Source organism: Diadema setosum, chromosome 10 (assembly GCF_964275005.1).
Source record: "Diadema setosum chromosome 10, eeDiaSeto1, whole genome shotgun sequence".
Classification (NCBI taxonomy): domain Eukaryota; kingdom Metazoa; phylum Echinodermata; class Echinoidea; order Diadematoida; family Diadematidae; genus Diadema; species Diadema setosum.
In genome coordinates, this window is record NC_092694.1 from 24,432,451 (window position 1) to 24,504,539 (window position 72,089).

Genomic DNA, 72,089 nt, shown 5'->3' on the forward strand with positions numbered 1-72,089 from the left:
AGGGAGAAGAGGAAAATGTGTGGACTGAGTGTACTGAGTGAGGGTGAGGATAAGTGGGGGTAGATGGAGATGAGAGAGCCGAAGAAGGAGTGGGTGGGGAAATGGGAGGATGAGCAGAAGGCGAAGCAGGAGGAGGAGTAGGAATAGGAGGGGAAGGGGAAAGAAGAGGATGGTGAGAAGGGGGAGAAGGAGTAGGAGGAGGGTGAGAAGGGGGGAGGAGGAGGAGGAGGAGGAGGAGAAGGGGGAGGAGGAGGAGGAGGAGGGTGAGAAGGGGAAGGAGGAGGAGGAGGAGAAGGGGGAGGAGGAGGAGGAGGAGGGTGAGAAGGGGAAGGAGGAGGAGGAGGAGAAGGGGGAGGAGGAGGAGGAGGAGGGTGAGAAGGGGGAGGAGGAGGAGGAGGAGAAGGGGGAGGAGGAGGAGGAGGAGGGTGAGAAGGGGAAGGAGGAGGAGGAGGAGAAGGGGGAGGAGGAGGAGGAGGAGGGTGAGAAGGGGAAGGAGGAGGAGGAGGAGGGTGAGAAGGGGAAGAAGGAGGAGGAGAAAAAGGAGTCACAGTTGCAATCGATGCAGGATCAATTGATTGTGGTATACGCGATAGCGCATCAGCATTAGCATGCTTAGCGCCATCCCGATGTTCAACAACCCAGTCGAAAGTATCAAGCTCGAGTGCCCAGCGACCGCGGCGTGAAGAGGCAATGCCAGCATCGTGACCGACTGGTAGCCTACGAAGCCCTACTAGAGGCTTGTGATCCGTGACGATGGTGAATTGTGACGTTAGCAGGTAATGACGAAAGTGCCGCACAGACCATACAATGGCCCATAGTTCACGGTCATACGTAGACCATCGTCGCTCAGCGTGTGACAGCGTGTGACTAGCGTATGCAATAACACGTTCCTTACCATCTAGACACTGTGTGAGGACTGCACCCACCGCAAAGTTTGACGCATCAGTGTGTAGAGTGAATGGCCTGGTAAAGATGGGAAATGACATCAAAGGGGGTGAGGTGAGGGTGTCACGTAAAGAGTGGAAAGCCTGATCACATTCATCCGACCACACATATGAAATGCCTTTCTTTGTCAAGGTGTACAGAGGCTGTGCAACATGTGCAAATTTGTTCACAAACCGACGATAGTATGAACAAAGGCCAAGGAAAGCACGTAATTCCGTGACATTCCGGGGAACGGGCCACGAACGAACCTTGTCAATGTTGGCAGGGTCAGGAAGGACGCCTGCTGGAGAAATTACATGACCAAGGAATGTAACTTCCTGCTTGAAGAAGGCACATTTGTCAGGTCGCAGCTTGAGCCCGGCCGATCTGAGTCGGTCGAAGACAGCTTGCAGGCGGTTGAGTTTCTCATCAAAAGTGCGACCAAAGACGATAACGTCATCAAGATACACAAGGACCGAATCCCAGTGTAACCCTCGTAACACCAGTTGCATGAGACGCTGGAATGTGGAAGGAGCATTACGCAGACCCATGGGCATGACTGTGAATTGGAATAGATCTGTACCTGTTGTGAATGCTGTCTTAACTTTGTCTGCGGGATCCATGGCAACCTGCCAGTACCCACTGGACAAGTCCATTGTACTGAAATAGGTGTTTCCAGCAAGGGAGTCAAGCGTGTCATCGATGCGAGGAAGAGGGTGAGAATCAGGGCAAGTGATCTTATTCAATTTACGGTAATCGATACAGAAACGATATGACCCTGATTTCTTCTTGACCATGACCACCGGTGAGCTCCAGGGGCTGGAACTGGGCTCAATAACCCCGGCCTCGAGCAGGCGATCACATTGTCGTTTGATCTCCTGTCGAATTGTGGGTGATGCACGGTATGCCCTCTGTCGAATAGGGGAAGCATTGTTAGTTGGTATTTCATGTTGAACCAGATCAGTGTGCCCATAATCGTCCGCAGATTGACTGAAAATGTCTGCATATTCATGAAGAAGAGTACTAACACGAGCCTGCTGAGACGAAGTCAATGATGTCGATGCTAGATCAAAGGATGAATGGCTAGGAAGAGAGGAAGGGGGAGAGTCAAGAGGGACAGGAGGAGAGTCGAGAGAGACAGGAGGAGCGACCAAAGCACAGTATTGCTCTCCTGTGCGGCCCAGCATGGGATGGAAATCACCGAGAGGCATGCCTGGATAAAGTGTGACCGATGACGATGTCGGGTTTGCAACACGAACTGGAATTGTACCATCAACCACGGAGCCAAGTGTACATGCAACAATAACAGGTAATTCATTACCAGGTACGAGCACACCATCGACCTCTTGGGGAAAACAAGTCAGAGAATCCTTACATAGAGGTATCGGGAGAACTGTCTCACTCCAAGGAGGGATGACGATCTCCTCATCGACGACTGTCGAAATCACCAGAGGAACTGCACGGTGAGTTCCTAAAAGGGGAAGAGTGACTGAGGAAAGTGACAGGGAGCCATGACTTACATCTAATATTGCCTGATGAGCCGACAAGAAATCCCATCCCAAAATGATGGGGGGATGAATACCACGAGCCACCTGGAAATGAAATGAAAACTGTGATGAATGAGCCGAAAAATCTACCAAAATGGAACCAAATGTGTCAAAAACTTCTCCAGAAACAGCTTTCACTGGAACAGGAAGTGAGAGGTATGGCCGAGAGGACAGAGACGGGAGAGATGAACGGAGTTTCTCATCAATGAGTGACATTGAAGCGCCAGTATCGATCAAAGCTGGGATTTCTGTAGAGCCAATAGAAATCAGAATGCGAGATGAAGGAGTCGGGGAAGGCACAGAGGGCAAATGAAGAGGAGATTGAGATTGGGTCTCAAATGAGGAGGCTGACGGACGACCCGCACCATCAGCTGACACTAGTTTTCCTGAAAAGAAACACGGCCAGGGGATGATCGGCGTGCTGAGCGAGGCATTAAATGGGCGGCAGGGCTCTGTGATCGATAACGGTAACGATCACCATCCCTGCGATCAAGCGACGGGCTATACTGACGACTTGGGGATCTTGAATTTAGTGATTGATTGTATGAGCGATGATATGTGTCGCGACTTCGCTCCCGGTATTGAGGATAGGGACTGGAATCGCGCTCAGAGGAATACCTCCGTCTGACAGGAGTAGGAGATCGGGCATAATCTTGACGATACGAGGTGTATGTGGAGTCATACCGATCACGTGAGCGAGACTGAGCATGTGGAGAATTGGAACGCATGCGTGGTCGAGAGCGCGACACTTCGCGACGCGAGTCTTGTAAAGAGTCGCACTGAGACTGGAGCGTGTTAACTGTCACTTGCAGAGCATTTATTCTATTCAAAATGAGATCAAGGGGATCAGCATTAGCGCTAGCTGCAACAGCAACCTGAGGTGCAGCAGCAGAGAAGGGAGAATTAAGCTGGTTAGAGACTGACACCATTTCCATTCGCCGCACGATTTCCATGGCGCTATCAATGTCCTTAGCCCCGTGTTCGTGACATTTTGCTTGCATTTCAGGGCTCAGACCTGCTACGAATCGGCGGAAAATTTCATCTTTACGGGCATTGGCATCAAGCAGGGGAAAAGCAAGCGTCGTCAATCTATCGAGTTCTGACTTATATACCTCAAGTGGTTCGTTAGGTTGACGCGGGCGGGCATTAATCATGCGCTGAAACGAGGTTATTTCATCGCGCTTCGAAAAGATTTTGCTCAGCTCTTTCTTTGCCTGAATATAATCATTCTTAATGTCTGCAGGAAAAGCATACCAAACGATGAAAGCAGAGTCCGTCAACCGAGAACCAAGTGTTTTGGCCAAGTCAACTGAACGGGCATTCGGGCAGGCATCGACTGCTACCTCAAAACGACGACACCACTGCATAAAATCAGATGTGCCATCCCCAGAAAAGGGAGGGGGGAATTGGACAGGGATAAAAGCTCCCACAGTGGGAGAAGAAGAGGAGCCAACATCAGTATCAGGCATGATGTTATGTTATGGAATCAAGGGAGGAAGAAATAAGGGAAGGAGCAATAGAAAAAGAACTGTGATGATGTCTACAGTACAAACAAATATATAAAGAAAATGGAAATGATGAGAAGTAGTAACGAAGCAATGAATAAAAGACTAAATGTGAAAGTGGCACGGCAAACTTAAAATGCAAGTATTGTATCCTGTAGTGCTGTGAAATAGGCGATTATCGAATGTAGACAAAAAAAAATCATGTGAAGTGGAAAACTAATGAAGAACCACAGAACTAGATGTAGTAAAATGCACAGATTATGTTTAAAAAAAGAAAAGAAAAGAGGATTTAAGAAAAGTTCGCGCCAAATCATACAGAGAATTTAAAAAAAAATGCATAAATAGCATATCACAGTGCAAGTAAATTGAAAGATCGCTAAGAAAAAGAAAAAGAAAAACAGCTGAATGAAAACAACAAATGAACTTAGAAATGGCCTAAATAATTGTAATGTATTCAACACAGCCAGATAACATACATGTATATCTTCCAACACCAAAACTAGTAGTGCTAATAACGAGCCTCAATACCAAATTATCATACAAGTAGAACACAAAAGAAGGAAAGCACATAAATGTATCGAATCTAACTATACACACCACAAGAACAAATTATAATACACTTGAACTGATTATGTGTATGAGAGATGAGACAAGAAATATGAACTATAGAGGGTCAACTTAGCAGTTCCGTCCTCGTCATCAGAGAAGGCGACACCAACGAGAAGGAACAGCAAATAGATGTCGATAGATCCAAGGGTGATGATGATGTGTAGCATTCCAGTCATCGACCACAAAGAAGAGAAGCAGAAAGCAGACCACTACCAAAGGATTCCTAGCGTCGAATTTGGATTCTAAGGCGATGATCCTTCCACAGTACGTAAGCAGTGGCTGGAGTTCCACTATCAGCAACAGTCAAGATGCGGGGTGGCCGGTGACAGAATCATCCGATCATGCAGCACAAAAATTGATGAAGGCAACACGATGGCTGTCATAACATGAACAGCATTGCAGGTATCACAAGTTCAGAGCTCATAGGCTGATACTGTAAATATTCACCGATGAACTAGCATCAACAATAATTGAAGGTAAAACTGAAGAGGGCTCTTATGTCCATGCAGTGTTGTTTACAGGGACAAAAGTGTTATACCTTTGTATGTAAATGAATAGTAAAGCCCCAAACAGCAAAGCGTCCACAAAGTGCAGTTTTTAGGAGCTGACCATTTCTAACGCGAAATGTAGTGGAATGCAGCTCAAGGTAAAGATGAAATAACAGGATTCTCCAAAAACACCAGAGCGGCAATGTCTATATAATGTAGAAAGATGAACTCACAAGTTCTATCTCCGAGCGGGAAGCGATGGCCCCAGTTTACCGCTGCTACCAATTGTAAGAGCGTGATTTGTATGTCCCTTGTCGGGTGATGTAGCGTGGTACAATCACCACTCTTACTGTACGTCCAGACGCGAAGAAATACCAAGTACACAGGTTGACATTCAGTTCATACGCGTGTATATTTATTGGTAGTAGATATACACAATCTGTATATCCAGCGTAGAATGACAGCAAGTATATATAACGTAGCCATATATCTGAGGGCTAGGGAGAAGCACAATTTAGGACTTCTGCCCAAGACAGGGGCGTCCAGAATGATCCCTCTCAACATGTGAGGGTCAGATATATCAGGGTTAGTAAGCAAGGGGTCTTTGATGTAAGAATTACTTTGGTTACCTGTAATAAAACTAGACAAAGGACTGACTGTGGGAATTGTAAATACAGGAGTCTGGATTGACTTGGGCTTGACCGGGAGAACAAAGAAAAGGATTAAGTATCAGTTTAATGGGGGTTTACTAGAGGAAATGGTATATTGTGATGGTGGGCTATTACATGACAAGTTTGCTGGGAAGTTCACTGACATTGCTAATGAAAAAATATAGTAACTTGTAAACTGTGGGAATTGTAAACAGGAGTTTACTGAGAAGTTCTATGACATTGCTAATAAAAGGATATAGGAACTTTGCAACTGTGGGAATTGTAAACAGGATTTGGGGTGGACTGGATTTCTAAATGAACCAATGTTTAGGGTATCATCTTTCCGTCTTACAATAGCAACACGCACAAACACACACGCATATTTGGCCAAAATGTTCTGGTCTTGGAAGGATATTACAGAGCCTTCCCGTTGGATTGAAATTTTTACTTTCGTTTCAAATAGCTGCACAAAATATGTATCCTCATACTGTCAAGCTGAAACATCGTGGATCTTTAATCATTATTCCCTTAAACATTGATTTATTGCGAAAATAGCCATCTTTATTAGATAGCATTCCACTACAAGAAGATTCTTGTAGATGTATCAGACTATGAGATTATGAATTGATTGTGTGAAAAAGAAAAAGTGTTCCAAACCATCTCTGAAATCATTGCTAAACTCACAAGGAATTTCCATATTAGTTATAATTCAAGAGAGAGAGAGAGAGAGAGAGAGAGAGAGAGAGAGAGAGAGAGATAACGAAACAATGACATTTCAGAGCTCTCCCGTCGTATCCAGGGATCCCGTAAGTATTGCCAAAACTGTTCTCCTGGGTTATAAAGAGGGGAAGAAAACGCAAGTTGGAGGTGGGGCGAACAAATTAAAATCTGACGAGTAGTTGGCGTATATTATGCTGTTATGTGTTGGAAGAAAAGGCTGTAGAAGTACTGTGATCGTCAACACGTCTGACACTTAATAGCTTTGCTTTGGTTGTTTTGGTTATTTTTTTCGCTCCTCGAGTGATCTCTTCGCTTTCCTGGCATTATCCACGAACGTCTGGCGACAAAGAACAATGCAAAAAGGGGGAGAATGAAGCGGTTGTGACTCATTGAATGATTAAGCAGTTGGAATGAAACTCGGTATTAAAGGAACCAAACCAAACCAAATCAATGAACTAGGAACAATCATAATACCGACACAATTTAATGGCAATTGTACATCAAAGCGATAGAAGACTTTTTCCCCATGAGAGATACAAATTACTCAAAATCTTTTGAACTATCGAATAGTGATAACTACACACTGTAAAAACATGGGTGTTAGATTTAACACCACGGGTGTTAAATCTAACACCGATCAAACTTCAATAAAGGACCACACCCACAGGTGTTAAAAATGCACTGTGATGGTGTTGAAAAGTGTTCACCTGACACTTCGTGGTGATACTTTGACACTGTACCAGGTGTTATTTTGACACTGTACTGGTGTTAATTAAAAAATGACACCACATGGTGTTGATTTGATACTTGTTGGTGTTAATATCAATGGTTTAACACCCGTCCAGCTTCAATAAGGGACCACACCAGCTGGTCTTACTTTGGTGTAAAATTATTTTCACATTTTTTCAAAAATCTAGTATTTCAACGTAAAATTCTTGATCGTCTTGTTTAAATTAAAAATCAACAAGAAGTGCAGTTACTAAGAAACTCTTCAAAAAACAGTTTAAAATTTGGAAATGACACCCGGGGGTGTTAATTTAACACCATAAATGAGCACCGAAAATTTAACACCAGCTCGGTGTTCACTATTTAACACCGGACTTTTTGCAGTGCATTGATGACATAATAACACACAGAAATATTTGGCAAAGCATTGTGTACTCGATCTCCGATGCGTTCGTCAAGTAGTAGTATAGCAGTAGCACATTACACAAAGTGGTGTTCCTCCCATGAAGCTTACCATGACGAACTTGATAATGATAAAACCAGCGCAAACATTACCATAAGAGTGGTGGCTATGGGAATGTTCAAGATAATTCCAAAACGCCTTTGGCCATCAAAGCTATCATGATGATGCTGATCTTTGATCATGATAAGTTGTAGGTAAAACAGTGCGCGTCATAAAAGATGAAAGCTTGAACATGTTGAATATCAACTTTAATCATAAAAGAGAGTGTTAAAAGGAGAGGTAATTGCGTATAATGCTAGTGCGACTATTGGACAATATCACGTTTTGCTTTTTGAAATATTATTATTCTCATTACGATAAAACCCATTGCATAAAGAAAAAACAACAGCAACAAAACAACCCTAAACGGTAGTGTGTAGTGCAACATTGCCTTAATGATTGTCAACACTTTTGTCACTGGCGAGTGCGTAGATAAACAAAATCGGCACCCGAGGGCGCGAGCGGGACGGATATAGCAGTTTCCGGTGTCACGCACGTGACAGCGTGTAAACAGCACTCTCATAGCACGTCTTGCTCTAGAACGAATATTGACAGCATATAAAAGGAAAATCGTGTTTTTTTTTTTTTGTTTTTTTTTTTTATTCAGGTTAATCCTATGAGGACATACTTTCCAATGTGCCGATGAAATTACTTGCAAAGTTTTCGCCGGTTTTACTGAAAAAAAGATGTTTGTTTGTTTGTTTGTTTGTTTGTTTTGGCAAGCATGGCAATCTGTTTATACCCCTTCCAACACACCACACACTCACTCTCACAAAGGGATTACCACCAAGGCAAAAATAGACGGTGACGTTGTGGAATCTAAAGAGCTGATTGGTTGTTTCTCTGGTGCCTGTTTCTTTCTGTTCGATACAAACGCGTAGTAAAGTAAATCTAATCAGAAGCAGGGCCCCAGCTTCAACAGCCGTGTGTTAGTTTACAAGAAGTTTATCATTCACACATCTCAACTCGCGATAATAATCAATACGTGTCTTTATGACGTGGTGTGGTGTTATATACGTATAAGCCTTGTCCGAAATGAAAATTTGTGAGCTCGATTATCATCAATATTCATCAGGATTCACTGCCAAATGTGTTATATGAGGAACTGCATGAACAAATATTCTAGTTGAATGTTTGGAATAACACTATACGCGTCTTCGATCCAATACCAATTAGGGAGGATGCTATTATTCCAAAACCCTCTCTCACCTTTCTGTTTATTTTCTTGTAATGAACACCTAATGATCGATGATAACAGACACAAGGAAAAACAAGAGACGCGTGACTTACCATCAGGTCTCTACTCATGTAATAAGGCTTGTTGATGCCGTCGTTGCGCTCATAGTCTTCGCAGAAACACAGGAACAGTGTGTCAATTGCCATCTGTTTGATAAAAGACATACAGACACACACAAACGAAATTTTTGAATATACACAAAGATTGTATTTATTTAATCAATAGCCAATTTAAAACAGTACGCACACATACAGAGACAAAAAAAAAACACACACACAGCACTAGATAAAGGAACATAGTTGTTCTGAGACTTCGGATTTGTAGCCTACGGTCATACTTAAAACTTAAAAAGGGGAGTAATGTCGCAATACTAATTCATTTCCTCTAAAAGTGGTCGATGAAACAAACGAAATTCATATTACTCGGCCGAGCGCGAAAAATTACTCGCGCGAAAACTTCCACTTTTACAGTATTTTCGCATTGATAACAACAAGTATGATCAAACTGTCTAAATGCTACTTCAGGGTCTTAAAATATAATATCTTAGCTCTATTGTGTAGAAAACCCCATTCAATTTGGTTAAGCTGTCACAGAGGAATGTGGATTGTTGTAAAGCATGTCACGAGTCTGATTCTTCCAAGTTTAGCACTTGGATGCTCTTATGCGTGAACACAATAGACAGAACTTGGAGGCAAGAGATTCCTGACATGCTCTATAAAATTCCTCATTTCTCTTTGACCACTGAAGCAGATCGAATGGGATTTTCTGTAAGATGTGGGCAATGAGTTATAGTGTCATACCCTGAAATTGTATTTGGATTGATCCGCTATTTTTAAAGTTATCATTGCGGAGGGTTCCGTTGTATTTTTTTTTCTGGGACATACGGTACAGTAGCGTATTTCTATGTCACTGTCAATCCTCCTCATGTTTTCGTCTTTGTTTCGTGTCTTTCTATAGACATTGTTCGTTATCATGTGCGAACTTTCATCTTTGTCTTTGTGATCAGGTCATGTGAATGAATAAATGATACCTGCTTTGAATCGTATCAGCCCAAAATTTGTAAACCTGTGAAATTGGTACACGTAATTGTATATGATTAAGGACAACAGGATGTACGTACATTTACTCGCTCTCAAGTACCATGACTCAGAGAACACAACCATAAGCGTTAAGGGTAGTATCCCTTTTTCGTCAGCCACCCCCCCCCCCCCCCCATCCTCCATGGCCACTCCTGTAATACCAGCGTCGAATTGTATGAGTACAGTGGAAACTCGATTAACGAGATCTGATATAACACAATATCTCTGATATAATAAACTAACTTCTCCAGTTCCAATGAATGTATTTCCTTTGTTTTGTATTGTGTAATGACTACTAATATAACAAAATATCTGATATAAAGAAAAAATTGTCTTGGTCCCAAGCATCTCGTTGTTTAATACTGAGTTTCCACTGTAGTTTGGTATCACACGTGTAACAGAGAGGGAAAGAGAAAAGGGGGGGGGGGGAGGTGGTGGACATAATTCACGCCGCCATTTTGTATTGTTTGCACCGTGGTCTATGTTTCATTTCGGCAATAGTTATAAACTTCAATGAATGATCTTTCATTGGAAAAAAAAAAATTCTCACCTCATACACGAGCAAGAACACGTGACTTATAAAGAAAGCGAAGAGCGCTGCCAAAGCAATGGGTACTGCGTAATAGTTGAGATCCGTTCTGTCCTGCAAAAGGGATACAAAGAAATTAATATGTTTCTTGTTGGGTAATAATTCTACTCAAGGTGATGAAACCTTGCCGATAAGACGGTTCAGAGACATTCTGATTTCATTTTACACTACTTTACCGCGTGACCCCATTTAAGCTCAATAGTGTAGTTACCAAAACAAACATTTCTTTTGACGGAAACTGAAAGTGAAAAAGTTGTTTTGTTTGGGAATGGTGATGGTGCAAATTATATTGATTTTAATATGGTTGAGGAAAAACTAAGAAAAGCAGATTATACAAGAGCAAGATCTTCGTGACGAGAGAAACGTATGACCCAGTACCCATACAGATGTACTATCAACACAAATTATCCACACTCTAAAAAAAATCGGGGTCAGAACTGACCCGGAACTGGGTCCGTTGGGGTCACACACCGTTCCGGGTAAAAAAATGACTTGGAATTTGGTCATGAAGACCCGGAATGGGGTCACCCTGACCCAATTCATGACTGTGGATGGGGTCATATCTGACCCCATTCCTTGTCATTTCTGACCCGGAACGGTGTGTGACCCCAACGGACCCAGTGCCGGGTCAGTTCTGACCCGGATTTTTTTAGAGTGCATATCAGAAAAAAAAAAGTAATTTTAGTACATGCATGCCAACGGGTTTTTTTTTTCTCACTTAAACGACTTTCCTTTTCTAACGTGCTGTGTTGTGTGCGGCTGTATCATTGTTTGCAAATGTACCTTTCTGTAACATAGTTTCATATTTCTCTACGAACACCATGAATTATCTCTGATTAATCACTAGTAACTACTTCGTTGAGTTTTCATTACACAGATATCTAAAATCTTTTTACTCGCATACATCACAGCACGTTGATATAGCTGTACGTTCCAATATATCTATCAATGCATCCACCGCAACCAATGAAGCGTTATCACTGGCAAGTACCCTGACGGTGGCAATGTGCCTTCTACAGATAAGCTGATTATTACACATGTACAAATTCCTGAAGAACGGTTGATTATTTACAACGCCGCGACCTAGTTCTTGAGCATAAGGTGACGCTATCAAAGATAAATGGGAGGGATTTGCTTGAACCCCGTGATCGAACCTGAAGGAGCTGAATTCCGATCACGACGACGCAGGCGGTGACGGTGGCCTTGCCGAGGAGGAGTAGGAAGTTGCCCACGGAGTTGATGGCGGCGACGCGCAAGGCGTTGGAGACGAGCAACGAGAAGGCCTTCTGCGCCGCCTTACAGAAGCCATAGCCGTAGATCGCTGAAAAAGAAAGATAGGAATAAAGTTAGATAGATAGATAGATAGATAGATAGATCGATAGATAGATAGAAAGAAAGACAGATAGATAGACAGATAGATAGATAGCGATGAATGAATAGATAGATGGATGGATAGATAGATAGATAGGGAGAAAGATACATGTGGGGAGATAGATAGATAGATAGATAGATAGATAGATAGATAGATAGAAAGAAAGACAGATAGATAGACAGATAGATAGATAGCGATGAATAAATAGATAGATAGATAGATAGGGAGAAAGATACATGTGGGGAGATAGATAGATAGATAGATAGACAGATAGATAGCGATGAATAAATAGATAGATGGATGGATAGACAGATAGATAGGGAGAAAGATACATGTAAGGAGATAGATAGATAGAAAGATAGATAGATAGATAGATGAATAGATAGATAGATGGATAGATAAATAGATAGATAGGTAGGTAGACAGAGAGAAAAAGAGATGTTTGGAGAAAGATTGATGAATATATAAATAGAGAGATGGAAAGAGGGCAAGAAGGTGGGGGGGATTGATGAATAGAGAGAGAGAGAGAGAGAGAGAGAGAGAGAGAGGGAGAGGGAAGGCCGGGAAGAGAGAGACAGAGCTTGATAGATTCATTCATTCATTAATTTTCAATCTCTTACAAAAAGAGATTATGAGTATGATTTTTTAAACAGAAAACAAGTGCATAATTTCAACATTTAAACGTACAACCCCCCCTCGTAATTTATAGGTACACAATCAATAAAAGGAAGGTAAAGAAGACAGGAACATTTTGAGTATAATGAAAACGCTGGATAGATATCTTTCAGAGGGAGAGAACAAGCCTGCGGAAAAGTCACTCTTTCTGCATGCCCAAACTTCCCCTTCTTCTTCCTCTTTTTTTTTTTTTTTTTTCTATTTTGTCTGTAAGTCACTTAAACCCTTTTAATGCTACTTTGGTAGAATACCGTACTGTGCTGGTGCTAGTAGGTAATAACAGACAATAAAAAAAATGGCGTGGGGACTGACCTATTTCGATGTAGGCGTTTCTGTTGAGATACCGGAGAACTTTCTCAAAGAGCCAGAGGAAACACTGCAAGCACTTGAGTATGAACCGGGCAACCGCTGACTGCGAACCATTCAGTCTGGTTGTAATCAGTCACACGTATACAGATCCACATGGTTAGATAAAGACAATTATTGTGAATGATGAATGCAGAGATAGAGAATGTGATTTGTCTTCATATAAGTCTATACATAATGGTATTATACATACATCATTATGCGTGTTTACACATACATCTCTTTATTTTAAATACATAATGTATATTACATAATACTATCAAGAAGAGAAAGAAAGAGAGAGTGAGGGAGGGGGACGAGGAGGGATGACATGAACAGTAACTTTGAAAGGAACAGTGCTATCTCTTTTTGCACCCTTTCACCTTAAAGATTAAGTCATGAAGAATAATTGCGTACATATATCAATCGCATAAAGTTTTAATTTGTTGTAAGATTTCGGATATTTCGGATTTTTGGTTTCTCATAAGCTATAGTTCGATGGAAATCAGGAAAGCATATACTGTTTCTCATCTTTTTAAACTTCTTATTCATTTCTTTTTATTCTGCATTTCATTTTCCTGCTGCGTTGTATCGCTTGGTCCTCTTTGAAAAAAAAGAGAGAAAACCTTTAGGACACTCTTTCTGCAACTTTGCTAGCTTTTACCACTATAGCGATGCTGGTTAATCATTATTATCGCTTTGGTAATTAGCGACAAAAGTTCAGGGTGCAGCGACTTCAAAGTAATCCGCCAACTATTAGACGGGTGCAAATGATGATTCCGTTGCCATGGTAATGCACTCACTTTGACTGAATGAAGCCGAGAATTAGCCTGGCAAACATGACGATGGCAATGAGAAGAGAACCAAAGGCTAGGGATCCAAGGTGGTAACTGCAAAAGAGAAGGAGAAGAAGCAGAAGCAGAAGAAGCAGAAGAAGAAGAGGAGGAGGAGGAGGAGGAGGAAGAAGAAGAAGAGCAATGAACACAACACAAAGAACATAGTTAGATTTTTTTTTTTTTTTTTGATGACGAAAGTGTGACCATGAGATACACATTGCTGCTGGCATGAAACTAATGCTTTACCCTCTTTTCATTTCCTCTTCTTTTTATGGCATCAGGGGGGTGTTTCATCAACGTTTGTCGGCGCTGACAACTTGAATCACCATAGTAACAGTCAGTGACCAGAGCATCTCAGCCAATCAAAACCAAGGATTTTGCTGAAATTGGTCAGCGCCGACAACTGTCGGCGCTGACAAGCGTTGATGAAACACCCCCCCCCCCTGATCTGGCCCATACCACGTGCCAGATTAATCTCCTATCCATATTCAATTCAATTCAATTCAAACTTTATTTTCACTTTCTTTCTACAACAGAATGTATAAGAAACAATATCATGAACTTTACATGCGACTCGTTGTAAATATATATAACCAGACAGGATTAACAACGTATTCTTGTCTACATGATCAGTAAAATAAAGATACATACACTCTATATATACACACTGAGGAGAAAAAAAGTGGAGGTACCCACTCAAAAGACTAAGCTTGTAACATGTGGATACCTCTGAGGGAAAGGGGGAAAATGGGGTGAAAACTTACAACTACAAAGAGTGCGGGAAACTGGGGAAGCGGGGAATAGAGAAAAAAAGAAAGCAAAAGTGTGAGAAAAAAAAAGAAACAACAAACAGGGAAAAGAGGAAGAGAGAGAGAAGAGAGAGAGAAACCAAAAATTTGTTGATGCATACACCAAGGGCGAAAGCCCACAGAGACAATTAGCCAGGTGTTTTCGAAAGTGACAAATTGTTGAGCAGCTTTCCAGCGGAAGAGATTCAACTGTGAGGACGAATGAACGAGAGCACGTATAGAATACTACCAGGTAGTAAAAATAAGTGATACCTCAAGAAAACGCAGCCTTTCAGTCAAAGAAGAGAAGATGATATCGTGCTCACAAAATATATTACAAAATTAAAAGCATTCAGTTACATTATAAGACTTCAAAAGAAGCATTTTCAATCTCGTTTTAAAAGAATTCAATGAAGGTGCACTTATTATATCCATAGGAAGGGAGTTCCAGAATCTTGGACCTACATAAATAAAAGTCTGTTGAGCTAACAAGGTTCTTAACAGAGGTAAATGAAATTCATTTGATTGTCTAGTTGGGTATCTATGGTATGTCCGGTTGCGCATAAACATGGAGTTAAATACAAACGGGAGGCAATTATTATTATAAGTATACATAAACTGCCCTAATTGTAATAAAAACAAATCCTTAATTTTCAGAATCTTGTTATCAAAAAACAAAGGATCTGTATGAGAGTATGGGACAGTATTACAAATAATGCGAAGAGCCTTCTTTTGTAACAGTAGAATCCTATCCAATAATAATTGATGCGTGTTTCCCCATACCAAAATTCCATAATTTAAATAAGGCAATATTAAAGATGAATACAATGTTAACAGCGAATGCTGAGGAATAGACAGTTTTAATCTATTAATAACACCTATGTTACGTGAAATTTTCTTGCAAACATTATCAATATGAAATTTCCAAGAAAGTTTGTTATCAACTGTAACACCGAGAAACTTTATATGGGGAACACTTTCTAAGACAGCGTCACCAAAACAAATGTCCATATCTAAATTATCTAAAGTGTTACTAAAAAGCATATATTTTGTTTTTTGGATATTCAAAGACAACTTATTTGCTTTTATCCACTCACATAAATTTTCTAATTCGGAATTAACTGTCTGCACAAGAATATTTGGGTCTTCATGTGAGTAAAAAACATTTGAATCGTCGGCAAAAAGTATGAACGATAACACATCTGACGAAGCACAAAAATCATTAATGTAAACAATAAACAATAGTGGGCCCAATAAACTACCTTGTGGCACGCCACACTTCAGTTCTCTCATATCAGAATTATGATTGTTCAAAAATACATATTGTTTGCGATCAGTTAGATAACTCCTGAACCACTCCAAGGCCTTCCCACGTATACCATAATGAGACAACTTGTATAGTAAGATATCATGGTTTATAGTGTCGAAGGCCTTGGAGAAGTCCAGGAAGATACCAATCAAATGTGACCGATTGTCTAAAGCATGTGCTACTTTGTCAACAAAATTAAGCAAAGCATGACAGGTGCTGTGCTTTTCTCGGAATCCAAACTGCGAATTTGTAAAAACATCACACATCTTTAAAAAATTCATCGTTCTTTTATATATAATTTTCTCTAAAATCTTGGACAAACAAGATAGTAAAGAAATAGGCCTGTAATTGCTTATACCCAAACTATCTCCATTCTTATATATGGGAATAACTTTAGCTATTTTCATTTGCTCCGGAAACACACCCGTTAACATTGACAAATTAAAAATATGTGCCAAAGGATCCGCAACAGAAGTTATAACACTTTTCAAAATCATATTGCTTATGTCATCATAACCGGAGCTTTTTTTGTTTTTCAAACCAGATACAATATCAGTAATCTCGTACCTCGTGGTAGGGGTAAAAAATATTGAATTCGTATTATATCGATTTAAAAAATGAGAGAAATGTTTATTAGTATCGGGAATTTCTTGAGCAAGGTTTTCTCCGATTGTTGTGAAATATGTGTTAAAAACATTTGCTATATCAACAGGATTATCAATAATTTCATCATTAAATCTTATTTTCGAAATACTTAACTTTTCATTTGAAATATTCATTGCTTGTTTCAATACATTCCATGTACTTTTCATATCACACCTATATCTCTCTAATTGTTTAGAATAATATTTTTTCTTTTCAATACGTATTATCTTAGTGAGAGTATTCTTATACAAAGTATATTTAATTCGTGCTTGTTCAGTTTTTTTCATTTTAAATACATAAAACAGTTTATTTTTCCTATTTATGGAACGTAAAATAGACTTGGAAATCCATGGAAGCTTTGGAGTTGTTTTATAATTCCCCCTTTTATCCTTTCTTTTAGGAATGTGAATATCCATATGATTATCAAAAATTTCCAAAAAATTATTCAAAGCCAAATTAATGTCGTCAGTATCAAACACACAATCCCAATTAACATTATCCAGGGAAGCGCAAAAAGAAGACAAATTTTCTTGGGTTACTTTACGCCTCAAATATCGCTGGGGTGAAGTATTACTAATATGGCTAAATTTAAGGTGCGTCATTATTGGAAAATGATCAGTAATATCTGATAAAATTATCGACGACTTTGAAAGGGTCAAAACATTACTAAAAATATTGTCAATTAAAGTGGCTGACTGACGTGAAACGCGTGTCGGTTTCGAAATAAGAGGTAAGAAAGAAAAGGACAGGAATGTCTCAAGAAATTCTCCCGAGATGTTGTCCGTTGTATGCTTTAACAAGTCAATATTGAAATCACCGAATATAAAAGAGTTTGAGTTTATAAATAAAGGGTTTGTAAGCACCTCGGTGAGATATGATAAAAAGTCTCTGTTGTTGGAATTTGGAGGTCTGTAAATAATACCTATTACAATGTTTTTATTACCGGGAACAGTAATCTCAATGAAAAGGGACTCAACAATGTCATTCATTGTGCTAAGCTCATCAAGGACAGTGCATTCAAGGCAGCGTAGAACATATAAAGCGACTCCACCACCAGAGCGATCAGATCTATTATTCGCAAAAATATTATACCCTTCAAGTGTAAAAGATTGTTTTGGACATGAGGACAACCACGTTTCAGTGAGTCCTATCACTGAAAATAAAAATTTATCTGGGTTATCCAACAATAACTGCAGTTCTTCAAAATGCTTATTCATACTTCTTATATTTAAATGTACCAATGAAAATGTATCTTTCACAAAACCCTTTCTAATGTCATTGAATTGATTCAAGGTGACATAATTACACAATGGAGCTTGAGTCAGATCGTTAAAATCATACTGTATTTCTTCCGCTGCAGAATTAAGATTGTCCGCAACTAGTTCATCAAAAGGATATGAGCGTGTATTAAAAGCTTCTTCTTTATCTAGAAAATCAAATTCCGGCGTAACAGGTCTAAATAAATCAAAAAAATCATCATCTAACATAGAGTGAAAAGGTACATCTTCTATCCTGTCATTCATTCTGAATACGGGCAATTCTGACTAGGTGTTATCGGAGCCATTGCTGCTAGAGGGCAACCATGGCTAACGTTGGCACAACAGAGAAACTGACATGACAGGAACTTAACGCGATACTGCGGGATAAAAGCGAATGTAGAGGATAGTGGGTAGCGACCATGCGTGACTGTGAAAGGTACGCGTTCTTTGTATGCATACGAACTGTTGAACAAGGCTGGTTGGCTGTTAACGAGAAGTGAGGTGCAGAGAGTGTCAAAAATGAAAAGATAAAAGAAACAATGAATATACAACATGTAGAACGTGGCTAATGTCTCAGTAGGCCTTCCCCCCGATAGAATGCACAAGAACAAAAGGAGTGAAGCACGTCGGCCAGAGAATAGCTTCATGTTATTACCAAGCAAATGCTTATTCAGCATCTGACGATGGTGAGCTCCCTTTCTTAAAGGGGTTTTACAGAAGGAAATACTTTTCAAGGAGGAGATAAGGAAATGGAATGGAAATTAAGAAAGTGAGAACGGCAATAAGTTGACCAAAATTTGTGTTTAGGAAAAACACTTGTGTTTAGGAATAAGTCAAACCACACTTTTATCAAATATATACCCATTATTCAAGCATTCATATAAAAAACATCGAAAATTAAAACGTTTCCATGCGTTCGCATATTCATTCATAAAGTATTCTTGTAGGCATACGATAGTAACTTCAGTTATGTGAAAAACCGTTTTCAGTCCATATATTAACAAGAATACATGTATACATTAATAGGAGAGCGAGGTCTGATCATGCAGACAGTAAATGGTGGAGATTTAGTGTAGTCAAAATATTTAAAGTAAAAAACTTCAAATATTAGAAATTAACTGTTTTATAGCATACAGCTGTAGCACTTGCACAAAAGTGAAAAAAAAAAATGGGAATTTATGTGACATGAATATGTGCACAGTTCACCAACGTACTGTAAATATTTGACGTTCTCTGTTAGCAGTTTTCTAAGCAACCGTGACCAACGTCTGTCTCAGGTGCAAACCATAATTGTGTGATTGCGTCTAGCATGAATAAGGTGTCAGGTAAACATGATTGGTGGCAACCAAAAGGGAAGAACACACTCGGATATTGAACATTACTTTGAATACAAAAGCAGATATCATTATGAATATACAAAATATATACTAGTATACATTTTTTTTCCACTTCAACCCGTATATTTCAACCCGTATACTTAAGATAAAACGCAATGCTATAAATTTCAACGAAAAAAAAAAATCTTCATACGCATTTCTAAGTACAAGGTTGTATACGCATATCACAAATACATCAGGTGTCTGACTAAAAATGCAGACGTAATTTTAGTTTACAAAAGGTGAGCAAAATGTCAAAAGGACAAAATTCATATCAATCGGGCAATTTACCTTCCAAAATTCGACCCAAAATTACGTGACATTAAAGACAGTTCTTCCACCTCTGGATAGAAGAGAAAGGAGCAGTGCCCTTGTCAGGGGTCAGATATCACGCCAACACATGAAAGTTTATACCAGAAGAAATGAAACTTTCTGAGTTAGACGTCTTTTGGAAGATGCATAATTAATATAATAATAAAAATGTATACGGGCTAGGCTTAAGAGAGGGGAGAGTGCTTTACTTATTATATTATAACCGACACTGGCACCACCATGTGATTTCAGCATAAACAAATAAAACGATGCATAAACAAATAAAAAGATGCATAATAATAATAATAATAATAAAAATGTATACGGGCTAGGCTTAAGAGAGGGGAGAATGCTTTACTTATTATATTATGACCGATACTGGCGTCACCATGTGATTTCAGCATAAACAAATAAAACAGTCTCATCTCGGACTGCTGTAGCTGCCAGGAGGCAGAACATGGATATTTAATGAGGGGAAAAAATGGGAATGTATATATAGTCACTATGGGGTGACAACACATTACTTTGATTCGATCATGGTATAGTCCGTGACAGTGCGCCAACTTGATGATGCTGGTATCGAAATGTACCAGAACTGCAATAACAAGAGCTCCGGCATTAATGGTACATACAGGATTAATAAAGATATAACAATAGAGATTTTCTTCATATACACATGGGTCAACAGCCAGTGCTGTGACCTCGAACATCATTTGGTTTACACGTCACTGTTACAAATGGAGAGCAAAACAAATCAAGTATGTATGTGTGAACAGTTCAAGAACAAAAACAATGAACATTGAGAGGGTAGGCATTCTGCCTTTTCCTTTGTGTGATGTTAAGGTATTTATAACCAAGTCTATAGGTTAAGATGGGGAATAAAATACTTTGCTAATGTTGCTGGAGATTGTTAAACCATCAAAAAATATTCAGGCCCTCATTTGATATTTTCGTCGTATAAAGAAACAATTAGGCATAGTTGTATATTTCCTAATTCCAGGATCTTTGTTCTGTAGCTCATAGCTTCTGATTAATCAGCTGGACATACCAAATAGGTTTGGACATACTATTTTTCTGAGATTCAAAAAAACGAAACAAAATTTAGTACGATGTATTCATTGCCGTATCAACACTATCAAAATGTTGCTAACTAGACCTGACAGCATGAAAGGATAGAAATTTTGAGCACGTTTAAAATTCAGTCAGGTCGGTGTATCTAGGTCGGAAATACCTATCAGTGAAGGAGAAAGAGGCATCTCAATACATACTATGCATAATGACTTGCTTGCAATGAACTCAAAAGAATATGCATTGCAAATTGTGGTTTGGGTCTTACGTAAGGGTAGATGAGGGGTGAATAAGGGGAGAGTTCACTGAACGTGCGTTTACAACTCGGCCGCGTAAAGAAAACAGTATGATAAACCGACAATTTTAAGTGGAATTCGATACCATATGGAGAGCATTGTAAGAATTTCAGGTGGTCTTACGGCGCCCAAGAAGGAAAGAAAGGGATCGGAATTGGGTCGATTATAGTGAATATTGAATTTGTGTATCTTTCAGCGCACAGGCTATGTAAATGCAACGGGAAAGAAATAAAGAAGGAAATGGGATAAGTAACTTGAACTTTAACACCAACATAAATACCTATACGACTAGTTAAAGGAGCATAAGGCATTCAAACCTGTAGAGGCGTTGTCGAAACAAAAACAGGAGTAACATTTATAATATGGAAAGCTTATTCCCTGGGCTATACACACGTAATATCATACCCTTTTACAAAGTTCCTATGGGAGAGAAAATCAACGAGTGAAAGCCATAGTGATAATGATAATCACTTAAATGAGAAGGAAAATGCAGACGTTGGATATTGAAAATTCTAGATCCATGGAAAATGTAATCTTTGTATACCCTTTAAATTAAAGACGATGTACTTCAAGCATATATTATGTATTGAATTCGTCTTTTGCAAAAACAAAAAATGATAATAAATCGAGGGAAATATTACGATTGAAATCATTGCTCTCTATAGAACAGTAAATCGATGCATTTCGCAGTGTTACTGTATTTGGCAACATCACACCCCTTGTCAAAAAAAAAAGAAAAAAGAAATGGCTGTGGGTACTACTACTGTGTCATGTTTCGTAATTATTATCGCATGGCTGTTTCACGGTCTACATTGTATGGTCAGGAATACAGACTGTCTTCTGAACGCATTTGACCAATTCATATCAATAATGTCTTTTAAATGAGAAGAAAAAAAAAATCCATCAGCATCACCCCATGCCTATGCAGTGAAAAGCGTCAAAACAAATCCAATACATTCTTCTCTATACAATGTATATGGGATCCATAGACAAGTGTGTGAAATTTGTGCACATTTTGACTTATTGGCACAGAAAGAGTTATTTATAGATCTGCACATTTTTTTCTCTTTCTGTCATATACATACTTTATTATTTCTTTTCGTCCTTACTCATTTCTAATCACGGCTATATTCACCTGCCAAAAAAAGTAAATATAACACACGGTTGCCAGATTATTATGTGCTTGCCTCTGTTTGTAGGCCCCTGCTTGATGGATATTCATTAACATCGATGAATTATTCATTAAATGAGTCAGTGATTGGCGCTAATCAAAATCTAATTACCATATGATTCTTGCGATGGATTTCAGTATAGGAATCCGGAGGCTTCGCTTGTCTCGCGTGAAAAACCAGTCCGCTACAGCGCCCGCTATGGTACATTGCTGACAGGCCAGGATGAATTGCGTCACCCACAGAAATCCAAAGATGTAGTACCATCCCATGTACTGTGAATAAAGGGAGGGATAAAAAAAAAAAAAAAAAAAAAAATCTTATGCACAGGCAGACAGTAAGAAGAGCAAAACAGTTGTAAAGGAAAAGTATGAAAGACAAGTCTGGAACGAGTTTAACTGGAACTATGATTTTAGTAATAGGAGATACACAGGTTGGAAAAAGAAAGAGCTCGGTAGGTTTCAACTGAAAGATAAGAGATGTAGTCTAACAAAAATATTTCAAAAATACTGGTATACAGTAATATGTGACCGTGCAAACAAAAAGTCGCACCCCTTGATTTTACGTGAGGACTCAAGAAAGGTTAAATGGGTGAACTAAGCCAATTTTGAGTTTTCCATATTTTCTGAAAGAGGTATTCTTTTTCTACATTATAAGTTTGGGATAATAAATTGAATGGGAAAGCGGGTTTTCAGCAGTTTTTTTTTACAACCCCTTTTTTGGTAGAGTATTGTGATCAGGTTTTTCTTAGAGGCCCCCTTCATTTCTTGAAAATCCTTTGCACCCTCTTCACTTTCAACTCTAATAACTTCTGAAAGTTGACATTTATCATGGTCAGAATGTGGTAATAGACCATGCTCAATTTCAGCTTAATCTAATAATCCTTTAATTGTTGGTGCCACAGTGGTTAACATCATGTTTTTGTCCCATTCATGGCACAGGTAGCACGGCTTAGTAATTAAGCACTTGAATAGGCCCTGTACTTCAAAGCCTCTTTTCTCAGTTCACACTTTCCAGAGTGTGTGCTTTCTTTCCATTATTTGTATAGGTCAGAAGAATCCATTTGAATTGAGTTATATACCATTTTAAACCTTAGAGTCTGCTCTTTCAGAATCTGCCCTTAACCAAAAATTCATGTCTGGCAACTTTTTGTTGGTTTTGTGGTGCAGGGTCACATAATATAGAGACGGAACGATAAACTACTACTTTAAGGATACGACAGACTGAAAACAAAAAGTAGCAAGAATATTATGGTGTAAGAGTATGGACAATGGGAAGCTGCTACAAGTAACAACAAAATCTAAATGAATCAAATCTTAAATTTTGATCTTTGTGGTGTTGTTGTTGTTGTTGTTGTTGTTGTTGTTGTTTTAAAGAAAGGAAAAGAGAGAAAAGTGGGGCCCCTACAATATAAAACAAATGATTCCAAGTGTTGCTACAGTGCTAAAGATACCAGTGAATACTATCGACAGTAACAGTAAGTTCTTCTAGAACCCCTGTGTTACCTTTGAGAAATTGTCTGTCACGTAAACGACAAAGCCGTACTCGGTAACTTCTGGCTTTCCGGCGGTTGCTATGTAAAGGTAGATGAACACCCAGCCGCCACAGAAGCCAAGAAGGATGAGACTAGTCTGTGAAGGAAAATGATGAAAAAAAAAGAACAACCTGACAGACATACATCGTCGAATGAACTAAGAATTCAATTAAGTTGTTGAGCGATTTGATTTTGATATTTGATAGATACTTTATTTTCTGCAAATCAATATACATAAGTTACATAATCATGAAGATGCAGGAAGTATACAAAGTAAATTCAACGCAGAGTCGTTTGACTTGCATAAACCACGATACATATAAGTACATAATCATGAACATGTAGGAAATATATAAAATAAATTTAACACAGTCTTTTGACTTGCATAAACAACGATATGAAAGAAATATAATATACAATATGCATGTCTATGCAGCAGTGATAAGAATAGCATTTATAGTTAAGAAACGATTATGCAGAGGGCCGCCATTATAAGCATTCATTTCAATTCAATTTTTATTTTCCACTCATGGGGTGGAACACCCACGTCAGCCAAAGGCTGGTTTTCAGAGGGGTCCACACATACAGGTTCAAAATACAAACATGATACACACAGTTTGACAAGGATATACATCACATAATATGCAAAGAGCAAGAAACAAGGTATAAGCACCATGATAGCTTGTTTCAGACACAAAAGAAGAAAAGGGAAAGAAAAAATAATATCAACAAGGCCTTAGATTACAACATAAAAAATAATAAGGGCATGTGACACTGGATTTCAAATACAGAAGAGAATCGGTATTGCTGAGATATTTTGACTGCGAATTGATGAGTGAAAAAAAGAATGGTTAAAACTCCATCCGGTTACGCATCCTATATTCATAATTATTTTATGTATTCATGTAGTTGTTTTTTTTTTTTAATGTATAGTCTTTGCGCTACGAAAGATACATATTATCATATGTATCTTTCGTAGCGCATTATCCTTGATGTAGCTTTCAAACTTTCAAACTTTCAAACTTTATTTTCACTTTTTCAACAGAATGTACAAGAAAAAATATGATAAATTTGACATGCGAGTCGTTGATAATATACATAGCCAGAAGAGGATAACAACATGTTCATGTTTACATTGTTAGTACAAAAAGAAACATACACTCTGTTTATATATTCTGCGAAAAAAAAAAGTGGAGGTACCCACTCAAAAGACTGTGCATATAACATGTGGGTACCTCTGAGGGAAAGGGGGAAATAAAGGGGGGGGGGGTGAAAAGCTTACAACTACAAAGAGTGCTGGAAACTGGGACTAATCAACTAATCATACCCTATGTAAGTAATACCAAAAAAAAAAAAAAAAAAGAAGTAAGATGGATTAAAACAGGGCGTTAAGAAAATATTATCACCCGAAAGAGCTGCATGCATAAGATGTTGGAATGGATCGTCTCATCGTATATGTCTCCGAGAAATGACAATGCTTTCTTCATTTTATGTGTTTTTTGTTTGTTTGTTTGTTTACTCTTAGTGATGACTCGTGTTGTCGCTTGGATATCAAACAACATAAGCAAACTGTTTAGCACATGTGACACCATATTACCAAATCTTTGTATGACGCAGGCCTAAACATAATTATAAATGACAGACAAACAAATTAATTATTTGTAACGATTTCTACTGTCTGTTACACAAAGAATTGTTATACCGGTCTTCAAAAAGTCATTTGCGAAACAACAACAACAACAACAGCAACAACAACAACAACAACAACAACAACAACAACAACAACAACAACAACAACAACCCATAATTACCCATAGTGGTTGCAGGAGTAAGAAAGGAATTGCTCCAATCGCCTTCCCGGCTTCTTTGAAGAGCGCCACCACGAGGGCAATCCGTTTGAATATTACCAACAAGACGAGCAACAAAACAACCTGGAGAGGGGTCAGGTAAGGTAAACGAGATAGACAGGGTCGTAGGGAGTCAACAAACTTTGCAGCTGCACAAAGTACAGTTAGGGTACTAACAGTGGATAAGATCACGAAATTACTACGTCGTGCCGGGTAGGACAATCTATACAGGGTCTGCTAGAAACTTTAGGTAATAACGGACGACTGACACGTTCGCAGTAGAAAGTGATCATAAAACAAAGATTCGGTCTAATGGACTACTGTATGCTATACATTGGCTCTTGAGTATCTACCAAAATACTTGAGATTGATTTAAGCACTCTTCTAGCATGTTCAGCAAAGCCATTCCGATGTTTTCCGACTTTCATGTGAATTGGATATCTAACATGTACAGAGAGTAGCATGCCTATCATTCGGGGGAGTGGATCTGAAATAAGAATTGCGAGTATTGTTCTACAGTAAATCATATATTATTATGAGCAACTTTACATTTCGATTTTACCTGAATGTGTACTAATAAAAGCTACGATATTTCCATCAAGCTCACCGTCACCGACGAAGCAACACTGGCGTATATGAGCATCGTCTTCATATTCTCTTGGTCCTGCGCAAGCCGTTCTGTGTGGGTTAAGTGGCAAAACAGACGACTTGAATAAAACAAAAAATAATAACTTGCGTAATACCTGTTAAAGTACTGTTTCACACTATGTTCAAATTCACTTTAATAAATGGAGAAGAGAATCAGGTGAACAAAGGGATGAAAAGGTTCATCAAAATATAGCGCAAGTAAATGATATCGTAAAAATAGTAATTTGAAATTTCACAAGTTTTCATCGAAGACTCGTAAATTGGAAGATACGATGACCTCACCACCTCACAACTCTTGAAATGGCCTTGGAAAACTATGTTGTTTAACTCCGTTCAAAAACTTTTCTTTCTTTTTTTTTTAGATAAGAATTTGCTTTGATTTGTTCTATTTATCAAAATTGAACCTTAAAATTATTTAGAATTGTAGGCCAGGTATTTTTGTCGGCTGCGCAGTCATCACCAAATAGCAGGAATTTGCGTAGCATTTTCTCCATTCTCCTTATTTTAGTCACACAAATTGACTTTAGCTGCGTTGGGTATTTCACATTACTTTACTGTACAGCCGCTCCTTTGTGGTATAACTCTGAAAGCTAGACGTAAAGTTGTCTTAAATCGTCGAAACTGCGACCAAGACCAATACGTTTCCTTGAATTTCGAATGTACCGGATATAATCAAACAGCATCAATCATTGTAATTGTTATAAACTGAAATGACACGACAACCCTTGACCCCGAGGAGATATTTTTTTTTCAACTTTTAAAACAAAAATATTCAGCTGGTAATCATAGATTTGTTAAACGTTAAAACGAATTAAACAACGTGTGCCCTGCATGTTTGATTCTGACTGTCTGATTGATCACAAGCCTGGTCAGGTCAGATTTTAATTTTATAGACTTCCAGGCATGACATTTTTTTGATATAGCAGTTTATGGTCGAGTATTGACGGAAGTGAGAACACGACATTCTATGTTACGCACGACTGGTTCACCATCTTTCCGCGTGCGTCTCCAACAGCTAGGCCTACATGAACCTACATCTATTCAGCACGATTGTCATCGAATCTTACCAGCGAAACTAAGTGACATCACTATTAATGTCGTCACTAGCACAAACTCACCCTCGGGTGGCGTTGCTCGAAACTTGGCTCTGAACGTGTACCACTGGTACCAGAGGAACCCCGTGCCGCCCAGGCTACCTATGACGAAGCCCACGACCATCGTCCAAATGATGGCGCCGGCGAAGAACCGGAGGAGGAGGATGACGACGATTGAAAACGCTTTCAAGAAAATGAAAAAAGGGAACAATGACACTTCTTTGAAACTGATTGACAAATTGCCCTACAGATTTTTTTTCTTTTTTTTTTTATCATGGCTACTACTAAAATACTAATCAATTCAGTACTTATTTACGTCGATGTAGGGCAATTTGTCAATCAGTTGCAATGAAGACACCTCGACGGAAGAATTTCATGAATTTGAATAATGACACTTCTGTTCCTGTTGTTTTGATGCTCTTGTGTCTACTACTGTTGTTTTGTTAGGCCACTGAATATGAATAAACGTATACCCAGTATTTCAATCTCCTCCTTCCCTCCCTTTCCTTTCTCTTCCTATACAGAGACTATAGTAATTATGTGGTTGTGAGACCATCTACCCACTTTGGTGTTTAATAATCTATATAGATTATTCCATTTATATCAATGACAGTGTTTATCTTCCGTCTATCTAACGACATGTCCCTCTGCAGTAGGTCTATATACGTCACGTGCTTTGCAGTAGACACGCAATCTTTATTAAGACCTGTAACATATATCTCATCAACACGCCTCATCCAGGAGGAGTAGTAGAGTACCATTATTGAGCTTTACTATCAATATTTGGGTTGTTTTTGAATGACCGTTGGAGGAAAGATCGGTAAAATGTGAAACATGATAACGTTTGTAATATTTTAACCCTTATCCGCTCATTTTCCCCCTCTCGGCACACACGGTGTCAAATTGTCAAAAGGAGACGAAGAGGAAAACATAATTGGGCCGAATTCAAAGGAGAGCCAGTTGTCTCACAGAGCATATTATGAAAAGTAAAGATGATACTATAAAATATGACATAGGAAAAACCATTCATACATACCAAACGCCATAAGGCACAAGTAGACGATGTCACGCCATGATTTTTCCAGGTCTCCAAGTACATTCTATGTTTGACATAAGACAGGGAGTGTTGGAAGAGACAGTAAACCAATGAGTCGGGTTTAAATAACAACCCATATCCTCTTCTTTCTTCCTATTCGACAGCATTCTGTCATTTGTTGTTGTTTTTTTTTATACCTTAGCCCTCGACAAAAGACTCTTATTGTTTGATCTAGATCCAAAACATAAGTATCATTCTCAAATTTATCAGTGCACATCTTTTAAGAATTTTGCAAAAGTGACAACACGCCCGCGTGGTCAAGATATCAAAATGACTATGTGCGGCTTCCAACTAAATGACGTCTATCAGCAGATCAGGGTCCCGTTTCATAAAACTTGTTATCAGTGACAACTGCCACATTTTGGTGACAAATTTACTCTTAACCAATCAGATGCAATGATTTCAGTAGCTTATAACAACTATGACACTATGACAACTTGTCATTAATAGCAAGTTTTATGAAACGGGGCCCAGATTGGTCACTCAACAAATTCATTAATCAAATATTGCTATTGTTTTCACCGATTCGAAGGTTTTATGATTATAGTCTATTACAACGAATATCATTCACGGTAACTTCTTTTATAACTCGCTCGGCAAGAAGAATTCAAATCATAGTGATTTTGTCAAATGTTACGAGGAAGAAAACTTTGCACTTTACCTGAACGATGTCTTTGTTAAGAAGAGAAGATGCGACGCCAATCACTTCAGTTGGAATGCAACGAAAAAGGACTGGCTTACTGTGTACAGAGAGAACAAGGACATAATTATTTCAATGCGATTTTCTATTTTGCCATCATGTCGCCGTACAAGATCGAAAGAAACAAAGATATATAAAACAAATTAAAAGAATAAGAGATAAATGGCAGGAATCCCAAGAAAAGCAGTACGTATAAAACGGACCCCAGTAAACATTGTTGACGAATAGGCCGGGGGCAAAACAAATAAAACATTATGCTTAAAATCCAACGAATGTGCGGTTTCTTCCAAGATTTGCATCCGGGATGTTAAATGTTACAATGGCTAGACTGTATCAGCAACAGCATTCCATGCGCAATGAAGCACGGTAATCAATGCTGCATTGTCCACCCACGTGCTACATCATTGCAATTATCAGTTTTTTTGCCTTGTGCCTGACATAATTTGTTCTTTAAGAGCATATGTTTCGGTCTGACCAGCACTGACCCTCTTTATACGAGCACTGCTTTAACTATGATATTTTCCTTCATTGTTTATGCATTATACTTGCCCGTGCTGACAAAGGTAATTACGTGTTATGGGTTTAGTACAGTGCTTCTTAACCAGTGGGGCGCAAGACTCTCGCAGGAAGGCCGCGATGTCTTCCCAAAGTAAAAATGAAAAAGATTTGTATTCGATCTACACAAATTGTAACTGGGCGTCAAAAAACAAAACAAACAAACAAACGAACAAACAAACAAACGAAAAGTTTGAAGTATAGCTGAAGTGGGACTCGGGTTAGAAAAAAAAAAATAGGTTGAGAAGCACAGGCACCCGACGTGTAAGGCAAACGACTGATTGTCAAAGTGCGCGTGGGTGGTTACCTTGGCGACAGCGGTGTCGGCGGACACTCAGCGCGGACCCCCTGCTGAGACGCAGTGAGGTAGCTGTCGACAGCCACATCGTACGAGCACAGCTCCGTGATGTTGCTCGCCGCCAGATCGTAGAGTCCCGACCGGCTGGGCACGGTTTCGTTGTTGCACTGGGCGACGCAGAGACGCTTCGACTCTATCACGCCAGTGAAGGCGACTTTGTCGAAGAAGAAGACGTACCTGGAGTATTGGAGAGAAACACGAGCTAAAACATAATCAAAGCGTCGGCAACATAAATGTTATTAGATATTTTGCATGTTGACTTGCTTCAGAGTTCACGTTCACATGGCGACAAATTCTTAGGCAGTCATAGGCTATGTTGCGAATATATTAACGGCAAAGATGACGTAGGATAAATTGGCATGGCTGTGGAAAAAAACAAAACACCTCCAAGACGTTCTAAAGGAAAGTATTGAACTTCATGCATGAAGCGAAGCCATTTGCGATTACTTGATAATGAGGAATTAAAATCACTCGTTGGACTTCAGTCCGCCTATTGGGTAAACAGAGTTATTTTTATCCTCTTGCTATTCCCCATAATAAGTACATTTATATGCTAATGAACTTACGGCCACAATCATTTTTATTTACAATATTCCGAAAATAACACTTGCTCGGTTTTTTTCTTCTTCTTTTTCTACTCCACTATTTCTACTAATTTTATGTCAGTCGGTCAGAAGTACCCTACAATATATTATATATCACGTAGTATAATGGCATGTTTACAAAATACACGCCATTATAAGCAACTTAGACAAGCAAGCGCATTGGCTGATGGGGCATTCCCGTGATACTTTGCTAGCCTGGAAGCGAAAAGTATGAAAACTCACGGTCTATCCGTCATATCCCTGCCAGAGAGAGAAACGTTCGATATGGGGCTGTTTTTCCGGCCGCAAACGTTGCCGAAGCTGTCGTCTCCGTAGATCAGTCTTGCAGGGTTCCCATCACGAAGGGCCAAGTAAGTAACATAACCCTTATCGAAGAAAGCGGAAAGAAAATGTTACACAAAGTCCAAGTAAATATCGTTTTGCATTTCTGTTAGGCTACTGTTTGTTATGCGCTACTCCGACTGTATTTTAACGGATTTGATCATCTTGTAATGTACACATTTTAGGATAGTTTTTGTCCGAGATAGATGCAGTTCACTCCAGTTATAACGAACACGGGAATAACGATAACGATAACGAAATCCTCGTAAAACAAAGAAAAAGCCCATTTCCTAAAATCATCATCTATCTATCTTTATGCACTTTACCATTCAGCTAAAGCAAAATTTCGATGTAACGATAGAAAAATGCCGGTCCCGAGGACTTCGTTAATACGGGAGTCGCCTGTGTGTGTTCGTTCTCAAAGAATGGTCAAATAAACAAACACATAAACAGACAAAAAATACCAAAGTTTTCACTATTCCGTTTCAAAACAGTGATTTAGAGGTAGTTTACCTTGAGGAGCAGTGATTTTATAAGTGTTCCTTATGTGCATTATTATGTGTATAGGTGAGTTGTATCGCAAAACACCATACCATATCACATTTTCGTGATAAAATCTAAAATATACGGAGATATTACAATTTTTCTCAATAAACCATATTGTAGACATTTTAGTCTGGAAACATTTTTATATTTACATTAAATATTGTTCACATTTTGCATATTTAACAATACTTTACGTCGTTTACACTATTAAAATTCAGATTTTTATAGTGTTTTTTTTTTTCTATCCCTATTACACATTTTAGGACTATTTTGAAGCACTCATCCTGGGTTTTTTTCTATCTGCGAATGGTAAATTTCATTTCCGGCCAAAGCATATAATATGACAATATCATATAAACAAATGAAGTACAATGTAACTTTTACATTTCCAAATGAAATTTAGATAAACGTCATTTGTTTACATGAATCAATAAACATACTAGTTGAAAAAATACATGGACAAAATGTGACTGAATCATAACAAAGAAAAGGTCGGAAATGGAGGGGACTGCTAAAAAGCCAAGCTTGTAGAATGCAGACCCCCTCGTGAATTATGCCTTTAAGTCTGAAGACACCCTCACCATTCCGCCGAGGAATGCAAGGAACATGATGAGACAGGGCACGTCGCGACAGCTTCGTTGTCGCAGCGGTCCGTCGAAGCCGTCGTCCTCGCGGTCAGCCGGGTCGGTCTGTAAGTGACGGAGATAGCGGAGAAAGGAAATAATGGTTTGAAGGAAGGGAGGAAGGAAGGAATGAAGGAAGGAAGGAAGGAAGGATGGATAATCAAAACAGGAAAATCAAAAGGAGAAAAGATAAAGAGTAAAGAGAAAAAGATACAGAAGACGGGAAGGAAATGAGGAAAAAGACGCAGACACAGAAAAAAGATATTGAAGACGAAGATGATGATGATGGAGAGGAAGTAGGAGAGAAGATGAGGACGAAGGGCAGAAGTTCAGAAAAAAAAAGTTGTTGAATAGACAAGACAAAACTTTTTACTTATCGAACATTTCAGACAAATGAAAATAATATTTTTCTATCTTGCACATTTCTAGAAATTTCAAAAAATTCTTCATACTATTCAGTATGGTCAGACTTGACGACATGCAATCAAAATGCTCAAATAAGACGAAGTTGGCAAGAGGAAATACAATTAGGCCTACTCACTTTCTTTCGCGAAGTTTCTCCCATGGCATACTGCCTTGGTCTATCTGGGCTTCTCTCAGAGTTTACTTGTTCACTCTCGTTAGCTTCTGTGTCGAGTAATGAACCCATTCTATTTCAATGAGTTGATGTCATTTTTTTTTTCTCCCAATCACATGCTTTATTCCTGTTCAGCTTTTCCCTCATTTATCCTTTGCGCTTTACCATCCCCCTGTGTTTCATTGTTTTTAAAGAAGGGCGTGTTTCCTCTCTTCATGTATTGGAAAATTCCTATACGTGAATAGTATCCAGGGAGAAGTTTCATTTTGTCGCGCGTGATGTCATAAAAAGCAATGCGCGCAAGATGCGTCGCAGAACAATGTTCTGGTCATGACGGCATAATCACGCCACCGCGCAACGTAATGGTACAGTTCAGTGCCATATTATTTCTTGGGATGGGTCTAGGGCAATTACCCCCTGGGCAATTACCCCGCACCCTTCCCCTGGCCCTAGTCCTAATCCTAATCCTGAACCTAACCCTAACCCTAACCCAAACTCCTAACCCTAAACCTAACTGTAACCCTAATCTTTACTCTTACCTTACCACTAACCAGTATTTGGCCGGGGGTAATTGCCCTCCGGGGGTAATGGGCCGCGTTTTTTTTTTTAAGACGGCACAGATTGGGGCATGGCGCGTGTTAAACCTATGGGAAAAACGTTGGGTTAGGGTTTTTGGTTATGGTTATGGTTATGGTTAGGGTTAGGGTTGGGGTTAGGGTTAGGGTTAGGGTTAGGGTTTGATGGTTAGGGTTAGGATTAGGATTAGGGTTAGGTTTAGGGATAGGGTCCCCGATAGATTTTTAGTTTCCCCAATCTGTGCCGTCTAAAAAAAACACGCTGCCCGGATACGCTTGGGATTGGTGCAGTTAACATTAGCGTGCATAATGTGGAGCAAGGGAGCGGTGGTGATGTTTGATCATGTTTGATGTTTGATGCATGCAAACACCGTCCAATATGTACACATGTCCAATATCATTCCATAAACTATATTTTTGACGTTGTATAATCATGCTAAAAGCTTGTTTCTGATTTTGAAAATGCCACAAAGGGAAGGGCACAAAACGGGTGATGTTTCTTATTCCGCACGTTAGTTAATCCGTAGTATGAAGTAAGGTCGTTTATTCCGAAACGCAAAAATTTCCTACATACAGGGCCGGCGGAACATTTTTTTTTTTTTTTTAAATTGTGGCAGAACTCCCTGTTACTCTTGTAGATTACTGTATGATTATGCCTGTACTCAATACTGTTAAAAAGCGAGGTATACACTCAAAATTGCCGTATACATTAATTTATTGACCTCCCCAACACAGTATGACGTTGTAATCATGCTGATACATCTGCAATATATAAACACAAACAAATCTTACTGTGTTCTCCAGCAATGTACCAATATAATACAAATCTTATTGTGTATATTTATATAGATACATTATGCACTTATATCTTGGAATGCCATTAAAATGACATAGCCAAAGGGAGTACAGTATACCAACGAAATACGCAGAAAATCATGTACAACGAACAACGTTTTATATCATTTGTCGCATGTTTGAGCACAAATCCGCGACGAATGTCTTTATTATGTGGAAGAGCTTTCTTTTATCGTTGCTTTGTTCCCCCCCCCCCCCCGTAAAACAAATCAAAGTCAAAGGGGCAAAACCAAAATTAACACATTTCTTTTCTCTTTCTTAAAGAGGTCTTCGTGGATTTACACCCACCACATCATTCCATTTGGATTTAATGAAATATAATTTTATTATTGTCATATTACTACTCAGAATGCATGAACTTTGCACAAAGTTTCTCTCCGTTAGTGCACAGTCGTTGGCAGGGGTTAAGCAGCATGACTCAGTAATAGCAACTGAGATATTCTTTTTTTTTATCTTGTTATGACCCTTTCGTCCGAATGCCGGGCCCTGCCGGCGCCGCTGCATTACCGGAAAGACTTTCTATTTACGCGCATATCTGATTATACCTAAACTGTACTTACCTTTCAACCTTGATATTGACAATGACATCAGTTGGCCGCATCTTGGTTTGTTTTTTGTTTTGTTTTGTTTTGTTTTGTTTTTGTTTTTTGTTTTTGTTTAAACTGAACTTCTTCCCCATAGAGCACTATTGATCAGCAGAGTATCATTTATTTCCGCTTCTGACGAATTAAACAACATAAAAATTTTGTATAAGATAAACAAACGGCTGATGTTTTTGACGATCGGGACCAATTCAATTGGTCTGGATTTTCCTAAACTACCAGTAGATAATGTATACAGAATGATTTTTTTATTTTTGTCAAGACAGTGTCCGTACACAGTTATAAATCACTCAAGAATGTCCCGTTTGCACTCTTGTAAACTTGTGAACCCTTTCATTGTAGTTTGACACAAGAATTTTCCTCCAGATGTACATTCCTCCTTCATGTCTCACCTTCACAAACTATCTCTACGTAAATGCAAAGACGGTCGAAGGGGCTTGTCAGCATGACTCTGTTAAACAACCAATCTAATTTTTTTACCTTAACTGTTAGAACACCTCGTTCGTATGCTATTATCCACCGTACACAGTTATAAATCACTCAAGAATGTCCCGTTTGTACTCTTGTAAACTTGTGAACCCTTTCATTGTAGTTTGTCACAAGAATTTTCCTCCAGATGTACATTCCTCCTTCATGTCTCACCTTCACAAACTATCTCTACGTAAATGCATAGACGTTCGAAGGGGCTTGTCAGCATGACTATGTTAAACAACCAATCTAATTTTTTTACCTTAACTGTTAGAACACCTCGTTCGTATGCTATTATCCACCGTACACAGTTATAAATCACTCAAGAATGTCCCGTTTGCACTCTTGTAAACTTGTGAACCCTTTCATTGTAGTTTGTCACAAGAATTTTCCTCCAGATGTACATTCCTCCTTCATGTCTCACCTTCACAAACTATCTCTACGTAAATGCATAGACGTTCGAAGGGGCTTGTCAGCATGACTATGTTAAACAACCAATCTAATTTTTTTACCTTAACTGTTAGAACACCTCGTTCGTATGCTATTATCCACCGTACACAGTTATAAATCACTCAAGAATGTCCCGTTTGTACTCTTGTAAACTTGTGAACCCTTTCATTGTAGTTTGTCACAAGAATTTTCCTCCTTAACTGTTAGAACACCTCGTTCGTATGCTATTATTGGAGTAATTCTATTTCTGTTATTACCATATAAGCGCCTTGTCTTCTTTTATAATCATTGTTATTTCATATTACGCATACGAATTTACCTCACCAACGTTAAGTGTAGGAGGATTCCATTTACTTTTGTAGACATAAATTTAGCGAGACTACATGATGTAACATTTGTTCTATTGTATAACATAAAAAATTCTTTATTTTTGTCAAGACTGTGTCCGTGCACAGTTATAAATCACTCAAGAATGTTCCGTTTGCACTCTTGTAAACTTGTGAACCCTTTCATTGTAGTTTGACACAAGAATTTTTCTCCAGATGTACATTCCTCTTTCATGTCTCACCTTCACAAACTATCTCTACGTAAATGCATAGACGTTCGAAGGGTCTTGTCAGCATGACTCTGTAAAACAACCAATGTAATTTTTTTTACCTTAACTGTTAGAACACCTCGTTCGTATGCTATTATTGGAGTAATTATATTTCTGTTATTACCATAGAAGCACCTTGTCTTCTTTTATAATCATTGTTATTTCATATTACGCATACGAATTTACCTCACCAACGTTAAGTGTAGGAGGATTCCATTTACTTTTGTAGACATAAATTTAGCGAGACTATATGATGTAACATTTGTTCTATTGTATAACGTAAAAATGTATCAGTATCATTATTGTTATTATCAACGCACATGCACTGCACACCCCCACACATGCACACACTCACATTTACATTCACGCACAGACATTGCAACGTACTACACAAAATACATGGCCCCAGAACAACCATTCTCAACTTTGCACTCAAATCCTCATGACTCATAACAACGATCATCCTGACCAGGGTATCATAAGTAATCACAGTAAATACTACACTATTTCGGATTTCAATAATATATTCCAATCTTCACTTGATTCCACTGCAAGTCATGTTAATAATTCCTGTAGCAATTCCACAAATAGGAATGATGACACTAATTATAACCCCATTAAAGATTTTAGCTTATTCCACTGGAATGCTAGAAGCTTAAACAAAAATTTTGATTCATTTGAATTACTTCTTCTTTTTTTACAAAATTTTCCCTTTTCCGCAATCGGTATAACTGAAACTCGGCTAGGGCTTACCGCACACGTCTCCAAATTTGTTTAGCCTTGATAGATATAAAATATTTCGCTCTGATCGTAAGAGAGGTAGAGGGGGAGGGGTAGCCCTATATATATATAACGAATTGCGAGTAAAAATAAGAACTGATATTGATATTGAAGGTTGTGAAAGCCTGTTTGTGGAAATCATTAATGATAAAATGAAAAATAAGATAATTGGTGTTATATACAGGCCACCAAATCATAAAACCGAAATGTTTTTAGAAAATTTTGATGAATGCCTCAACACGATTACACAAGAAAATAAGGAAATTTATATTATGGGCGACTATAATATTGACATGACGAAAATAGATACCTTAGCGGTAAAATTAAAAACTATTCTTTTTTCATATGCTTTCCATTCCCATATTGATAACCCAACAAGAATATCCCAAACATCTAAAACCTTGTTGGATAATATTTTTTTCTAATAACTTTTCTGTAAATAAATTCATTAATGGTATCTTATATTATGATATATCTGATCATTTACCGATATTCATTATTCTTCGTTATTCTGAAAACGTCAAAAGCATTTCAAAACCCAGGCCGATAATGTACAGAAAAGAATCAGACGAGAATATTGAATTACTTAATCTTGATTTAGTGAAGGAAGAATGGCAAGAAGTGTATTTTCAAAATAACGCCGATAAAGCTTATGATATTTTCTTAGATAAACTTTTATATTATTATCGAAAAAAACATTCCTTTAGTTAAGAAAAGAAAAACACGCAGAAAGAACAAACATCCCTGGATTACAAAGGGAATCATCAATTCAATAAAAACCCGTAATAAATTGTATAAACTGGCGATTACTACCCACAATACAAAACATTTTACAGATTACAAAAAGTATAGAAATATACTCAGTAATTTGATTCGTATTTCTCGTAAAATGTATTATTCCGATAAGTTTGATAATCAAAAGGATAACGTAAATGGCTTATGGGAAACTATATATGAAATAACAGGTAAAAATAATAAGGAAACATCGTCCGTTCTTTATAATGACAACAAAGAACTCATTAACCCTGATGAAACATCTGATGCTTTTAACTCATACTTCGTAAATATTGGCCCCCAATTAGCTTCAAAAATAAAAAACAAACATGTTCATTCAAACTTTACTGAATTTCTTCCACCAAACTGCGACAAATCCCTTTTCTTTACCCCAACAGATGAGGAAGAAATACTGGAGATTGTTAACAGATTAAAGCCAAGTAGATCTAGTGGCCATGATGAAATAAGTGTTTGTATACTGAAGAAAATCATCAAACAAATAACCGCACCTTTATCTTACATTTTCAATCTTTCACTGTCTTCTGGAATATGCCCAAACTCATTAAAAATTGCGAAAGTAGTTCCAATTTTCAAAAGAAAAGACGACCCTTCTCTTTTAACAAATTATAGACCAATATCGTTATTACCTAGTATTTCTAAAATTCTGGAAAAAATTATTCATAAACGCCTGTACATTTTTCTTCATGTAAATGACCTACTTATACCTAATCAGTTTGGATTTAGAAAGGGCCATTCCACCGATTTAGGTATAATTCAATTGTTAGATAAAATTACTGCAAATAAAAAACATTTTATAGGAATTTTCATGGATTTATCAAAGGCTTTTGATACCATAGATCATGATATATTAATTTACAAATTAAAAAGATATGGTATTCATGGTTTAGCACTTTCTTGGATTATTGATTATTTATCCAACAGAAAGCAATATGTACTATTTAAGTCATCTAAATCTCCGAATTCTAATATTGTATGTGGTGTTCCCCAGGGATCAATTCTTGGCCCCCTACTGTTCCTTGTATATATCAATGATATAATAAATACATCAAAAACTCTTAAATTTATACTTTTTGCGGATGATACTAATATTTTTTACTCCCATGAGAACCTCGAAACACTGTTTAATACTCTGAACACGGAAATAGACAAAGTCTCCCGATGGTTTATATGTAATAAATTATCCCTTAATGTCTCTAAAACAAATTTTATACGTTTCAAACCTACTGCTTCACAGAACATTAACAGCAGTTATAATATCAATATTGATGGATTATATATATATATTTTTTTTTACAAATTTATTTATTTCCTCTTCATTATACAACATAACATACAAAATCATATTACAAATCATGTTTTGTTTAACAAATTACCAACAACAACAACAACAACAACAAAAGATGGGTATCAAACTCTTCAACAATTGAACAATATCCTAAAGATACAGTCAGCTTTCGTTACAATAAACTCCTTGGGCCCAGCGAAACCATCGTGATCTTGTCACTTTTGAAATCTTGCCATATCCAGGGCACAAATACCTCTGAATAGGAAAATTTTCAAACCCTGGGCCCCCCCCCCCAAAAAAAAAAAAAAAACTACCCCATCACGTCGGGGTTCTGCCATATGGATATTCTTTACAGCGAGAGTCGACTGTATGTTCTTCTACAATGACCTAAAAAATATGTTCTACAGGGGACCATTTCTTATAATGAAAATTTAGTTTGTTCGTTTTGCAATGTTGCATTCTATATGTCGGATGTTAACAATAAATGCTGTCAATCCATGAAATTTCACACCTGTATCTTTGCATCTCTGAATATATATGTACCTTTTGTATAACAATATTAAGTGATTCAATAAATTCCTGTGGGGCCCTTTCCAGTCTTTGATGAATCCAAACATTACTCTAATTCTTGTACAATCCTCTAATTTGACATGAAAGATCGTACCAATTTCATCCACAAATTTTTGAAGTAATTCTTTGGCAGCTTTACAATCAAAAAACAAATGTACAGGGGTCTCAGCACATGACTTACAAAGCGTACACAACTCTGATTCTGATATTTTCATCTTAAACAATCTTTCATTTGTGTAAAGTATATTGTGCGACAACTTGAACTGAAATTCTCTCAATTTTACTTCAATTGTACATGTAAATGGCAACATATATATTTGTGTCCAATCTTCTGGTTGAATTCCATACTTGCCAGCAAAAACTGTTTCGCAAACAGGTCTTGATTTAATCTCTTTTAAAAATTCCTCATATATTGGTTTTGATTTCACATCTTGTAACTGTGAGATAATAAGATCCTTTTGTTTTTGCGCCACTTCTTCTTTCCAAAACATCTCCAATAGGAGTGTATTGAAGGAACATTTCGAGTATTTTTTAACAGAGTATACAATTGCCATATACATCATATTATATTTGCTTGGCACTCCTTTCCTTAACCAAAATTCAAAATCAATGAGCCGTCCATCAATACTAAATATTTGATATATATAACATAAACCTGCTTCAAAAAACGGTCTGCAGAATATTGAGTGCTTATCAATCAAAATATTCTGGTTATTCCATACTGGTTGTTGTAGGATGTCTGCTTGGCTATTTTCATCACCAAGAAAATCCTCATGTATGTTTGTCTTTAACCATATTCGTAGAATATTCTCATAAAATGGAGGGACACCCCTCTTATCAATAGTTTCAAGGGAATAATTACTTTGGAACACTAGAATTCCACCAAGCCTTTTTAAGAAATAATCTCCCAATAGCACCCATTGATGGTTACGATTTCCATAATATCTTTTAACCCACTTAATTAACTGCGTATCAATCATACATTGTAAATTGGGGAATTTGAGACCACCCTCAGCATATTGTGCATACATAGTTGACCTTGAAATCTTATCTGGGCCATTCCATAAAAAGGAAAACATTAACTTCTCCACTTCTTTCACAAAATCTTGAGGAATTTCAACGTTTGACATCAAATAAATTATCTTAGACATAATAAATGTTTTCAAAATTTGAATTTTACCAATTAACGTTAAATTACGATTTTTCCATATAGAAATTTTTCTCTTAATCTCACCCAATCGATCTTCAAAGTTTCTTCGGATTGCTTCTTTTTTGTCATATGAAAACTAAATTCCAAGAATTCTAAGACCATTGTCTGACCACTTTATCATCTGTGGCTTTTCTTTCGATAGTTGATGGATTATCTTTAACTGAAGTAAGATCTACTAAATTTTTAGGAATCACAATTGACTCGAGTTTAACTTGGAACGATCACATTCATAATATCCACACGTCTGTCTCAAGAACTGTAGGAATTTTATATCGACTGAAAAACTTCATTTCTCAAAATTCCCTGACTATTCTATACAATGCATTGATCTTACCACATATCTCATACTGCAATATCGTTTGGGGAAACTGTGGCTCAACTAAAATTAATCCAATTCTTACTCTCCAAAAACGTGCTGTACGTTTGATTACCAATTCCCGTTACTTATCCCCATCCAATCCCCTATTTCGTCAACTAAAAACATTGAAAATTGAGGATCTTCACACCTTTCAAACTGCTGTTTTTATGTATAAATATACATTTAATTGTCTTCCAAAATTTTTTGATGGCTTCTTCACTCCAAATTTCACCGTTCATTCATATCCAACACGTCAGTCGTCCGATTACCATCTCGAAAACCCCAGAATCATTTTAGCTCAAAAATCTTTAAAGCACAATGGACCAGATATTTGGAATCCTTTACCCCCTAATTTAAAACAACGTACGTCGTTGAACATTTTCAAACGAGAACTAAAAAACACCCTCATAATCCAGTATACTTCTGACACATAAATATTCATACTACCTGGTCAACAAACACCCTAAACAATGAGTTCACGGCCATAACTGAAGTAATATTCACCTCATCACACTGATACACAAAATAACACTCAACGTACAAACCAAGATTCATCCCAACACAATGCACACCACACTGCACCGCACCCCCTTCGCACAATTACTTCCCACTCAGTGAGTGGCAAGATTTTCTTTATGTATCTCTTCGTTGTGCCCTTTGCACAATTACCCCCCACTCAGTGAGTGGCAAGATTTTCTTTATGTATCTCTTTACCTGGGGCCATCTTCCTCGTCAAGCTTAGCTTATGATGATAGTCCCCTGCATTTCATTTTTATCATTTCCTATATTGCTTCCTTTCATATATGATATTCGTTTTTGAAAAAAAAAAATGTATGTAAGATCCAAACGTTACGAATATTAGCTGTGTAAATGACAATGTAAGTATTTTGTTGATTTGTGGATTTGTATTGATTTTGAAATGCAGAAATAAAAACTGAACTGAACTGAACTGAACATGGGGGGGGGGGGGTTCTCGGCCTCACTATTTCTTGCACCCGTATATAGGAATATAGGGTGTCCCTCCCACACACACACACACACACACATTTTTTTTTTTCTTTTTTTTAATCCCGGAAGTGGCACTAAGAAATATGTATATAGAAGCAAACCTTTCTTCCTATACTTTTTTTTTTTTTTTTTTTTTGCTTGCTTGTCAGCTGATGAAACCCGAAGTGGCACCACCAGAAAAGTGGGTCCCCCACTTTTCAAAACATGGCGCCGGCCATGACAAACACCTAGATATTCGTAAATAATAATGAAAAAAAAATGACGTAGGGTACGTTCATCTGAACATCTATTCCGAAGATTCGTTGATCCGAAAATAAAAATGGAGTTCTTTATTCCGAAGGCTTGAGTTACTCCGGAAATGAAATACTGTTCGTTAGCACTGGTTGCTCAGATGAAAATAAGATGGGTTCTGACGAAACTCTAGAATTGCGGACCGTTTTTAGTTGCCGGATTTGCGCATAAAGGGACAAAGATATTATGTGCACTTACACGAAACGGTTGAACTCGGTTTCCACCTCCAAAACACGACATGTTTCCTCAGGCAAGCAGCAAACTCCGACCAACTGCGTTTCCACAAGATGTTGGATTCCAGGGTCTATGAAACAAGACATTACAAGAAACTTGGTTATAAATTATATGTTTAAATCGAAGAAGCAAAGTGTAGAATCAGGCATGGTAAAGTATTGACATAAGTTGGAAACCAACAGAGCCACTTTCATTCCAGAGGGCATGCAGTCGTTTCAAAATAGCATCTTATTTTTATTGTTGTTGTATATTCGTGCTTTCATTTTTATCATCATTTATAACTGCACTGACAATATATGACTAGTGGTCATCTGACCTATATCTATCATTCAATATTAATATCACAGAACAGATCATCGCTATTGAATCGATTGTTATGGCTTTATGGTACTAGTTTTCCCGTGATCTCGTATGAAGTCATATGATTTTTGCCCCTTTATTATTATAATATACCGCGTGTATCATGTTGATAAATGCGGTATCGAACCTGATAATATGCAATCAAGTTGCATTTGCCAGTAAAACAATCTTGACGGTTTCATTGTGCCTACGCACCTTTAATCTATGATATCATAACAAGGAAAAACAATAACAAAATACATTGGCACGATTTGATTATAGCATAATTGAAACTTATTCTCGTACTGTATTCTGCTGGTGATGTTGTTTCTTGTTTTCTGAGCATGCTGAGCCTTGAACGAATCCTACCTTTCCTATAGGACCAGATTTCCAAGCACATTGATATATTTCCCCGAATGAAACAAACTCCATGATGTGGCATAATTTTTAATCGAAGAAGCGCCCCTGTGCCCGACTTGAGTAATGATGGGGGTATAGAAAATGGGATTCTTTTTGGCCGATACAATCTGCAAAATTATGCCATGAAAAGTTAAGGTTGAAGATGGGGTTCATAGCTTACACAAACCACACCACATTCGATATACTATGTGCATGGCTGGAATATTTTCTCTGATAACGTTTTTCATCCGTTTGCTGTCCTAACTGGTTCCCGTTCCTCGGTCTATTCAGCCATGGCGTGTGATCCATAAACCATACTATAGTCCCCAATCTAGTCAGTGTGCCGCGTCTCCCACTTTCATCATAAGTTATGATGATAAACACTCCGTAGGTCAGGTTCATGACCCCATCTCATGTTTCGACCTCAGTGACGTGTTGAGGGTAGAGCTTTAACAGTAGTCCATCGTCTTATTCATGCACCAAGCCACGGCAGCATCACGTAGTCTCACAATCTCGTCTTTACATTTTGCCAAAGTAGATATTAAGACTCTCAATCTTAAATTTACATCTTAGTATACGAATTGTCATTTTAATGTCAAGATAATAACGTTGACATTATGGGAACATTGTATATTCAAGGTCGTTTTGTCGGTCTATGAAGGTCAGACATTTCTATTTTTATTTTGAAAGCTTCCCCTGACTGCACTTTCAACCCTACTCAAATAAGTTTTAAATCAATGCGTCACGCATCACACACTGGCAGACATTGTAAGCACTGCCAGTGAAAGCTAGAGAAAGTTCTGTACAGCATCAGAACCTATTTTGAAGTTCAATGTGCAAAAATGACTAATCTTTCTACGGTAGACCTGAAAATACTCTCTACCTTTCATAAAACAGGAGCATAAAATTTCACAATATTCCGTCAACAACAAGGCATGATTCCATACTTAACTGTCTTTCATCTTTTGTGTTATTAACATCACTAAAAATTAGTACGAAATTAAACACCGAAATATCAATTAAACCAATTTCAAAATTACCTGGTGTTGCAAAGTTGGTCAGGTTGATAGAGGAGGGTTTGTGTCGAATTCCATGGTCGGAGATTTCAAGGTAAAGAAATCGTCGCATCGGCAAAAGTCGACTCTGTCCAAGTGATCACCCAAGTTTATCTCAAGTGAATTGATGCTCCAACAGCCTTACGAACCTATTTAAGTCCGTAATATGGCAGACGAAGAATTGCATCTTGAGAATAGACTTGGTTTACCTCCACAAACTGGTAAAATTTTAAGGTATCTTTGAGAACGAGACTTACGCAGCTCAAGCGTTCGCTGCTCGCGTCTGTGTGGGTATGGTGGGATGTGGTGAGCGTGACGATGTACAAGGTACGGTTACCATGGTGATGACCCATTGCTCTCTCTCCCTCTCTCTCTCTCTCTCTCTCTCTTTTCTCCCTTCTTGAAACACACACCACAACAAAAACTTAAATGTGTACTAGTTCTTTTTTTCTCTTCCATTTTCTTCGTTCTATACCTCAACCCTGCCAAGAATGTCATCTGATCCCCTGCTGACACGACCGATGAACCACAAAAGTTCACCAGGATCTGAGTACAAAATGATACATGTAAAAGTTTCTGTGTTCCGGGTAGAGTGTATGCGTATGTTTGAGCAATTCTTGAGATAAGAGTGATAGCAGGAAATAAACATCTAGACTTCAGGTATTGATGATGTACCTATTATAGTACATGCCCTATAACATCTATTATGGACAGGTGGTGGTAATACGTGAATAAGGGTCAAGTCAATGTAGATTTGAATAGATTGAAACATTCATAAACTGGAGCTTGTTTCGTAGCCTACTAAGCTTCTTCCTTCGGTTTGTTCGATCGTTTATTTGTGTGTCTTTCTGCATGATTACGGGAAATAAAATCGAAGAAAAAAAGTCCCAATTGCGGGCCGCTGGCAAGCCAATCGCACAAGTTATCCATGAGAACGCTAACATTATTTTGTAATCACCGAATCTTCAACTCATCATAGTTCGTTAGGATGGACGATGACCCTCATTTTTTTTTTTTTTTTTTTTGGGGGGGGGGGAACTGACGAGTTGTAGATGTCATCTGATGGGTCCTCATGGTCTGCAAATTTATTTAAAGAAATCAAATTTTGGCGTTAAATGAAACATTTGAAATTTCATAATGACGTTATCAAATTTGAAATCTTCTTTTATTTACTATTATAGCGTACCTCACTATTCTTGACAACTTTCGTCCCCAGATTTCAATATCGATATTGTTTATCGAGGTTAATATTATACAGTTGCTTTTTTTTCGATATCGATCATCGTGAAAATATTTATTGAAGCTACCCTTGTAAGTTGTAAAACTTGACCATTTTAGGTGTTATCTCTATAATGACAGTCCTTTATTTCACAAAATGCCACTCGACATGACGGTGTTATTTGAGCAATAACTTACAAATCCGTCTGAGAATTTCTCCAAGATTTCAATATGCTGTATAGCTAAAACGTTAAATAGGTTGTTGGACCATGTTTTTGCTTTTTTTTTTCAATCTAAATGTGAATGTAAAGTGGATCGATTATGAAATTAAAAATGACGTCATCATATGAAATTGTGAATAATTATTATCATATCATATCACAGATGACTACCTATTCTTGAGCATATTTTCCCCAGATATCAGTATCTTGTATGCTATGGCATTCTCTGCAACTTTATGATAAAAGCTTTTCAATTTGATTACATCATCACTGTAAAAATATCAATTGAATTTTACCCTGTAAAATTTATGTCAGCTCTTGGCTCTGAGTAGTCTGGCTGACGATAGATTTAGTCCTGTTACAGTGGTATGGTGGTACATGAACTACAAAGAAGGGCGGCTTTACACCAGTGTATACCGTGAAATAAAATTATTTATTAGGGACGAAGCTCGGTGCTTTCCGACTCGTCGAAATCAAATGAAATCAACTGGTACATAAATTTATAAATCATTGTATTATGTAAACAATGTTGCTGCAGACCCGGGGGGAAGTGCTAGAAAATATTATCCTACTAATTCACGTTGTGGCAGACATAAACATAAGCATGAGATTTAAATGGTTAAGTAGCACCTGGGGGGGGGGGGTGAGCAGATCCAAATCGATTTTACTTATTGACGTCATCAAATGCAATCTTATTCGATTGTATCTCAATTATTGTTATTAATTTCGATCACCTTTCCGTAGGATGTAGCTGTAAAGTTCACCATCGTAGTTTTATAATGATAACAGCAGTTTAATTTGATGACGCAGTCAGTGCGAAACATTGATTGAAGTTAACCTTGTAAAGTTTGACCATCTTACGTGGTGACGTCATCAACTGTCAAACTTTTTTTGGCATATCGCACATACTAATTTTCGGCTAGGTTTCCGTATTTAGTTGTTTATTAATGTCTCTATCGAAGTTATATTCCAACAACTGCGGTGCTTCTATTCGATGACGTCATGACTGTAGAAAATCGATTAAAGTTTTACGTATTACGTTTACGTATCTCCATGACAGTCCCTTTTTATTTTGAAGTGTCAATTGAGCAGTAGAACAGTAGCTCACCTATCGTTTGACAAATTTCTTTGCAAATTTTGAAAAGTTGTAGATGATACGTATTTTTTTTTAAAGTCATTTGCTGATTCATGACATGTCGGCATTATATGAAAAAATTGGATTGAAATCGGTTTGTTCGATCGTTTATTTGTGTGTCTTTCTGCATGATTACGGGAAATAAAATCGAAGAAAAAAAGTCCCAATTGCGGGCCGCTGGCAAGCCAATCGCACAAGTTATCCATGAGAACGCTAACATTATTTTGTAATCACCGAATCTTCAACTCATAGTTCGTTAGGATGGACGATGACCCTCATTTTTTTTTTTTTTTTTTTTTTTGGGGGGGGGGGAACTGACGAGTTGTAGATGTCATCTGATGGGTCCTCATGGTCTGCAAATTTATTTAAAGAAATCAAATTTTGGCGTTAAATGAAACATTTGAAATTTCATAATGACGTTATCAAATTTGAAATCTTCTTTTATTTACTATTATAGCGTACCTCACTATTCTTGACAACTTTCGTCCCCAGATTTCAATATCGATATTGTTTATCGAGGTTAATATTATACAGTTGTTTTTTTTTTCCATATCGATCATCGTGAAAATATTTATTGAAGCTACCCTTGTAAGTTGTAAAACTTGACCATTTTAGGTGTTATCTCTATAATGACAGTCCTTTATTTCACAAAATGCCACTCGACATGACGGTGTTATTTGAGCAATAACTTACAAATCCGTCTGAGAATTTCTCCAAGATTTCAATATGCTGTATAGCTAAAACGTTAAATAGGTTGTTGGACCATGTTTTTGCTTTTTTTTTTCAATCTAAATGTGAATGTAAAGTGGATCGATTATGAAATTAAAAATGACGTCATCATATGAAATTGTGAATAATTATTATCATATCATATCACAGATGACTACCTATTCTTGAGCATATTTTCCCCAGATATCAGTATCTTGTATGCTATGGCATTCTCTGCAACTTTATGATAAAAGCTTTTCAATTTGATTACATCATCACTGTAAAAATATCAATTGAATTTTACCCTGTAAAATTTATGTCAGCTCTTGGCTCTGAGTAGTCTGGCTGACGATAGATTTAGTCCTGTTACAGTGGTATGGTGGTACATGAACTACAAAGAAGGGCGGCTTTACACCAGTGTATACCGTGAAATAGAATTATTTATTAGGGACGAAGCTCGGTGCTTTCCGACTCGTCGAAATCAAATGAAATCAACTGGTACATAAATTTATAAATCATTGTATTATGTAAACAATGTTGCTGCAGACCCGGGGGGAAGTGCTAGAAAATATTATCCTACTAATTCACGTTGTGGCAGACATAAACATAAGCATGAGATTTAAATGGTTAAGTAGCACCTGGGGGGGGGGGGGTGAGCAGATCCAAATCGATTTTACTTATTGACGTCATCAAATGCAATCTTATTCGATTGTATCTCAATTATTGTTATTAATTTCGATCACCTTTCCGTAGGATGTAGCTGTAAAGTTCACCATCGTAGTTTTATAATGATAACAGCAGTTTAATTTGATGACGCAGTCAGTGCGAAACATTGATTGAAGTTAACCTTGTAAAGTTTGACCATCTTACGTGGTGACGTCATCAACTGTCAAACTTTTTTTGGCATATCGCACATACTAATTTTCGGCTAGGTTTCCGTATTTAGTTGTTTATTAATGTCTCTATCGAAGTTATATTCCAACAACTGCGGTGCTTCTATTCGATGACGTCATGACTGTAGAAAATCGATTAAAGTTTTACGTATTACGTTTACGTATCTCCATGACAGTCCCTTTTTATTTTGAAGTGTCAATTGAGCAGTAGAACAGTAGCTCACCTATCGTTTGACAAATTTCTTTGCAAATTTTGAAAAGTTGTAGATGATACGTATTTTTTTTAAAGTCATTTGCTGATTCATGACATGTCGGCATTATATGAAAAAATTGGATTGAAATTGAAGGTCATTCTTCGGTTTAGTGAGATCTGTGTAACACTTATCCTGTGTTATCAAGACCCTGTAGCTCATCGTCCGCAAGATGCCAAGTTCGAACATCAGATTCTGTTCTGTGATGTGCGTTTCAGGAATTGCACGACCAATCACCTCAGATCGCGAATGGAACTGATCAGTCTTGACAAATTGACAAGTCTAGTTTCATTGTTCATTGCTACATAATAGTTGACCGTGGAAGGGGGATAATGTACCCCTAGACTGCTTTTGCACAGGTGGATTACCAACCTGTCCGTTCTCTGTCGACTTGCAAAAAGAATCTAGAATTGGGGCATCGAAGGCTCTCGGAGCATTGCGGGAGGAACGGGTTAACTATTCCCCTGCAATGCAAAACACTCGACCTGACTTTTTTTTTTCTTTTTTTTTTTGCGAAGACAATTTGGCAAGAAAATTTATGTGGCCACATTATGCAAAAAGATTCTCGAATGGGGGCATTGAATGCTCTGCGATGAGAGAATTGCGGGAGGTACCGGCAAACTGTCGGATATTTGCCCCACACGAATAACTTTTTCTTCAAAAATAAAACACTGAAACATCAGATCTACTTAGTTAAAACGTCGGCATATTCATGTATAAATTTTCTGCCAAGGAGTTACCGAATGTTTTCACTCGCATGTTCAGGAAAAACATCTGATTCATGATTATCCTACCCGCCAAAGTGACGCATTTCACCTTCCACGTACTCGAAAAATTTTCGCTAAAAAACCCCCGATAATGTATATACGGGTCCCAGATACTGGAATGACCTCTCCCCCGAAGTAACAAGCTGCTCGTCTTTATATTCTTTTAAACGCAAATTAAAAGAGTTCTTATTGAGTGCATATTTTGCTGACACTGAATAATTATATAATATTGACTGCCCTCGAGGGAGATACCAGAAAATATTGCCCAAACTGAAAGAATATTGCCCGAGTCGAAGACGAGGGCAATATTCTTTCAGTGCGGGCAATATTTATGTGAATATTTATGTGAATACGGCTATATAGATCAAGCCACATTTGACTACCTATAGATCATCACCAACATGTCAAATAATTGAAAAATTGTTCATCAATGTATATCATTCAACTCCAACTTCAAAAATACATATGTAGTAGTAACAGGCGAACTTTAAACATCTGAACGCTTTTATACTTTATTTTTGCTTCTGTTTCAATTTGGAGAGTTGTAATAACTGATGGTCACTGTGCAGTTATTGAGGGCAAATGGACTAGTCATTGTTTGACGCGTAGTGCTGCTGGAAGTGGTCGACCTTGTATGAGTTGATTTATCGGCGTTCTTCTGCGGTGCGTGTATCCGACACGCAGCGACGTCTTTGAACGTTTTCTCTTCGTGGTCGATCGAAATGTTTACATGTAAAGCAGGGAGGTTGGAAGTATTGGAGTATTGCGATGGATTCTGATGGAGATGGAGTATTCTGAGCACCTGCTCTAGTCTGGGCTCCGTCCCTAAACCAAGAGAGGGCGCAAATTTTCTGATTGCGATAATCGAGAGACTGCGCGCCCATCTCGGGTAGCAATATTTTTTTTCCCAGGATGGGAAAGTCACTAGTGTGTGTAAAGTCTACGGCAGTCTACTGACAAAAAACGTCTGAAACTAAGACTATAGGGAGACAAATTGTGTTTGCATACTTTAAAACCCCAATGACCACCATCCTCCTCAGCTCCTCGCTGTGGCACGATGTGTTAGTGCTCTGATCATGGAGCTATCAGTGTTGAAAAGATGGACGGTGGTTCGAAACCCATGCTGGGTTTTGCTCACCATCTTGTTTCCATTTTTTGCTCTTAATTTGTAAAGTATAATAAGTTTGTAACGGTTTATTCCGTCAGGCTTATAGAGAGTAATAAAGTCAAAGACTTGATAGTTATTCTCTATCCAAGTCACCAAGACAAATAAATGCCTTTCCCATCCTGGGAAAAAAAATATCGCTCTCGGGTATCGCAATTCTCGACATATCGCAATCCTCGGGTGTCACGCCCTCATACGGCTTGTCGCGTACACGATCACCGCTACGAGTAAAAAGAGTCCAGAAGCTAGACTACACCTGCTCTAAACGCAAGCTCATTCTTTGTTTGAACATGAATTCCATAAATTGTTACGTCGGGTAAGCTTATGCATTATGCCGCTTTGAAAACGAGTGAAGTGCCTAAACAACTGAGAAAAAAGAAAGGTCATTTGTACCAATATATACATGAGCTAATTACGAACTGGCTTATTCAACGTGGCATAACGATCGATGGTTGTCCCCATGTCGACATATAAACGCTGATAATTTGTATAAGTTAAACATTTTGACATGCCTCCATGATGATGGATATTATGTCGATTTGACAAGATGAAAATCTCGCAATGTCTACAAGTAGGACCTACAAGTAAAGTATAATGCAGTTTTAAAGCGTCCATTTTTTTTTTTTTGAATCACACAATGTGAGCACGGTGAGTGTGCTGTTCGTTCTCGGTAAAGTGCACTAGAGTGTATATAGAGGAGAACTGAGTATGTTAATTTCTTAAACTAAGGGTGACTGAGTTAACCACCCACAACTTGCAAGAAGTATCTTTGTGATATGTCTTGAGTTCTTTTTTTATGTTTATATGTTTGTCGGATGTGTCTAATTTCTTGCATATTATTATGTGGGAACTTGTTCAACATCATGAGGTCTTATGCCTGGGATTGATAGTGCAAAACAATTATTGTCCGTAAACATGAGCTGCTTCCACTCTTTTTGTGAAACGACGTGTACATTGTACATACATTGTTCATATAGGGCCTAAGTAGACCTTTTGTCAATTGTACCATCCTTCTCCCCTTCTGTCTTCATCTTTCTGTTGTTTTTGCTTTCCTTTCTCTCTATGTAATCTTATTCACATCTCATGAGTGAGTTCATTCTCATGCAAAATAATGTAATTACATCATGGTTATATCAAGCAAGAGCAATGAAAAAGCTTTAATGGCAAAAACTAAAGGCACAATGATTCAAAACGAGGTAAACTTTAAAGATCGAATAATGAAGATGCTACACGTACAGTCAAGACACTGTTTCCTCAAAAACGAGTATGCAAACCACATGTTTATGTAGAGTCCATGGAATAATGTATGTACATGTACGGATGCATCGCACATTAGTTTCTTTGTGCAAGAGCACATGTCGTTCAGTTATTGTTGGTATACACTAATTTGGCTGCCCTGTAGAATGTACAATACACAAATATATTTGTTACCTTTGTTTCACATTTTCTTATTCCCCAGTTTGAAGATTACGATTGTCAGCGGACAATGATCCTGTGCATCATATTCTATATCTCACACGCGCGCGTGTGTGTGTTTGTGTGTAATTAAGCCTATATGTGACAGTGCACCTCAAAACAAACAAAAAGTCGCCAGACATGAATTTTTAGTTAAGACCATATTCTGAAAGAGCAGACTTTAAGCTTTAAAATGATGTATAACTCAAATCAAATGGACTCTCCTAACCTATCTAAATATTGGAAAGAAAGCACAACCTCAGAAAAAGTGTGAACTGAGAAAAGAGGCTCTGAAGTACAGTGTCTATTCAAGCGCTTAATCTTTACCAAACCGTGCTGGCTGTGCGATGAATGGGACAAAAAACAGGAAGTAAACCACTGGAGTAACAACAATGAAGGGATTATCAGATTAAACTGAAAATAAGCATGTCTCATTAACACATTCTGTCCATAATTAATGCCAACTTTCAAAGCAGTAGCACTATCCTTGCAAAAGTTATTAGAGTTGAAAGTGAAGAGTGTGGACAAGGTTTTTCAGAAATGAAAAAGGGATTCTGAAGACACACCTAATCACACTATTCTATCAAAAATGTTCGAGATAAACTGCTAAAAAAACACACTTTCCTGCCCGTTTTATGATACCAAATTTTAGCATAATGTAAAAGAAGACCTGCTCTTTCAGAAAATATGAAAAAGTCAATTTTGGCTAGTTTGACCCATTTCACTTGTTTTCAGTCCTCACGCAAAATCAGTGTGTGCGACTTTATGTTCGTTTTGAGGTGCACGGTCACATATTGTTTTTTTCTCCCTTGTAAAGACTATTGGTCTTTTCACAACCATTGCGGTAAATACTAATTTTCAACTGAATATTTCTGCAACTGAATATTTCTGCGCTGATCAGTGGTGTAATAAGTGGAGGCAATCAGCTCGGGGGGGGGGGGGGAGGCGAAGTTGTTCAGCCCCATTAGGGGTGGGCTCGGAACTATAGGAATCTTCCACTGTTACACCGTCTACGTGAGAGATCGCTCTTCAACCCAACTGCAAGCTAAATTTGAACCAAGAATAACCCTTTAATTTCCGGGGCAGCAAGTTCTGTCTGTGCAACACGGGGGGGGGGGGGGGGGGGGGGGTGTTGGACAGACCCAAACGTTTCATGAAATGCCCCCTGGATCGCCTTGCAATTCACACGAGCTGAAATGTAATGACTTTGGAATATTTCTTTCTTTGAGCTTGACACCAATGACCTGGTGCTTTATTTGCTCGTGAGATTGATTGTCCGTAACGGACCAATAGGAAGATGGCAACACGACTGACGCTTTAGCTGTTATCAAGTTTCAGCCATATTCCCAAGCCATATATAATGCTTGCGCTGTTGATTGCATTGTTGATAGCGTGAGTCCACTATACACCAGGCGACGGAGGTGGCAGGGAAATTCATTTCAATACTGGTAGCTTCCACATTACCTTGGACTGAAAAAAATGACAATCAGGCAAGCTTTCTTTGTTTTTCTCACCTTCGGTTGCTTTACAATAGACTTTAGCATTTTGTTGTCTTGGTATTGAAGATTTTTTTGTGACAGCTCTAGATCAGGCTATTTCTCAATAAAGATATTGGTGTTTTGTTGAATATCATTATTCGAAAGATGTGAACGATTGTGACTATGCAGCATCATCTTATACATACAAGTAATGGAAAACACAGAGATTGGATGAGGTATAGGCCACCTAAATACGTATGAACTGATGGTCAATACGTTCACCCCACAGACACCATGGAAACTAAAGGTAAGAGACTAAGTCCTTATTCATTTTTTTCCCATTCTTACACAGACTAACATTATTGCAGACAACCAGGTGATACAGCAATTGCATTATACCTTATAGGATAGGCAAGCGTTTTCACAACGCTAGTCTGGAAGTGTAAGGGTGTATTCACAGCAAGATATGCATCGATACTCTAGTATGCCCTATATCTCGACGTCACAACATTCGCTTTCGACAGGAACATGAGGGTGATTCTTTCATGAGAAAATCTCCACTGTACCCTGTACAAAAAACAGAGAAGAACCTGCGCACTATATTTGTCCATTAGGCTGGGTTCACATAGAAGTATACGGTATGCGCTATACGGTATTCACTATTCGCTATACGCTATATGGGTATTGCGGTCACATAAGGTAGCACGCGTGTCCTACTTCAATATTCTTTTGGCGCCAACTTGAAGTTAATTTCTGTTAAAGAAAACCCCATACATAACTTATTTGGACTAACTTAAATCAGACAAATCACCTCTGCAAATTATTGATCTTCTAAATAAAACTGTTAATGATGTTTAATTGGGTTAGCTAAGTCCGCCGATCGAGATTGGGTTATTTCAGCCATATGATTCTACACACTAAAAACTAAAATGTTATTATTTTTATTTTTTGGGGGTGGGAGTGGGAGGTGGGGTGGGGGAGGTGGAATGTGATTGATATATACTGTAGTCATGTTTCCAAATATTTATTTTAACATTTCAAGCATGTATCAATCTCATTGAGTTTATCAGGTATTCCTATTTTTGCTTTGATGACATCATGTTTTATGGGGGGGGGGGGTAGCTTTATTCTGCTCCTCTACCCAGCTCTGTGAACTCATAGCAAAAGTGAAATAATTAAAAAAAAAATTGTAAACAATATTTTGTTGGATTATATCCTTTTAATTTTATTTTCATTTGGTTATAAGAATAATTAAATAATTAATTGAATGTCCCGATGACATGAGTACACATAAATCCTTTAATTGGTAACTTACATTATTCAACCAAAGCACACATTCAGAACACATTCAGATAATGAGGGGGTTTAGTGTAATAATGTCAGAGGCTAAAATGTCAGAAGTGAAAATGTGAGAGGTAAAAATGTGAGAGGTGAAAATGTGAGAGGTAAAAAATTCAAGGGAAAAAATGTGAGAGGTGAAAATATCAAGGGTAAAAATGTCAGAGGTAAAAAATGTAAGAGGTGAAAATGTAAGTAAAAATGTCAGAAGTAGAAATGTCAGAGGTAGAAATGTCAGAGTTAAAGATGTCAGAAGTGAAAATGTCAGGAGTAAAAATGTCAGAGGTAAAAATATCAGAAATTTAAAATGTCAGAGGTAAAGATGTCAGAGATAAAAATGTCGTAGGTAAATATGTCAGAAGTGAAACTGTCAGTAGTAAAACTGTCAGAAGTAGAAATGTCAGAAGTGAAAATGTCAAAAGCGAAACAGAAGTAAAACTGTCAGAAGTGAAAATGTCAGAAGTGAAAATGTCAGAAGCGAAACAGTCAGAAGTAAAAATGTCAGAGGTAAAATGTCAGAGGTAAATAGCCAGAAGTAAAGTTGTCAGAGATCAGAGGTTAATATGTCAGAAATAAAAATGTCAGAAGTGAAAATGTCAGAAGCGAGCGAGACAGTCAGAAGTAAAAATGTCAGAGGTAAAAATATCAGAAGTAGAAACGTCAGAAGTAAAAATATCAGAAGTGAAAATGTCAGAAATGAAACGTCAGAAGTAAAAATGTCAGAGGTAAAAGATGTCAGAGATTAAATCGTCAGAGGTAAATATGTCAGAAGTACAGATGTTAGTGTAAGAATGTCACAGGTAAAATGCCAGAAGTAAAAATATCAGAGGTAACAATGTCAGAGGTAAAAATGACAGAAGTCAAACTGCCAGAGGCCAAAATGTCAGAGGTAACAATGTCAGAGGTAAAAATATCGGAAATTAACGGCGTTAATGTCAGAGGTTAAGATGTCAGAGATGAAAAATGTAAATATAAGAAGTAAAATGTGAAAGGTAAAAATGTCAGAGGTACAAATGTCAGAAGTAAAAATGTTAGAGGTAAAAATGTCAGAGGTAAAGATGTCAGAGATAAGAATGTCAGAGGAAAATATGTGACCCTGCACCACAAAACAAACAAAAAGTCGCCAGGCATGAATTTTTAGTTAAGACCATATTCTGAAAGAGCAGCCTTTAAGCTTTAAATTGATGTATAACTCAAATAAAATGGGCTCTCCCAACCTATCTAAATATTTGAAAGAAAGCAAAAACTGAGGAAAAGTGTGAACTGAGAAAAGAGGCTCTGAAGTACAGTGTCTATTCAAGCGCTTAATCTTTACCAAACCGTATTGGCTGTGCGATGAATGGGGCAAAAAACAGGAAGTAAACCACCGGAGTAACAACAATGAAGGGATTACCAGATTAGACTGAAATTGAGCATGCTTCATTAACAAATTCTGTCCATAATTAAAGCCAACTTTCAAAGCAGTAGCACTATCCTTTCAAAAGTCATTAGAATTGAAAGTGAAGAGTGTGTACAAGGTTTTTCAGAAATGAAAAAAGGACTCTAAAGACACACCTAATCACACTATTCTACCAAGAATGTTCGAGATAAACTGCTAAAAAGCACACTTTTCCGTCCGTTTTATGACCCCAAATTTTAGCATAATGTAAAAGAAGACTTGCTCTTTCAGAAAATATGAAAAAGTCAAGATCGGCTAGGTTGACCCATCTCACTTCAGTCCTCATGCAAAATCAGTGTGTGCGACTTTTTATTCGTTTTGTGATGCACGGTCACATATGAAAGAAGTAAAAATGTCAAAAATTAAAATGTCAGAGAAAAAAATGTCAGAGGTAAAAATATCAGAGGCAAAAATGTCAGAAATAAAAATGTCAGAGGTTACAATGTCAGTCGTAATTAATCATGTCAGAAGTAAAAACGTCTGAAGGAAAAATATCAGAAGTAATTATGTCAGAAGTAAAAATGTCAGAAGAAAAAATGTCGGAAGTAAAAATGTCAGAGGTAAAAAAATCAGAGGTAACAATGTCAGATGTAAAAATATGAGAAATAAAAGAGGTAACGATGTCAGATGTAAAAATATGAGAAATAAAAATGTCAGAGGTAAAGATGTCAGAGATAAGAATGTCAGAGGTATAAATGTTAAAGGTAAAAATGTGAGAGGTATAAAATGTCAGAAGTGAAAATATTACAGGTAACAATGTCAGAGGTAAAAATATCAGAAATTCAAAATGTCAGAGGTAAAGATATCAGAGATAACAATGTCATAGGTAAATATGTCAGAAGTGAAACTGTCAGTAGCAAAACTGTCAGAAGTAAAAATGTCAGAAGTGAAAATGTCAGAAGCGAAACAGAAGTAAAAATGTCAGAGGTAAAAATGTCAGAGGTAAATATGTCAGAAGTAAAAATATCAGAATTGAAAATGTCAGAAGCGAGACAGTCAGAAGTAAAAATGTCAGAGGTAAAGATATCAGAAGTAGAAATGTCAGAAGTAAAAGTGTCAGAAGTAAAAATGTCAGAAGCGAGACAGTCAGAAGTAAAAATGTCAGAGGTAAAAGATGTCAGAGATTAAAATGTCAGAGGTAAATATGTCAGAAGTATAGATGACAGAAGTTAAACTGCCAGAGGTAAAAGTGTCAAAGGTAACAATGTCAGAGGTAAACATATCGGAAATTAATGGCGTTAATGTCAGAGGTGAAGATGTTAGAGATGAAAAATGTAAGAGGTTAATATGTCCGAAGTAAAAATGTGAGAGGGAAAAATATAAGAAGTAAAATGTGAAAGATACAAATGTCAGAAGTAAAAATGTTAGAGGTAAAAATGTCAGAGGCAAAGGTGTCAGAGGTAAATATGAAAGAAGTAAAAATGTCAGAAAGAGAAATGTCAGAGGTTACAATGCCAAACGTAAAAATATCAGAAGTAGACCCAATTATGTCAGAAGTAAAAACGTCAGAAGGAAAAATATCAGAAGTAATTATGTCAGAAGTAATGTCAGAAGTAAAAATGTCAGAAATAAAAATGTCAGAAGTAAAAATGTCAGAGGTAAAAAAAAAATCAGAGGTTACAATGTCAGATGTAAAAATATGAGAAATAAAAATGTCAGAGGTAAAGATGTCAGAGATAAGAATGTCAGAGGTATATATGTTAAAGGTAAAAATGTGAGAGGTAAAAATGTCAGAAGTGAAAATATTACAGTTAAGAATGTCAGAGGTACAGATCAGAAACTTACATGTCAGAGGTAAAAATGACAAAGAAAAAGATGTCAGAGGTAAAGATGTCAGAGAGAAAAATGTCAGAGGTAAAAATGTCAAAGGTAAAATTTTAATATCAGACGTAAAAATGTGAGAGGAAAAAATGTCAAGCAAAAATGTCAGAATTAAAAATGTCAGAGATGAAAATGTCAGAGGTAGAAATATCAGAAATGAAAAAGTCAGAGGTAAAAATATCAGTGGTAAAGATGTCAGAGATAAAAATGTTAGAGGTAAAAATGTCATAGGTAAAAAGTGAGAATTGAAAATATGAGAGGTAAAAAGTGAGAATTGAAAATATGAGAGGTAAAAATGTTAGTAGTAAAAAATGTCACAAGTAATAATGTCAGATATAAAAATGTCAGAGGTGACAATATCAGAGGTAAGAATATCAGAAATAAAAATGTAAGAGGTAAGAATATCAGAAATAAAAGTGTCAAAAGAGGTAAAGATGTCAGAGATAGAAATGTCAGAGGTTAGAAATATGAAAGGTAAAAATGTGAGTATCAGAAATTAAAATGTCAGAGGTAAAAATGTCAGAGGTAACAATGTCAGAAGTGAAAATGTTAGAGGTAAAAATGTCAGAGGTAAAAATGTCAGAGGTAACAATGTAAGAGGTAGAAATATCAGAAAAAAATAAATCAGAGGTATAAATGTCAGAGGTAATACTGTCAGCAGTAAAAATATCAGTGGTAAAATTGTCAGAGGTAAAGATGTCAGAGGGAAAAATGTCAGATGTAACAACGTCAGAAGTAAAAATGTGAGAGGTTAAATGTGAGAGGTAAAATGTGAGAGATAAAAATGTCAGAGGTAAAAATATCAGTAGTAAAATTGTTAGAGGTAAAAATATCAGGAGTAAAATTGTCAGAGGTAAAATGTCAGAAGTAAAAAATGTGAGATGTAAACTGTGAGAGGTAAAGATGTGTGAGGTAAAAATGTCAGAGGTAACAATGTCAGAAGTGAAAATGTTTGAGGTAAAAATGTCAGAGGTAACAATGTAAGAGGTAGAAATATCAGAAGTAAATATATCAGAGGTATAAATGTCAGAGGTAAAACTGTCAGCACTAAAAATATCAGTGGTAGAAATGTCAGAAGTAAATATATCAGAGGTTAAAATGTCAGAGGTAAAAATGTCAGAAGTAAAAATGTGAGAGGTTAAATGTGAGAGGTAAAATGTGAGAGATAAAAATGTCAGAGGTAAAAATATCAGTAGTAAAATTGTCGGAGGTAAAATGTCAGAAGTGAACAATGTGAGAGGTTAAATGTGAGAGGTAAAGATGTGAGAAGTAAAAATATCAGAGGTAAAAACATCAGTAGTTAAATTGCCAGAGGTAAAAATATCAGCAGTAAAAATGTCAGAGGTAAAAATGTCAGAATTATAAATGTCTGAGGTAAAAATGTCAGAAGTAATGACAGAGATAATTTCAGACGTAAAAATGTCGGAATTTATCATGTCACAGGTAAAAATGTGAAGAGGTGTAAGCTAATAACCCAGCCAGAGCAAACTGTTTTTATCGAATTATTTTATCCAAACTGCGAATTTGAGGAATATTTAGGGAATGAAAAAAAAGATAGAGCATTGAGTTTGTTTCCAGTGCAGTGGCGTTATCTGTCTGTTCAGAGGAATATTCAACCAGCTAAGAGCATAGTAGTCCTATTGGAAACTATATATAATAACAACAACAATAATAATAATAATAATAATAATAATAATAATAATAATAATAATAATGATAATAATAATAATAATAATAATAATAATAATAATAATAATAATAATAATAATTATTAATATTGTTATTGTTATTATTATTATTATTACAAGGGGGATTAAACGATGCTACAAAACCCCTTAAGCATTAGGCCTATAATCCTACGTTGTTACGCCCAATGAAGTTATCACAAACACACACACATACATGCACACACACACACACACACACGAACCCACGTTTGGTATTAACGTATACTTCTTCTACACAGATGTACATACTCTTACATACACACTCTTACACAAACGAGTTCTGCTTATGTCCAGGCTAGTATATAGTTATTACCATTCATTTTATAGCTGTTTAGTGTCAAGTAGTGAATAAGGCATAGGAAAGCTAACCGCTAATATCCCACCTTTTCTATATTATTTTCTCAAATTCAGGTTTCGTATCTATCACACAATGCCCGATAGTGACATAAATGTACAAGTTAAAAAATACAAAACGCAAACAAACAACCTACAGTAGATGTACCTGCAGACATAAGTAAGCTCTTGCAAAATATTTTATTACAATGTTCAAATATCACATGGTGCAAAAACAAATATCTCGCAGTTCAATGAACACTTTGTGGTTAGTTTACAAACTTATGCCTATTAAAACTGGAGACGGACTTTAGCAATAGACTGTTCTAGTGAGAGTAAAGACCGCTAGTTTGCCATGGGATTTCTTTTGTGTTGTAACGCAATCATGGTTGAACGGATTCGCACGCGAGAGAAAAATGTAAATGTGTGATGCCTTTCAAACGAAGCCGTTGTTCCAAAGTCAGATTCCATTATGTTTAACGAAGTTAGTTTATCATAATGGTGCGTTGCTAAAGAGTGCTAGAATCAGCCTCCGAAAATGAAGTTGTTCCCTCGTTATGCAACAACAGTACAAAAAAAAAAAGAAAAAAAAAAAACTTCACTAAAAAGTAGTAAGAATCTGTCAGTGGAATTTACAAAAGGGGAGTAAAAATATTATACGGGCTCAAATATCGTTAATATTTGTTAGCAAAGAAAAAGAGAGAGAGAGAGAGAGAGAAAAAAAAGAATATACCCATGCCCAGGAGATAAACATTTCATTAGATTCACAAACATTTTTTTTTTTTTTTCGGGGGGGGGGGTGTTAGTGAAGTAGTATATAGCACAGGAGTGTACTAAACATTTGGGGCTCGTGATTGTCTTCCAGATTTTGATTTGTAATGCATGCTTTCAAAAACTGTTTACAAATTTTGATAATCTATGTGACTATGCAGATTGCAATGTGTCAGCTTAACGGTGAGAACTAATGCTATTTGTTTTTATGGGATGTCGCTAAATTTGGCACAGCTTTTACCATAGGGTCATTATTACACTTGCTTTGAAAGACTACTACAATGTTACGAAAACCGTGACATTTTGATGACAAAGATGCATATAGTTACACAAAAATATTAAGGTGAGCTTACACTATACTGGGTGGCCCAAAAAGTGGAACAGCAGATTTTTAGGACTTTGCTGGGATAAAATGCGATAGTATATTAGCTTTGCAGCTTTTAGCTTTTTGCAATTTTGCCACTACATTATATCCATTATTCATCACTACATCACTGCATATAAGAGCAAATGTCCATTGCAACTTATCGTTTTACATCTGAATCATGAATGATTATGCGTCAGCGAGCGAAGCGGCCAACGCTTTATTAGTATACGATAAAAGTTATCCTATATAGTTAATGTCAGAGGGAGAAATATATCATTGTCTTAAGCATAATTACCCTAGAGTTGCTTATCCTGGCAATGGTTATGTGCCCGAGCCAACGCACCAGAATAGATTTTTAAGACAAATACTTCTCCCCTAATGATTTCTTCTAAATTAATATATTCATTCTTACAGGTAACTTTATTACGTCTTAACATTTGATGTATTGTCCCTTCTAGAACTTATTGCATGACGTTGTGAAACAAGCAAACAAATAAGAAAATTCTGGCAATTTACCAACGTCAAGAAAAATTAAGTCATGTGAGCGTGCCGAGTGGCGAGCCTTAAAATACATTTTGCAGATTATCCCAATTTCTCTTACTACAATGCAGTGATCGATTAATACTTAAATAGGTTGCGTTTGACATAGCAAAAACAGGCATTTTATAAACAATGATCAATTCATGTAATAAGTGTTCTTGCATAATCTTACCAAACGGTTCGACAAAACTTTTATCTTTTGGCATTGTTTGATAGGAAAATAATGAACATGAAATATTTGGAGCTTGTAATGAATTTCTTCGTCGGTTCGAAAATACATATTATGTTTTTTTTTTTTTCCTCCTGTCATGTCTATGGGAATCATGAGGACAATTTTCATGTTAAATGAATACAATACAAAAGGCTCTTGACATAATGTGAATGATGACGGAGATTATTAGACCTTTAAATTCTTGAATTAGTCTTAAATAATTTCCAGGGTCAATATACCTATGGTTAAAACGATACGTTCGTGCATGCAGAGCGTATAAAAATGTAAATGTCTTATTTTAACAAATAGATGTAAACATTAATGATTTAAAGTTGTTTTCATCTCTTCTTATTGCATATGACTTTTAGGAGACTTTACATAAAAAATTGTTACAATTGTCATTATTTTTTAGGTCAGTGGTGAATATTTGAAAAGATCATTTCAGCCCCAAACATTTTCTTTAAGGGCAATCGCCCTGCCGAACCCCTCCCTACCCCTTGATCTACGCCTCATTCAGTTGTGTCTCGAGAATGTACTTTAATTAATAAGACAGATGTAAGATGCTGTTTCTAGTAACAAGCCTTTTGCATTTAGCAAACTTGACGGGTGATGAAAGGTTATTACAACCATGCCTTTCATCTTAGGCTATAAAAACGAATGTTCCAACGTGCATAAGAAGTCCATTGGCGATGTTTTGGTATGTGTGTATGCGTGTGCACTTAATTCTAAAATTGTCCTGTTTCATTGCTGTTTTGATGCTGCAAATTAAAGGTTTTGTGATGCTTAGCATTGGTTTTAGAACATAACTTACTTTTGTTGATAGTTGTTGGATTTATGAGAAGGAGCGCCCTCCCTACTCCACCCCCCATGATCGCAAGTAGAGCTTGAAAACGTCTGAGCCAAACAAAAAACAAACAAACATATATGTCTTTTGATATGCATCACTTATAGAACGCAAGGTAATAGTAATATACTTTCAATTCCATCAACGATAAGAAAGAAATGGTCCCATTTTATCATTAAAAAAAAAAATAGGGAATGGGGAGATGACACTATCATGCATGATGATGATAATGAGAATGATGAGAATGATGCATGGTACGTCATTGCTATGGTAAGAGGATTATGATGCGTAGATAGTTTTCAGAGATTGAAAAGGGTTTCTTGAAGTCGATGGCCAATATGATGATATAGTGTTCAACAACCGGTTGTTCGAGTAGCTTGCTTGGCTTAATTCATGCTTTCGCAGATCAGATTTCCAGTCATTTCAGTAGTCGGCGATTATAGTCGGCGACCGGTTTTCGCTTATGTGTGACCATACAGCTAGTTGTATTTGGATAGCACTTTTTTAGTAATTATGTAATTCATTACATGATTTTAATGATTCAGGAAAGGTGATCCACACGTCAGGACCTATGTTGAGGTATGATGGATAGCATATTATGCATTGAATATATATGATTCACTTTGTGCTTCCGCGTATCAAACGAATTCCATAAATCCATGAAGAAAAATTTAGCATGATGTGTTTCGTATCCGGGCAATTACCCCCAGAGGGCAATTACCCCCCGGCTAAATACTGGTTAATGGTAAGGTTAGAGTTAAGATTAGGGTTAGGGTTAGGTTTAGTGTTAGGAGTTTGGGTTTGGGTTAGGATTAGGTTCAGGATTAGGATTAGGATTAGGGCCAGGGGAAGGGTCCGGGGTAATTGCCCAGGGGGTAGTTGCCCTAGACCCGATGTGTTTTGTAAGTAATTTGAATCTTCTCTGTCTAATAGTTGGACTAGTGCCAGATCAGGATAATGATTCTTTTTTTTTTTCTGGAACGGCTTAAGTGAGAAGTATATTAGGGATTTTCAAAAAGTGATTTGGTCTATTTTGCATTATCTGTAGTAGCTATAGGCAAGATAGAAATAGGTCGATAGTTGCTAATTCATGAGGATCACCATTTTTTTTTCTTAAAAGCGTGACTTCTGCAATTCTGCCACACTTTACATGACACGTGCAATAAAACCTATCCGCTTGTTTTCTCGCGCATGTACTTTTTACGTTTCAATGCCAATAATAACGTGTGTAACGGCACAAATTGTCACCCCGAGCCACCCCTGCATTATTTATAGCCTAGCAACAAATTGTGCTGCTTGTGTAGTTCCCAATTTTTTACCTCGACGGCGACAATTTGTGCTGGCAAAATGAAACGTAGCTGCACATGTTGTCGTCCTCCATGCACTATGAATTGTGTGGTTGGGGTGGTTGCTTCGGTGTTTTGCTTCGGTGGGGTGGGTATGACTGGTAAGTTATGCGTATGTGTGTGTGTTGGGGGGGGGGGGACTGCATGGTATGTGTTGTGTTTGAATTGTAGGTGCGTATAATGTGACTTGGGTATGCGTTTGCGCATAGCTGTGTGTGTGTGTGTGTGTGTGTGTGTGTATTACAATATGAGGAAACTGTGTGGTGGTTTTATATTGGTAGTGGTTTGTCTGTCTGTGTGTATACGTGTGCCTGTGTGCGTACGTTTGTCTGTTTGTGTTTGTGTTTTGATGTTTATGCGAACGAACTTTTTTTTGGGCAGCAGCAGGCACTACTGTGGCAATGAAAATGCCTTCCACGTGTATGAGCACGTGTTTATAGAGTTCACAGCGGCGTTAAAATTTCAAAATAGTATGGTGTGTCAATTTCAGCGGAGAAGGAGACCGAGAGAAAAAGGCATACCAGGGAGGTACTTAGTACCATCCCTGAATGTTGATTGTTCATTTTTTTTTTCACTGCATTCATATTCTTCCATCAGTCTTAACTTCAACTTCCAAATCATTATTCTTTGTCCCAGAATAAGTTTGGCATGCTTTATGCATGGGCGAATAATTTCGACACGCCGTAAATAATTTCTCAATCGTTAGTTGATTTCAGCGCAAACGAACTGCCATATGCACACCACAAAAACATACGTATTTATAAACAAACACCAACAAACACTCAAACAAATCATCATAATGCATATAAACCACCTCAACACACATTCTTCCATAATATGCAATAAAACACACACACATGCACACAAACACACACACACACGCATGAACGAACACTCAATTATCATGAGCGCGCGCACATACACACTTCCTTGAAACCTCACCGTACATTTTTACATGGCTTGTTTGCATGGATGTAGCCATGTAAGTTATGTGTTGGTATTTCAAGGACTATGTCATGAATGATATTACCCCCAAAATGTGCTTCGAGGGCGGGCGACAATTTGTGCCGTCAGCTTCATTCACAATTTGTCGCCTGTTTCAGGGGGCGACAATTTGTGTCGCGACAAAATGCGTCATTTAGGTCACGGTTTATGCACTCATATCTCATAATAACCAGATGGATATGTTTCGGATATACCAGAGAGAGGCCAGGTGAAGCGATACGCATTCTACGTCCTGGTCGTGAAGGAATGCAGTTTTCATTCTCGACAATTTTTGTACATCCTCCATTTGCAATAGTTTAGAGAAGTTTGGGTGTGGGTGTGGGTGGGGGCGTGGATGGGAGGTTTGGTCCTTTCCATTAAAAAGCACAAGGTATCTGCGAGAAAAAAAAAAAAAAAAAAACAGATTAGTGTAGGGGAGACCGGGGAGAAATTGGGCATTTCTGCATCATCATGAAAGATTCCTTGTAACTTTTAAAATATTTTGTCAAGCTAGGTCGTGATCATAACGTACTACAGTTTCTGAAGTTAATAGTCTACAGTATTAAGTGATACCCCTATATATATTAGACAATTTCGAGTAATTAATGATTTGTTAAACTTTTAATTTAGGGGGAAATGGGACACCCCGGGGAGAAATGGGACAATCGTGTACAGAAGAATCCGTAAAATTTACAAAGTATAGGCGGACAATAAAACAAACACCTTTTGATTAAGATATAAATACACAAAGGGAATAGTTTGTGAACAGAAAGCTTTTTTGTTTCGCAAGAGAAACATTGGGATAGAATAATATATTGTTGAAGATGCCTGTATATTATCTATAACAGAAATAACGGTATTGAAATGGTAGGTTTGTTTGTAAAGTGATATTTGGGGGAAAAAAAGGCCAACTCCGAGTACTCTAAGCAGGAGAAAATATTAAGAGCGCAATATATTAGGTTTTCTATTTCACAGCAATCAAAATTGTATTACACAAGTAGGATGCCGCGGGGGTAGATGTAACACTGTCCTACTAAATTTCTCCTAGTGGCAAAAGAAAACAATGAAATAAAAATCCCTGCCAATTTTTCATACGTGCATGTCTGTTGATACTAGGTGTTTCAAAAAAAATTTCCCACTTTTGATTCTTAATAATTCAAAAACTATAATTATATCAGATAACACTGTCATTGATATGAGTGATAGCTGAATAGTGTACAATTTGGTTGAAGGTAGTTTAGATATGAAAGCATAAATAAGTTTCATGAAATCCATGATTAATTTCACAGGTAGGTTCCAGACTTTGCTCTATTTTCAACCCTCTGTACAAAATTTCACTTTGCACAGGGGTCAATGGGTGTGTATGGGAGTGTGTGGTTAACAACCTGACAATGGTCCTGAGCAATGGCCAGGGTTTGAATGCTTCATTATTTATTCATGAGAAATTCCACTATCACAACTAGTCTTTATTCAGCCTCTGGCAGTATCTGTGTAAAATCAAACGCCTGTCGATACTGTCTTTGAGTCGCGACAGTGCTCTCCCTACTTCTGAAAAAAAAAATACAATGAATACTGTCACAAATGTACACACAAGTAGTTATGTACATGTTTAATGTATCAAGGCTGTATGCATGGTTGTTTTAATGTATTGTATGTACACAGGGGTGACCAGAATAATGGAGAACATTCTATATGATATAGATATAGTACATACAGGCTGACCAGATCAGTGGAGAATTTTCTATGTAGGTGGTATACAATAATGCTACAGTACATGCATGTGACAGGAAATACATTATAGCTCACTCAATCTAGAATGATTTGACCCATTCCAGAAAATTCTAGGAAGTGCTTACATATTTGGATGAGTGAGGCACTGTCCCTGTAGCCCAATGTGATTGGTAGTTAATTTTGGCAATTATGTTATGCACATTGTTAGGCAGTGAGTCATCCATGATTTTGGAATTTGGACTAGTATGTTCAGGTATGTGGCCCCAGGTTGGAGAAAATTACAGAATGTACTAGAAAGGGGTGAATGGATAGTATATAAGCCGGAGAAATTCTGAGGTAGGCAGAGTACCCAACACCTCTGCTCTGAGAGTTACGTCACTTCTGGCTCTGAAGCGACTTGTTATAGTCAGTCCTGTGTTACCTCCTGACCTGCTATACAAACTGTGTTTGTGGAGATAAGGCCTGGGAGACATTTTGCCTGCTGAGAATTAATTTGCCTACGTTGGAGATAGACTCCATATCTTAATGTCAACGGACATTGTTACGGCAAAGCTATGACGGGCTGGATTCCTCGCTGGACATTATAAAGTGAATCATCATTCAACGCATCAACTGGACGTGGTCGTCACAACGTTTGGATTCTGCGCGTTTCGCCGTGAACATCTATCGCGGATTTTACCCCGGGTTTATACTATGGATTAATGCAACCTGGGCCTTTGGAGTTACGTCGGAGGAATCATTCATCGGTGTGTCAAGGATCATTCATCGGTGCATCGAACATCGTATCTAAACATTTTCAAAGGATTACTTGATAACAAAATATGTAAGTGATTCCATTACCGATTTGTAATTGTTTGTATTGATCATTATTGTACTGATGTGAAAACCGATTACGAGTCTGTACCCACAATATCACTGTTAATAAACCGCCTGAACATTAGTTGATGGTTTCTTTTGTGCGATCATTCTCAGAGTGATTTTGGTCGTAACAATACCTTCTGTTCTATCGTAAACGTGATGACAGGAAATAAACAAAAAAAAAAAATCAATTAGAGTATATGTGTATATGGAGCCTTAAATAAATATACTGTGAAACAAATCGCCCCAATGATAAATGCTGCTGAACTCTTTACCAAAAATGATCTCTTTTTATCGAAAAAGCGAAAAATTTGTCAGACTATTTAATTAGTAGACAGTTGTATCAAAATGAGGAACTTTAGATCATTTATGCTTATTTATATCCAAAATTTAGTGATATGTGAAGCAAAATTTGAAAATCATTGTCATCTGGAGTGAAATGTGGTGTTTGCAAGCACTTTACGGTGCATGAATTCAGACTAGCAGTGCCCAGGGCAATCCACATGAATTATTTATTAAGCATTCATGTGCAAGGGAACGCGAGACTGACGCCTAGTCAACAGGTGGTTCAGGCATGTCCATTGTTCAGGGCCATTGTCAGCACACACTCACATACACATCATTGGTTCCTGTGCGAAGTTCAATTTTTGTACAGAGGGTTAAAATTTGACCAAAATCTGAAACCTTACTTCAAAATCAATCTTCGATTTAATGAAACTGATTTATGCTTTCACGGGCAAATTACCACCAACCAAATTGTACGCTATCCAGCTATTACTCATATCAATGATGGTTTTATCGGATGAATATTTTTGAACTATTAATGACCAAAAGTGGGAAATATTTTTGAAACACCTAGTATCAAGCAATTTTATTTTCAGAAGTTTGCACGATTATTTTTAAGTTACCAATAATTAACATAGTATAGGATCTACCATATCTATGTAGTAAGTTTGATATTTTACTGACAAGAAAGTAAGAATCAATGAAAACGTAACAAAAAGGGGTCATAAAACAATTGTTGTTTTAATTTACCTGTAGCGCTGTATAGTGACTAATAACAATTATGTCTATTTTGAGGTGTAACGAGGTTCATCTTATTACTGATATGATAGGCATGATTGGGTTGTTGATTGGCCGAGCATTGTTCAAGAGTGTCCCATATTTCTCCCCTTGTCCCATTTCTCCCCGGTCTCTTCTATGCTTTTCAGGAGAAGGTACGGAGAGCCCGGGTTGTGAGAAGGGTATCAGAAACATGACGAAAAAATCTCTGGCAAATTTTACTTCGTCCTCTTACATTTTTAAGTCTAACTTTTACCAATGACATTTTATCTCTGGCATTATGACCACTGACATTTTGACCACTGATCTCTTTACCTTTGAAATTTTTACTTCTGACATTTTTACCTCTGACATTTTTTTTAACCTCGGCATTTTTACCTCTGAAATTTTTACTTCTGACAACTTTACCTCTGCATTTCTACCTTTGACATTTTTACCTTGCACCAATGAGGGTTGGGGCTTTGCCACTGTTCCCTCACAATTTTAAAATTTAAAAGCATTATTACTTTACATCATCTGAAACTTCCTCCTCATTTAAGTTTGATGACAGATTGTAGACGCTGAGGGAAAGTAAGATACTACATAAAAGAACATCCATCATGGGGTCAGTATTCTCAAAAAGACAAGCAAAAACGGACATATTACCATCTGCGCAAGCGGAGTCCACTTCCTCAGTCTTGGGCACCCGAGTCTCCCAGAGCCGGATCAGACTGCTGGTGAGTACTTTGTACTGTGGAGGATTGTAGAGCCAACTAATGTCAAAATCTACCACTAAACAATGTCATAACAACCACTAATGTCATAACACGTTGACTACAAATGCCATAATAACCACTAATGTCATAACAATTTGACGACTTTAACTTTTTATGTGCGAAAATGGAAATCTCCTGTGTGCCACATTATTCTGAGCCATCCACGTTGTCATGCTTAGAGAAAACATTCTATTTTTCAAATCTACGTCACTTCTATAGATTTCTGTTAACCCGTGAATGTAATAGTGAGAGAAAAGTTGTAGAGAAAATGCCAAGCTTGCTTTGATGTAAATTGTATGACAAATCTACTGTATGACTGGTTTTCTTTCATTGACTTGGAGCTAAACAACTGTAAAGGCATGACTTTGCACGCAAAACAGTGAGAGAAACTAATTAGAATTTACACGCAAATCCTGTAGGGAATGCCGCCTCTTAGTCAATCACAATATAAAATGCAAGCTATGTGTGAGAGGAACGGTATCGCGAGAAACGCTTTCACTGTACTGCGGCATTTGGCAATTTATCGATCAGTTTGGGCGGGTTTGTGCGTTTGAGCAGAATATGCGAAGTTGGCACGCCGTCGACTGTGTCGGACGTGCGAACGTGGCACATAAAGAGTTAATATAAAAATTGAATTATCCCCAAATGTCATAACACGTCGGCGACAAATGTCAAAATTTCCATTTTTACTGCAAATGTCATAACACGCCGACAAAAAGAAAAAAAAAATGTCAAATTTTCCATTTTTTACAACAAATGTCGCAACACGTCGACCACAATGTCAAAATTTCCACATTTACTGCAAATGCCATAACGCGTCACAAGGACGGATCTAGGAATTCCGTAAAGGGGACGCGACTAAACAATATCAAAGGCTGGCGCGACCTCACCCCCCCCCCCCACTTTTCCTTTTTTTTTTTATTTCTGTTGTTTAAACAACATATGTGACCCTGCACCTGAAAACAAACAAAAAATCGCCAGACATAAATTTTTAGTTAAGACCATATTCTGAAAGAGCGGACTTTAAGCTTTAAAATGATGTATAACTCAAATCAAATGGACTCTCCTACCCTATCTTTATATTGGAAAGAAAGCACAAACTCAGGAAAAGTGTGAACTGAGAAAAGAGGCTCTGAAGTACAGTGTCTATTAAAGCGCTTAATCTTAACCAAACCGTGGTGGCTGTGCGATGAATGGGACAAAAAAGAGGAAGTAAACCACGAGAGTAACAACAATGAAGGGATTATCAGATTAAACTTAAATTAAGCACGCCTCATTAACACATTGGCCCGAATTCACGAAGGTGGTACAAACGAAACCATGGTCTAAACCATGGACAAAAACCATGGAGCGCCAAGTGTCAAACGGAATATTTCGTCACTAAATTGGTCATTTCGTCGGCAAAATGACTGTTTCGTTAACGAAATGTTAACTAAATGTTCATTTAGTTACAAAATGTTGTCATTTCTTTACAAAATAATCATTTCATCGACGAAATGACTGATTTCGTAGCGAAATATCCCATGCGACACTTGGCATTCCATGGTTTTTGTCCATGGTTTAAACCATGGTTTCATTTGTACCACCTTCGTGAATTCGGGCCATTCTGTCCATAATTAATGCCAACTTCCAAAGCAGTAGCCCGATCCTTTCAAAAGTTATTAGAGTTGAAATTGAAGAGTGTGGACAAGGTTCTTCAGAAATGAAAAAGGGATTCTAAAGACGCACCTAATCACACTATTCTACCAAAAATGTTCGAGATAAACTGCTAAAAAAAAACACACTTTCCTGCCCGTTTTATGATGCCAAATTTTAGCATAATGTAAAAGAAGAACAGTTCTTTCAGAAAATATAAAAATGTCAAGTTCGGCTAGGTTGACCCATTTCACTTATTTTCAGTCCTCACGCAAAATCAGTGTTGTGCGACTTTATGTTTGTTTTGAGGTGCACGGTCACATATAGAGAGGGGGCACAAAAGGGGGATGCACCCCCTCTTGATCCGCGATTGCGTCAACCAACTCGGATTAACCACAAATGTCATATATCACGTCGACGACAAATGTCAAAATTGCAAAATTTACTGCAAATGACATAACGCGTGACAGGGGCGGATTCAGGAATGCCGTAAAGAAGAGGCGCCTTTAGAAAATCAAAGGCTCTCGCAACCCCTCCCTTTTTCATCTTATTTCTTTAGTTTTAACGAAAAAAAAAAAAGACGGGAGGGGGCGCCGCGCCCCCTCAAGATCCGCGACTGCGTCAACCACAAGTTAATG

General features: G+C 37.5%; 1 protein-coding gene across 1 annotated transcript; it reads right to left on the reverse strand.

Annotated features, from left to right (window-relative positions):
• Positions 1–6,457: 6,457 nt before the first annotated feature.
• Positions 6,458–32,704, reverse strand: LOC140234077 (choline transporter-like protein 1). The gene is made up of 17 exons (XM_072314158.1): positions 32,495–32,704; positions 31,912–32,019; positions 30,686–30,828; positions 29,808–30,035; positions 28,907–28,985; positions 28,186–28,249; positions 27,174–27,332; positions 26,015–26,085; positions 25,372–25,491; positions 23,532–23,657; positions 22,141–22,301; positions 13,772–13,858; positions 12,936–13,051; positions 11,731–11,897; positions 10,538–10,630; positions 8,962–9,054; positions 6,458–6,780 (listed from the first exon to the last, which is right to left on the reverse strand). Exons 1-17 carry the CDS (start codon positions 32,600–32,602, stop codon positions 6,724–6,726), a joined length of 1,980 nt encoding a protein of 659 aa, XP_072170259.1. The 5' UTR covers positions 32,603–32,704; the 3' UTR covers positions 6,458–6,723.
• Positions 32,705–72,089: the final 39,385 nt, after the last annotated feature.

Excerpts from the sequence above, each read along its gene's own strand:
- LOC140234077 (XM_072314158.1), bottom strand. The coding sequence starts at position 32,602 with ATGGGTTCATTACTCGACACAGAAGCTAACGAGAGTGAACAAGTAAAC. Across the intron at positions 25,492-26,014 it reads GTGTTGCTTCGTCGGTGACG|GTTGTTTTGTTGCTCGTCTT; the intron begins GTGAGCTTGATG and ends ACCCCTCTCCAG. Across the intron at positions 9,055-10,537 it reads TGTTCTTGCTCGTGTATGAG|ATGGCAATTGACACACTGTT; the intron begins GTGAGAATTTTT and ends TTTATCAAACAG.